Source organism: Hyperoodon ampullatus (assembly GCF_949752795.1).
Source record: "Hyperoodon ampullatus genome assembly, chromosome: 13".
In the NCBI taxonomy this organism is placed as follows: Eukaryota; Metazoa; Chordata; class Mammalia; order Artiodactyla; family Ziphiidae; genus Hyperoodon; species Hyperoodon ampullatus.
In genome coordinates, this window is record NC_136926.1 from 66,068,157 (window position 1) to 66,140,245 (window position 72,089).

A 72,089-nucleotide genomic window follows, 5' to 3' on the forward strand; every position below is an offset into this window, starting at 1 on the left:
CAGTTGGGTACAGGAGTCTGGAGCTAGAGGAGAGACCAGTGTTGGGATGTAAACGTGATGAGTCCTGTGACTCGGGATGGCATCACCAGGGAGAGCTCCCACACACCCAAGGACCAATCCTGAAAAACTCATGAGCAGAGGTTTAGTAGAGGAACAGCTGCAAAAACAGACCAAAGGGACGGTTACCTGTGTCATGTTTGGGAGAGGTCAAAGAAGATGAGGACAGAAAAGTTGCACTGGATTTGGCAATGTGAAGGTGGTTGGTGACATTCGCAAGATCAGTAAAGGGGTGGAGGCAGAGCCGGGTTAGCGTGGTTTGAAGAGTGAGTCAACTATTCATGAATTTCTTAGCAACATGAGGAACAGAAGGAAACTTCCTGACTTTGATAAAGTGCATCCATCTACCACCTATTCTAAGGATCACACTGAATGGTGAACTAATATGAACATTTCTAGGTTTGGCTTTTTTTCCCTCCCAACGTTGCATTAGAGGTCCCAGCCTAATGCAAAAGGGTGATAAAAATAAATGAGATATTGTCTACATGATTAAAACTAATAAAAGGGTTTGGGCGAGCTGCCTAGATACATAATACCCCAAAGCTATTCATTAGCAATACCCAAGTAGAAAATAAAATAGAAAAAAAAAATCTCATAAAATAAATCCTACACAAGACTTTTATGGGGAAAAGCGATAAACCTTTACCAAAACTGTGCTGGGAGATTCCCTAGGAGGGGGCTCTTTTTGGCTACTTGCTCAGTGACAATCTCTGTTGACGTGACCAAGGGAGCAGGTATCTGATACAGAAGGAAGAAAAAGTCATTGGTATTCTGGTCATGGAACTGTGAGGTCCTTGGCCAACTGGATGCTAAAGTTTCCGAGAATCAAGACATGATCTAATGACTTTTTAAAAGGTGACAGAGGCAGTGATAATACAGTCACTGGAGGAAGGACCCGAGCATGAAGCTGGTAGACAGAAATAAAGAGAGCAGCAGGATGGTATCAGTGATCAACACGAACCTCAAAATAGCACAGGGTTCTGCAAAAGGGAGGGGATGACTGCTCTGGAGGCAGCGTGGGAGGGTAGCAAGGCCGCTGACCCACACCCAGACCTGAGACTGTGGGGCAAGAGAGAGATGAGGCTTATCCTTGAGATATGCTGAAGACATCCTGTGTTTATGAGGAGCTTATGCTTTGAAGAATTAGTAGCAGTCATATTTGTATTGCTACATTCATCTCACCCTCCCAGCCTCTCCCCCGATCCTCAATATTGGTCTATATATAATCTCAGCAGGAGAATTTAGAAAGCTGAATACTTTCATATTAAAATGTGTGTGTGTGTATACATGTACCCATGTATGTGTATGAACAAACAGAAAGGGGAGGTGACATGAGAAGGGAATGGTTGGATTCAGGGTTAAAGGAGGATTTTTAACAGTAGCCCTCCTGACATTTTGGGGCCTGATCATCCTTTGCTGGAGGGGCTGTCCTGTGTGTTGCAGGATGTTTAGCAGCAGCCCTGGCCTCTACCCACCAGGTGTCAGTCGCACCCCCTCCCCAGTCATGACAACCAATGCACCTCCAGATATTGCCAAATGTCCCCTGGGGAGAGGTGTGCAGAACAGGACATAATTTAGGTAAACTGGGAAAGTTAAAGGAGGGGGATGAAATCCAGGCAAAACTTCGTTGTCTTCAGTCTGTGACTTCTCTAAATTTTAGCATAAACCCATTGGTTTATAACAGCTACTTTCTACTGACTCAGTTTCCCCATTTTAGTTGGCTAGTGTAATAAACATTAATGACAACATTCCTTTCTCACTGCTGGGAAGTGCTGGTGGTCGGGGAGAAGGGGTGACACAGGCCTTCTTCTGAGACTTGACTTGTAGCCTTTCTCAACTCCACAGTTTCCATGTACAGATATGGTCCTTAAAATGAACATAAATCTTCCTTAAGGAAGCTATGCTCTGATTCAAATGTGTTTGAGGAGTTATAATACATAATCAGCACTGTCTTTATTCAAGGGAAAAATCAATCTAATATGATATTGTTTATTAATATCAAGACTAAATTCAGTAATTTTGTTCCTTGGGCATTTATCTCAGAATGAATTATGAACGTCACTCAACACACAAATTGAACTGGGTTTCAAAATATTTTTTAAAAATACAGGACAACTCAATAACAAAAAATAAAAAATTCAATTTAAAAAGTGGGCAAAGGACTTAGATATTTCTCCAAAAAAGATATATGAATGGCTAACAATCATAGGAAAAGATGCTCAACATCACTAATAATTAGGAAAAGCAACTCAAGACCACAGTGAGATATCACCTCGTACTAATTTTTTTTGAATTTTGTTTTATTTTTTTATACAGCAGGTTCTTATTAGTTATCTGTTTTATACATATTAGTGTATATATATCCATCCCAGTCTCCCAATTCATCCCATCACCACCCCTCCCCCACCAGTTTCCCGCATTGGTGTCCATATGTTTGTTCTCTACATCTGTGTCTCTATTTCTGCCCTGCAAACCGGTTCATCTGTACCATTTTTCTAGGTTCCACATATATGAGTTAGTATACGATATTTGTTTTTCTCTTTCTGACTTACTTCACTCTGTATGACAGTCTCTAGATCCATCCACGTCTCTACAAATGACCCAATTTCATTCCTTTTTATGGCTGAGTAATATTCCATTGTATATATGTACCACATCTTCTTTATCCATTCGTCTGTCGATGGGCATTTAGGTTGCTTCCATTATCTGGCTATTGTAAATAGTGCTGCAAGGAACAATGTGGTGCATGTGTCTTTTTGAATTATGGTTTTCTCTGGGTATATGCCCAGTAATGGGATTGCTGGGTCATATGGTAATTCTAGTTTTAGTTTTTTTTAAGGAACTTCCATACTGTTCTCCATAGTGGCTGTATCCATTTACATTCCCACTAACAGTGCAAGAAGGTTCCCTTTTCTCCACACCCTCTCCAGCATTTGTTGTTTGTAGATTTTCTGATAATGCTCATTCTAACTGGTGTGAGGTGATACCTCACTGTAGTTTGATGTGCATTTCTCTAATGATTAGTGATGTTGAGCAGCTCTTCATGTGCTTTCTTGGCCATCTGTATGTCTTCTTTGGAGAAATGTCTATTTAGATCTTCTGCCCATTTTTTGATTGGGTTGTTTTCTTTTGTTTTTTGATATTGAGCTGCATGAGCTGTTTGTGTATTTAGGAGATTAATCCTTTGTCAGTTGCTTCATTTGCAAATATTTTCTCCCATTCTGAGGGCTGTCTCTTTGTCTTGTTTACGGTTTCCTTTGATCTGGGAAAGCTTTTAGTTTCATTAGGTCCCATCTGTTTACTTTTGTTTTTATTTTCATTACCCTAGGAGGTGGGTGAAAAAAGATCTTGCTGTGATTTATGTCAAAGAGTTTTCTTCCTATGTTTTCCTCTAAGAGTTTTATAGTGTCCAGTCTTACATTTAGGTCTCTAATCCATTTTGAATTTATTTTTGTGTATGGTGTTAGGGAGTGTTCTAATTTCATTCTTTTACATGTAGCTACCTGGTTTTCCCAGCACCACTTATTGAAGAGACTGTCTTTTCTCCATTGTATATCCTTGCCTCATTTGTCATAGATTAGTTGACCATAGGTGTGTGGGTTTACCTCTGGGCTTTCTATCCTGTTCCGTTGATCTATATTTCTGTTTTTGTGCCAGTACCATATTGTCTTGATTACTGTAGCTTTGTAGTATAGTCTGAAGTCAGGGAGTCTGATTACTCCAGCTCCATTTTTTTCCCTCAAGATTGCTTTGGCTATTTGGGGTCTTTTTTGTCTCAATACAATTTTTAAGATTTTTTTGTTCTAGTTCTGGAAAAATGCCATTGGTAATTTGATAGGGATTGCATTGGATCTGTAGATTGCTTTGGGTAGTATAGTCATTTTCACAATGTTGAGTCTTCCAATCCAAGAACATGGTATATCTCTCCATCTGTTTGTATCATCTTTAATTTCTTTAATCAGTGTCTTATAGTTTTCTGCATACAGGTCTTTTGTCTCCCTAGGTAGGTTTATTCCTAGGTATTTTATTCTTTTTGTTGCAGTGGTAAATAGGAGTGTTTCCTTAATTTCTCTTTCAGAGTTTTCATCTTTTGTGTATAGGGATACAAGACTTTTCTGTGCATTAATTTTATATCCTGCAAACTTTACCAAATTCATGGATTAGCTCTAGTAGTTTTCTGGTGACATTCTCTATGTATAGTATCATGTCATCTGCAAACAGTGACAGTTTTAATTCTTTTTTTTCCAATTTGTATTCATTTTCTTTCTTCTCTGCTGTGGCTAGGACTTCCAAAACTATGTTGAATAATAGCGGCGAGAGTGGACATCCTTGTCTTGTTCCTGATCTTAGAGGAAATGCTTTCAGTTTTTCACCATTGAGAATAATGTTTGCTGTGGGTTTGTCATATACGGCCTTTATTATGTTGAGGTAGGTTCCCTCTATGCCCACTTTCTGGAGAGTTTTTATCATAAATGGGTGTTGAATTTTGTCAAAAGCTTTTTCTGCATCTACTGAGATGATCATATGGTTTTTCTCCTTCAATTTGTTAATATGGTGTATCACACTGATTTATTTGCATATATTGAAGAATCCTTGCGTCGCTGGGATAAATCCCACTTGATCATGGTGTATGATCCTTTTAATGTGCTGTTGGATTCTCTTTGCTAGTATTTGTTGAGGATTTTTGCATCTATATTCATCAGTGATATTAGGCTGTAATTTTCTTTTTTTGTACTTTGTCTGGTTTTGGTATCAGGGTGATGGTGGCCTCGTAGAATGAGTTTGGGAGTGTTCCTCCCTCTGCTATATTTTGGAAGAGTTTGAGAAGGATAGGTGTTAGCTCTTCTCTAAGTGTTTGATAGAATTCACCTATGAAGCCATCTGATCCTGGGCTTTTGATTGTTGGAAGATTTTTAATCGCAGTTTTAATTTCAGTGCTTGTGATTGGTCTATTCATATTTTCTATTTCTTCCTGGTTCAGTCTCGGGAGGTTTTGCTTTTCTAAGTATGTGTCCATTTTTCCAAGTTGTCCATTTTATTGGCATATAGTTGCTTGTAGTAATCTCCATGATCCTTTGTATTTCTGCAGTGTCAGTTGTTACTTCTCCTTTTTCATTTCTAATTCTATTGAGTCATCTCCCTCTTTTTCTTGATGAGTCTGGCTAATGGTTTATCAATTTTGCTTATCTTCTCAAAGAAGCAGCTTTTAGTTTTATTGATCTTTGCTATTGTTTTATTTGTTTCTATTTCATTTATTTCTGCTCTGATCTTTATGATTTCTTTCCTTCTGCTAACTTTGGGTTTTGTTTCTTCTTTCTCTAGTTCCTTTAGGTGTAAGGTTAGATTGTTTATTTGAGATTTTTCTTGTTTCTTGAGGTAGGCTTGTATTGCTATAAACTTCCCTCTTAGAACTACTTTTGCTGCATCCCACAGGTTTTGGATCGTTGTGTTTTTGTTGTAATTTGTCTCTAGGTATTTTTTGATTTCCTCTTTGATTTCTTCAGTGATCTCTTGCTTATTTAGTAACGTATTGTTTAGCCTGCACGTGTTTATGTTTTTTACATTTTTTCCCTGTAATTGATTTCTAATCTCATAATGTTGTGGTCAGAAAAGATGATTGATATGATTTCAATTTTCTTAAATTCACTGAGGCTTGATTTGTGACCCAAGATGTGATCTATCCTGGAGAATGTTCCATGTGCACTTGAGAAGAAAGTGTAATCTGCTAGTTTTGGATGGAATGTCCTATAAATATCAATTAAATCTATCTGGTCTATTGTGTCACTTAAAGCTTGTGTTGCCTTATTAATTTTCTGTTTGGATGATCTGTGTATCGGTGTAAGTGAGGTGTTAAAGTCCCACACTATTATTGTGTTACTGTCAATTTCCTCTTTTATAGCTGTTAGCAGTTGCCTTATGGATTGAGGTGCTCCTATATTGGGTGCATATATATTTACAATTGTTATATCTTCTTTTTGGATTGATCCCTTGATCATTAGGTAGTGTCCTTCCTTGTCTGTTGTAACATTCTTTATTTTAAGATCTATATTATCTGATATGAGTATTGCTACTCCAGCTTTCGATTTCCATTTGCATGGTGTATCTTTTTCCATCCCCTCACTTTCAGTCTGTATGTGTCCCTAGGTCTGAAGTGGGTCTCTTGTAGATAGCATATATATGGGTCTTGTTTTTGAATCCATTCAGCGAGCCTGTGTCTTTTGGTTGGAGCATTTAATCCATTCACGTTTAAGGTAATTATCAATATGTATGTTCCTATTATCATTTTCTTAATTGTTATGGGTTTGTTTTTGTATGTCCTTTTCTTCTCTTGTGTTTCCCACTTAGAAAAGTTCCTTTAGTAGTTGTTGTAGAGCTGGATTGGTGGTGCTGAATTGTCTTAGCTTTTGCTTGTCTGTAAAGCTTTTGATTTCTCCATCGAATCTGAATGAGATCCTTGCCAGGTAGAGTAATATTTGTTGTAGGATCTTCCCTTTCATCACTTTAAATATATCATGCCACTCCCTTATGGTTGTAGAGTTTCTGCTGAGAAATCAGCTGTTAACGTTATGGGGGTTCTCTTGTATGATATCTGTTTTTTTTCCCTTGTTGCTTTCAATCATTTTTCTTTGCCTTTAATTTTTCTCAGTTTGAGTACTATGTGTCTTGGCATGTTTCTCCTTGGGTTTATCCTGCCTCGGACTCTCTGCACTTCCTGGACTTGGGTGGCTATTTCCTTTCCCATGTTAGGGAAGTTTTCCACTATAATCTCTTCAAATATTTTCTCAGGTCCTTTCTCTCTCTCTCCTCCTTCTGGGACCCCTATAATGCAAATGTTGTTGTGTTTAATGTTGTCCCAGAGGTCTTTTAGGCTGTGTTCATTTCTTTTCATTCTTTTTTCTTTATTCTGTTCCACGGCAGTGAATTCCACCATTTTGTCTTCCAGGTCACTTACGCGTTCTTCTGCCTCTGTTATTCTGCTATAGATTCCTCCCAGTGTATTTTTCATTTCAGTTATTGTATTGTTCATCTCTGTTTGTTTTTTCTTTAATTCTTCTAGGTGTTTGTTCTTTAATTCTTCTAGGTCTTTGTTAAACATTTCTTGCATCTTCTTGATCTTTGCCTCCATTCTTTTTCCAAGGTCCTGGATCATCTTCACTGTCATTATTTTGAATTCTTTTTCTGGAAGGTTGCCTATCTTCATTTCACATAGTTTTTTTTTTTTTTGCAGTACACGGGCCTCTCACTGTTGTGGCATCTCCTGTTGTGGAGCACAGGCTCTGGAAGCGCAGGCTCAGCGGCCATAGCTCACAGGCCCAGCCACTCCGCGGCATGTGGGATCTTCCCGGACCAGGGCACGAACCCGTGTCCCCTGCATCGGCAGGCGGACTCTCAACCACTGTGCCACCAGGGAAGCCTCACGTAGTTGTTTTTCTGGGGTTTTATCTTGTTCCTTCATCTGGTACATAACCCTCTGCCTTTTCATTTTGTCTCTCTGTAAATGTGGTTTTTGTTCCACAGGCTGCAGGATTGCAGTTCTTCTTGCTTCTGCTGTCTACCCTCTGGTGGATGAGGCTATCTAAGAGGCTTGTGCAAGTCTCCTGATGGGAGGGACTGGTGGTGGGTAGAGCCAGCTGTTGCTCTGGTGGGAAGAGCTCAGTAAAACTTTAATCTGCTTGTCTGATGATAGGTGGGGCTGGGTTCCCTCCCTGTTGGTTGTTTGGCCTTAGGTGACCCAACACTGGAGCCTATCCGGCTCTTTGGTGGGGTTAATGGCGGACTCTGGGAGGACTCACGCTGAGGAGTACTTCCCAGAACTTCTGCTGCCAGTGCCCTTGTTCTCATGGTGAGACAGAGTCACTCCCCCGCCTCTGCAGGAGACCCTCCAACACTAGCAGGTAGGTCTGGTTTCATCTCCTATGGGGTCACTGCTCCTTCCCCTGGGTCCCGATGCGCACACTACTTTGTGTGTGCCCTCCAAGAGTGGAATCTCTGTTTCCCCCAGTCCTGTCAAAGTCCTGCAATCAAATTCTGCTAGACTTCAAAGTGTGATTCTCTAGGAATTCCTCCTCCCATTGCCAGACCCCCAGGTTGGGAAGCCCGATGTGGGGCTCAGAACCTTCACTCCAGTGGGTGGACTTCTGTCATATAAGTGTTCTCCAGTTTGTGAGTCACCCACCTAGCAGGTATGGGATTTGATTTTATTGTGATTGCACCCCTCCTACTGTCTCATTGTGGCTTCTCCTTTGTCTTTGGATGTGGGGTATCTTTTTTGGTGAGTTCCAGTGTCTTCCTGTTGATGACTGTTCAGCAGTTAGTTGTGATTCCAGTGCTCTCACAAGAGGGAGTGAGTGCACGTCCTTCTACTCCGCCATCTTGAACCAATCCTCCCACCTCGTACTAATTAAGATGGCTATTATAAAAAAGAAACAGAAAACAGCAAGTATTGGTGAGAATGTGGAAGAATTTAAACCCTTGTGCAATAATGGTGGGAGTGTAAAATAGTATAGCTGCTACGGAATACAGTATGGCAATTCCTTGAAATATTAAAAACAGAATTATCATATGATTCAGGAATTCGACTTCTCAGTATATACCCGAAAGAACTGAAAGCAAGGCCATGAATACATATCTGTATACCCATGTTTAGAGCAGCATTACTCACAATAGCCAAGAGGTGGCAGCAACCCAAATATCTATCAACAGATGAGAGGAAAAACAAAATGTGGTATCTATCTATCTATCTATCTATCTACCTATCTATAATGCAATATTATTCAGCCTTAAAAAAGAAGAAAGTTCTGACACATGATACAACATGGATGAACTTGAGAACATTATGCTATGTGCAATAAGCCAGGCACAAAAGGACAAATGCTGTATGATTCCACTTATATGAGGGACCTGTCAGAGTCAGCTGCATAGAGACAGAAAGCAGAAGGTGGTTGCCAAGGGCTGCAGAGAGGGAGGAATGGGGAGTTGTTTAATGGGTGTAGAGTTTCAGTTCTCCAAGATGAAAAGAATTCTGGAGATGCATTGTGGTGATGGTTGCATAACAATGTGAATGTATTTAATGCCACTGAACTATAGGCTTAAAAATGATTAAGATGGTAAATTTTATGTTATGTGTATTTTACCTCAATTAAAAATTTAGAAAAATACAAGAAACGATAGGAAAGGATTAGCTGAAGGCAGAATTTATTCAATTTCCCTGCAATCATATTATCTAAGACATAAGCGGTGGTTATTTGGCAAGGATACAATTCCGTTTAAGGCCTTCTATAGTTGGATTTTAGTTCAGAAATGCAGCATATTTGGTACAAATTTGAGAGAATTTATTCTGGCATGGGCTCTTGTTCATGATAAATGCATCTTTGCCTCACCATTCCTTGACCAAACTCAATCACTCTCAGTGCAGGGCATGGCATGACCTTCACAGCTTCTCTGAAGGTCACCTGGTGTACTGTGGCCTGGCCAAGTCATGCGAACGTGGACCAGGGCAGGCTCCCTGCTCTCCTCAAGCTGTGTTCTCAATGATGACCGCAATTCCTTGGCCCCCTCCAATGCAGGCCGATCCTACAGCGTATTTTCCACCCCGACGCCTAAGAAAGAAAGCAGTGGCTGAAATCTACTTGAATAAAGAATGTACAGAATTAGATAATTAAGTACATAGTATTTATAATGGTCACATTTGCATTATTCATTCCTGTTCAGCTCATCAGCTCAATCTTTTTTCCAGTCCTCAGTATTGGAGAAAAGAGGAGAAAGAATTTGGAAAGCTGGATATTCTTATTTTTTTTAAAAAGTAGTAACACAGAAGAGGGAGGCTGAAACAAATATAAAAGCTTAGGCTGCTGTGAGGAAGGAGTGAGGACAGGAGGTAACTGGGATAAACTGGAAGTTGAAGAAGGGGGAGTAAATACTCAGCCCCTTTGATTTATTTGTTTTAGATTTTTACGAACCTTAGAATAAGTATAATTACTGAAGTTCGCCCATATGAAAGGTCAGATAATTTAGAAATATTTCACGTCCCTTTCATAAAAATCAGACACCTTTAAAGTACCATCTGCTCTAATTCTTCAGTCCTGATAGAATAACCTTGAGAAACCATCAAGGAATTATTTTTTGTGCACATCAATCACTCATTTCATCTCAATCATTAAGTGAAATAGGAGTCCCATTTACCTTAACTTCACAGGGGGGCAGAGTGATTTTCTGCCCTGACATATTTGGTTTTGTTCGCAATTTCTCTACTAACAGAGCAAAATGATCCAAAATACACAGTACAGAAGGAGGAGCTCTTCTATTAAAACTGAAAAGTATCAAACACACAGAAGGCTCCTCCTGGAACCCTGGAAACAATGAAGGAAAAACTTAGCTCAGACCCAAATTGTCAGTTTGCTTAGGTTTCTTAAATGACAGCACCTAGATCAGTATTTTGTTTTCTTAAATAATTGTGTCTCACTCCTATAAACGGCACTAGAATGCAAGTGCCATGAGAACCAGGGCCTCATCATGGGCTTGCTGCTCTGCACCAGCACCAGGGATGGGGCCAGATGTACACTAGGCCCTCAGTGAACACGTGCTGAGTGGCTGCACTGCAAATGTGAGTAAGAGCAAGCATCCCAAGAGCAGAGGCACCAACAAGTCAACTGAGTCATCTATAAGGTCTACTGAAAAAGGGGTATCCAAATAACCTGTTCCTGGTGAGAAGTAGTGCGAGGTGGTAAGAAGAATGAAAAATGTTGGATTGTTCTGGGGAAACCTAAATTCATGCATTTACACAAAAGATGGCAAATCTGAAAAGCAACAATTTCTAGCACGTACCTTAATTCATGAACCAGGTGTGCAGTAATTCTTGATCCAGATCCCCCTAATGGGTGACCCAAAGCAATGGCCCCTCCATTCACGTTGGTTTTACTTGGGTCAAGATCCAAGCTCTTTTCAACTGCCAGGTACTGGGGAGCAAAAGCTTCATTCACCTTAAAACAATCAAAACACTAATAAAAATCCTTATTCACAAACTTATTTCTAACTGAGAACTGTCCAGTCCTGTCAATGGCTAATTATCCTGTTTTTTTTTCTACTTAAATTACATTGCAAGGTTATTTTAATTTATCTTCAATAATTCTTTGTAAAGATAACAGGTTTGAAAATCGGTATATTTACTAAGTGATACTTTAAGTGTAATGTATCCCTTAGAGAAAAGAAATCCTCAGTGATACTACAAATGGATACTGGACTAGAGGCAGTAGGATACTGCAGGAAGCCCATAGGTTCTGCAGCTAGATGGACAGTTCAAATCTTGGCTATATGCATATTCTTTAAACTCTCTTGACACTCAAATTACTTCAGTGGTAAAATGTGACTGCTGTATTATCTTAAGAGTTATTGTTAAGGTTAAGTGAAATCGTGGGTATTAAGTGTTTAGTGTATTATCTGACACAAGCAAGTATTCAATAAATAGTTGCTATTATTATTACTACTACTCAGTACTACTAGCCACACTTCCAAGAAACTGATAGACAATAAAGAATAAACCGTCAGGGGGGACAGCTTCAAGATGGTGGAGGAGTAAGACGCGGAGATCACCTTCATCCCCACAAATACATCAAAAATACATCTACATGTGGAACAGCTCCTACAGCACACCCACTGAACGCTGGCAGAAGACCTCAGACTTCCCCAAAGGCAAGAAAATCCCCATGTACTGGGTAGGGTAAAAGAAAAAAGAAAAAACAGAGACAAAAGAATAGGGATGGGACCTACATCTCTGGGAGGGAGCTATGAAGGAGGAAAGGTTTCCACACACTAGGAAGACCCTTCACTGGCAGAGACTGGGGATGGGCGGGGGGGAAGCTTCAGAGCCGTGGAGGAGAGCGTAGCAACAACCATGTTGAAACGTGGCCAGAAGTAAAAAGTATCATATTCTTGTATTATACTTAACAAGGCTGCGTATGAGAATTACCTTATTTCATGTTTATAGCACTATATTTTCATATGACCTTAGCTAGGGAATTTTATAGATAAGGAAACGGATTTTTAAAAAGGTAACTTTTCCAGGGTTAGCATAAAAATCCAGCCTTGTGTTCTTTTCTACTATATTTTGTCCTCTCCCAAGATGGTCCTTTTTTTGTCCTTAGATCCAACATTATTTTTCCATTTTATATAGTCATGGTTAAGGAGGTACTAAGAAACCTAGAATATGTTGTGAAACTAGGCTTTCAAACCTAGGAAAAACGACCTTACGATCATCAGAAGTCCCAAAGACAATCATGTCACGGTGTTGAGAGCTATGTCTTTGAGTGTTTATACATCTATAAATGGTGACGAACAGCTCTGCGGAGCTGACATATTTCAAGAGTTTTAAGTGTGAAATCTAAAGTCAGAAATTTAATGGTACTTATTTGCTAATACAAATATGGTAATTAAGCAGCCCCCTTTGAAGCTCTGAGCTATGACCAGCAAAGAATGGAAGAAGAGATTTAAGGATAAACCATTCGTCTGAAACCACAGTTACTTGGTGAGAGATTATCACAGAGGACGTCACACATGTGCCTAGAGTGAAAAGGCCCTTTCTCTATTAGTTTAAATAGAGAGATTTTCTTTGTTATATTAGTTATTTCCCAATATCAAGTAGCTTAATTACCTAAAATTTTCAAATACTCCCCAAATGTAGAATGTATATAATCCATTTTTAAGCATTTTCTTAATCCTTTCTTTTAATTTTACTAAATATTTAAGATGCCTTTGTTTTAAACTAACATTAAACAAATCACTCTTCCAATATATCTAAGTTTCCAATGCCAAAAATTATGATAGGTGCATTCCAAATCAAGCCACACTATGGTGTAAAAGCCAAAGGTAAGTTTGGGGGATGGGGGTGGTTTTTAACTTGGCAGAAGTGCAAGAATCTTTTAGATTTGGGATCAGATTATTGTTTTTCTATTAGGTCAATTTTTTACCTGTATTTTTTCACTTTAATCCATAAAATAAGGTTAAAGTTACTTATTTCTCACCCACCTATATAACATTCAATTCAATTCAACAGGAACATTAACAGTCTAAGATGTAGTAGAATCTTACGACGTCATAAAAAGTTTCCAAGAGTTTATACTTTAGTAGAAGAAATCAGGCTCTTTTAATTATTCAAATATAAATAAGGCATTTTAATCAGGTATGGCCTGATTATATGCCAATACAGGCATATAATGAAAGTAATACTTATTTAGATTCACATCATTTGGTAAGTTTAATGGTACTAAAACAAAAAGAGCTATAAAAATCAAACTAAAGCCATTTATACAATAGAAGTTGGTGGTTTATCTGTGCTGTAAAAAAAGTAGAACACTTACTTCTACCAAATCCATATCCTTAAGACTTAGTCCTGTTTTCTTCAGTGCCCCACTGATAGCAGGGACAGGACCTATATAAGAACAAAACCCAATTTCATCGTATAAGTATCAAACTTCTCCTTCTTTACTAATCAGGTAAGTAAGGAGGAAATAAAGTGACAGTTAGTAGCTGAAAATCTTGCCACCCTGATAGCACACAATACTAAATGATTTGACAATAAAGAAACAGGAAATGGGACCAGGGTGAAAAGCTGTTTATGCAAGTTGTAGATGAGAGACTTAACATGAAAAGGTCTACCACAGTGACTTTAAGAGTTCAAACAGCCAAAGGAGTCATATGGGGTTTTGTATAGATCATTCTTTTTTTTTTCTAGAAAGTCTTCCTTTATTAATGAACTCCTATTTCCCTCATGGTAATATTGAGAGATCAAAGCTCATTGGTTCCACAAATTTATATACACATCTATGTACATACACACAGAGGTGTTTTTTTGCTCTTTTTTTTAATGTATTTTTTTTAAATTTTAGCTTTTATTTAAAAAAATTTTTGCCCACTTTGTGCAGCTTGTGGGATCTTAGTTCCCCAACCAGGGATTGAACCCGGGTCACAGCAGTGAAAGCGCCAAGTCCTAACCACAGAGCACCAGGGAATTCCCATGTATAGATCATTCTTAATACCAAATGGTAAGGCAGACTGAGCGCTGTCCTGGGATACAAATCATATGTATTCCCAGTATAGAAGTGACTGTGGCTACACTCTGAATTTTCAGGCCCATTTGGACAAAAGGCAAGAAACAGCAGTAGTATCTCCATATGGGCACAGAAAAATAGGAAGCTACCAGGCACTTTAGGGAAAAGATATCTAAAGCAAGGAGACGTTTATAACTCCAATGGTAAGCAGAGATTTGAAATAAAACATAACCCCCACTGAAGAAATGCAAATCCACCTTAAAAAACTTTTGAAATAAACTTTAGCTCCCAGATTTCTGATGATCACTAATGACAGTTTAATACTGCTCTTAATTTTTGAGTAAATTGATATTTCTTTCCAAAAAAACAATCTGACTAGGGATGATTATCTACTTCTCTATCTGTTCTTAGAGAATGAAATTGCCATAAATGTTTAAAAAGAAAAATATGTGGTGTGTTTTGTTGAATCCAAGTAGTCAAATATTCTGTATCAAGTTTCACAAACATACCTAAGGTAAAATGGGAAATCAGTCTTTATAAGAAAAAGCAAAACACAATCTAAATACAATGTAATTAATTTTGTCACTTAGTTAAAAAGTTTCTTGGACAACAGTCTGCTGATTGGCAGGGCCATCCAATTAACACTTTTCGATTTAAAGCATCAGTTCTATACTGGCTACTGATTTAATACAGAATCTAATTCCAGATTCTCTTTGTATCCCTAAGACATGAAAATGGGATGGGTAGTCGATAGAAGAGCATCAGTTATCCAGCATGGTCAGGGGGTGAAATATCCTACAGGGGTGAAAGGTACACAGAACTAAAAGCTGAGGGTGTAAAACCATTGTACATACTTCCATGTCTTCATAACCACAGTCAGCATGACTAAATGTGTTCATATTAACTTAGAATCATTACACTCAATTGTAACAATATGCTAGGCCACAAGATAATTTTTTTTTTTTTTTTTTTGCAGTACGCGGGCCTCTCACTGTTGTGGCCTCTCCCACTGCGGAGCACAGGCTCCGGACGCACAGGCTCAGCGGCCATGGCTCACGGGCCCAGCCGCTCTGCGGCATGTGGGATCCTCCTGGACCGGGGCATGAACCCGTGTCCCCTGCATTGGCAGGCGGACTCTGAACAACTGCACCACCAGGGAAGCCCCACAAGCTAATTTTTAAAGGACTGTTTCCATACCACTCTATTTACTGGGACTCAGGAAGGTAGAGTATTCTTGTTGGGAAAAAGGACACTTTACTCCTTGGGTACCTTTGGGGGCTATAAGCATCTCATCAGAAGTGCTTTGAGCTGGTTTTTAACTCATTTCTTTTGAAGCACTGGAATCCTTTCTACAAATGAAACCCTATAACAGATAAAGCAAGAGCTGCCCCGGCTGAAGAGGCATTTCAATGGCATTTATTGTACTACGGGGCAAACATTCAGGCCCTGAAATAGAAGGAAGAAAAACTACATTTTCTTGCTCACTAACTATGTCAAAATGTATCAGAACCTCTTAAATGAGGTTAAACGGAAAACTATAAAATAACTACTTATCTATATCAAATAAATATGGTTGATCATCAAAACAATCAAGGTATACTGAAAAAACCCCACATTCCTAGGCTCTACCCTGGACCTACTGAAACAAAACCTTGGGGTGGAGTAGGGTTATGGGTAGATTCTGATCCTCATTTGGGGTTGGGAACCACTGCCCTAGATACCAAAATGATAAATGCCATAGCAACATACAGATATTTAATTTTTCAAGCTACCTTCCATTTCTAAGATGAAACTTATATTTTGCTGACAGTGGGTAGCTGAAAGCTAGTAAGCTTTTAAGACTGTAATAAAGAAAAAAAAAAGACTCACAAAGCAGTTACTAGAGTTGTGGGAAGATTAAATGAGATATATTAAGGACCATGTGGAAAACACCCAGTGGGGTGTGTATTTTCTCTATTTCACCCCATGATTTTTCCATCTTGCACTTTCTTCTGTCTTATCAGTACCTCGTAATCCTTCTATGTTGTTTACTGTGTGTTAATTTTATGTATCTTAAATGGACAACGGGACATGATTACTGCCCAGAAGCAGTTTACATGGCCTTGATCTTCCTATTATGCCTGGCACAGTTTTTCATAAAGATAAGTTGTTTAAATGATTGATTAACAATCTCCTTTTCTCTACAAGTGCCCTTGATTTGGCTACTGTTTCAGGAATCTGAATGCCAAAGAAGCCTTATCTTCAGAAATGTAACAGAACCAGTTTGTTTCACCACAAACTTACCAATACCCATGATAGTGGGATCACATCCAGACACAAAATAGCCCACAATTCTTGCCAGTGGTGTGAAGTTATGTTTTTTAACAGCATCTTCACTAGCTATGATAACGGCTCCAGCACCATCAGAAATTCCCTTGGAAATAAAAACAGATGTTAACTAGAGGGTAAAAGAATATAGTTAATCAAGGTTTGAACTAATGGAGTGGTATTAGGATTATGGCAATACATAGGAAGCAGTGCCACAATTTGGGATACAAGTAGTATTAGTGGCACACTGCTGGATTAAAGAGATTGTTTTAGGCACAGAATACAACCTCACTAAGGGAAAATAGGAAAGAATGTCAAGAAAAAGCTTATATCCAGATGTGGGTAGATGTAAGAAGAAATCTGATGAGTTGTATACATCAGATTACATGAGGAAGAAAAATTAAAATAATAAGCCAGGTAGATTTCCTTCTAACATTCTGAAAAGACTAAGAAATTGGAAACGTATTATATAAGGGCTCCTGGCTAAAATATTTTATTTTGGACTATGAAAACCCAAATTAATAGAATATGAACACTACTAGCTTAAGCTAGATAAGCAAAGACTAGCATGAAAGATACCTGAAAGGTACTGCATGATTATTTTGCATTGAACACATCAGGAAGAGTTCAAGATAATCTGTGTTGCTACCTACCGATGCATTCCCTGCAGTAACGGTTCCTTCTTTCTTGAACACTGGAGGAAGTTTATTTAACTGCTCCAGGGTTGTTTGGGGCCGAGCATGTTCATCTACCTGCATTATCTGTTTTCCTTTCTTTGTCTTCACCTCAATTGGTGCCATCTCATTATTAAAGTAACCAGCATCATTAGCTGAAATAGTAGAAAGACTATTCATAAGAAAGGGGGAAAAAATAACAGAAAGCAGAAAAATGAAATCAAATATATCCTTCAATTTATTTATTTAGGCTGCACCACACAGCTTGCAGGATCTTAGTTCCCCAACCAGGCGTGGAACCTGTGCCCCTTGCAGTGGAAGCACAGAGTCCTAACCACTGGACTGCCAGGGAAGTCCCTATATTTCAGTTTAATTTAATATTTCAGTCCCTATATTTCAGTTTAATATTTCAGTTTAATTTCAGTCCCTATATTTGAGTATATCTCAGTCTATTTTAATATAAGCCTTTATTACTTACATAACTTACCTTGCCTATTGGAGGATTTAATATACTATCAACCATGCAGATGCGTCCTGTACCTTTTTAAAATTACAATTTCCAATTTTTTTTACAAGGTACTGCTAGACTATTAGTGTTTGTTACCTACAGGTGTAATGGCACTGAATGGATTTCATGCCCTTTTTTAACTTCTCTGGGTGAGACATGAAGTAATTAAAAAGTTACCAAGCTGTACCTACAGTCAACAATAATGTATTGTACACTTAAAATTTTATTAAGAGGATAGATCCCACGTTAAGTGTTCTTACCACAATAAGAGAAAAAGTTATCAAGTTGTCTATGTCACCAAGTAATCTATGACTGAAATTTAATGACAGGCAACCTGAAGAAATTATATGTGCTATTACTGACACAATTCTAAGTAAAACAGCTTACCTACTTCCACCTCCACTGACTGGACTGGACAATAGTAATATAAAGCTTCAGAAATAGAGTAAGCCAGGAATAATATCACCTTAATTTTGATATCACTTTATAGCAGGCTAACACTTTCCTTATTTGGTTCTCACAACAACTCTGTTACGAAAAAAGGGAAGGCAAATATTTTTATCTCTGTTATTAGCTCAGTGAATAAATACTTGGTGAACAAATGACTTGACTGAAGTCAGAAAAACTGTATGTGGCAAAACTAGAAATAGGCTGATAACGCTTGACCTCTACACCAATACCCTTTCACTTAAATGTGTAAATAAAAAACAGAGGATGAGTTGGATTGGCTCCATCAGACTTATCCCTCTTGAAATGCTAAAATGAACTTTATCCTCACCATTCCAAGTATTTAATACCCCTAAATAAGAGTTTCTGCTAATTTATAACAGTTCAGTTTTCAAAACCCTTTTCAGAGGACTAACAAATTTTTTCGACTCACCATATTGATAAAAGAATGGCTGTCACCTTGCTCATTTTGGACTGGCTCACCAGCAGTGTGCAATGTTACACAAGGGCACCATGGCACCACATCTAGGGCCTTGGACTATTCTGAGTCTCTGAGTCAGGTGCAAGGATTCTCAATTAGGAATGGGAGAGAGAAGTCATAAAAGGATACCCAATGGGTCTTTCCCAAACATATCATCCCCTTCTTGTGCATATAATATGCCTCTTGGGGGAGGACATCCTCTCTGTCCCAGCTGTCCCAGTGAGCCATCATCTCTGATGGAGTGTATCATAGTCCTCACAGTCTTCTGCTGACCAGTTTGGGGCAAAATTCAAGTGTCCAGATAGGGCCAACTAACCATACTACTTTTTTTTTTTTTTTTTTGTTGTTGTTGTTGTTGTTTTTTGTGGTACACGGGCCTCTCACTGTTGTGGCCTCTCCCGTCGTGGAGCACAGGCTCCAGATGCGCAGGCCCAGCAGCCATGGCCCACCAGTTCAGCCGCTCCGCGGCATGTGGGATCCTCCTGGACCGGGGCACGAGCCCGCATCCCCTGCATCGGCAAGCGGACTCTCAACCACTGCGCCACCAGGGAAGCCCCATACTACTTTTTAAGTAGTATTCACATACTTCAAAAGAGAAACACCCAGTTAATTTGCAATTATAGAATATTTAATCATTAAAAAAAAGGAATAATGAAAAACTGTGGTTTTCTAAAGGTATAATTTTAAACTAATATTATATGACCTTTATAATCTAAAATGATAAAAATCTTTCCTAGTTTTCTTTCTATAGATATTTATAATAAACAATTTCACTGACCAGCTTTCCACCTCTGCTGTGACTGCAGGGCATATTTGTCACTGTCTTCTCTGCTTATTTTATGTTTTGCAGCAAGATTCTCTGCAGTAATTGCCATTGGGATTTGAATATGCTGATCTGTTAATCCTGTCCACAAAGAGTCTTCCAGCTATTAAAAGAAATTAATAAAATGATCTGTAAAGCGTATCTTTTGAAAGTAATATGCTATCATTTCTTTAAATTTAAATAATCAACAGTTCCAATAAAAATAGTAAAATCAGATTTTCTGATAAGCATTTTGTATTGATTTATATTCAGTTCTGAGACATTTTTTAAAAACCATCCAACACCATAATAAAATGCACACACCCTCCTCTCTAAATGCAGGGGTCTAAAGAGAGCCAACAGTGCTAAATGTGCAGGGTGACACACACAGGAACTCACCCCACAATCAAAACTTAAACCCTTGTGGTTCCATTTTGTAAGAAACTTCAGAGTCCTCATGCAACACTTCCCTGCTGCCACCTTTGTAAAGCAGTTACAAGCCCCTTACAAAAGCGTACGGCTGTGCTTTTTCCATCCCATGCCTTCTGTGGTAGGAACAGCTGGTTCAATCAGCTGTTACTACAAGGTTGAAAAGAGCCTGGAATAGGCTCCTTGAGTAATGGTTGGTATTTGTTATCCAATTAGTTAAGTCTCTGATAAATGTACTCCACCTGTTTCTTCTAGACTGCCTTGTCACCTTTTCAGTCACTGACCTGTCTTCACAAAGGTTTTCTTAAACATATTAGGTATCTTAAATATTACCTCATATTTTCTAAGTCATACTCCTTTCAACTTTCAAAAAGGCAAGGTGAGAAACTGGGTGAACGGGATAAATCCATGATTACAACTGGGAAATCCTAAGAATATACAATGTCATCAGCCCTTTGATGTGGGAAGGACAGCATACTATCACTCTTTTTTTTTAATATTTATTTATTTGGTTGCACCAGGTCTTAGTTGAGGCAGGTGGGCTCCTTAGTTGTGGCGTGTGAACTCTCAGTTGTGGCACGCATGTGGGATCTAGTTCCCTGACCAGGGATTGAACCTGGGTCTCCTGCATTGGGGGCGTGGAGTCTTAATCACTGTCCCACCAGGGAAGTCCCTATCACTTTTCTTCAGTACTACTCAGGCAGTTCTCAAAGGGTCATTTTTTATCTGACTGATTTGGGACACTATAAACTATATTTGAGGAGAATGTTTTCTGTGATAAAGAAGAAATCTATTCAATGGAGATTGCTCCAGAAATAAAATTTCCATAAATCATGGTAAAGATTTAATTATTTGGTTTACCAATTACTCAATAGAGAGATTAATTCAACCTTTGCCCATCTTTTTAATCCACTCCTTCCCTTCCTTCATCTCCCCAGGTGTTAATGCCACTACCAAAGATGTGCCGAGACAAAGTCTAATTTTATGTGAGTTAAAATGTCAAAATTAACAACTACGAAATAGTTTACAAATTTCAAATCATTCATATTTTGCCAATCCCCTATTAACAAAATTGGTTTAAAAATTTTTTTCTACCCCAAAATGCTGTTATTAAAATTATAGTACAATAGCATAAGAAATAATCTTTAAAAATTTTAATGGTTCCAACCTTGAGATCTGATCCAAGCGTAGTTCCAAAACGAATATTTCTGACATAGAAGGGAGCCTGGCTCATGCTTTCAGTTCCTCCACACAAGACAATTTCAGAGTCTTTAACACAAATTTCCTATTTAAAAACAAATGAATGACAACAATGAAACCTTTTATTGTGACAGAAGTATGTACTTAAAAGTATGTATTAAGCAGTAAACCAATAGTAAAGCTAATAAGCAACATACCCTCACTTAACAGTAAAACTTCCACATTACAGTGTTTCATAGGGAAATATTTGTAAAGTAATTGCAAAGCAAATGCTAAAATATCCATTCCCAAGATACAAGGAGAAAAAAAAAATGAACAGACTTCAATAATTTGTGCAGAAGTAACAAATCCTACCTACATTTTGACAACGAATGGTAATTCTTAACTCAATACAAATCTTGAAAATTAGCATAGATATTAATGTCTGATATAAATGTACAGATTGCCAGCAGATAATAAAGAATAAATCCTTTAAAAAGGCAAAAGTAAAATTTACCCTATTAATGGATGAATCTGAAGGAGACCACAGATTTATAAGAACTAGGTTAACCTAGAGGACTCATAAAGAGGAACCTGTTTCATTCTTCCAACTTTTTCTACTATTGGCATTTCTCAGAAAAACAGCAAAGAACCCTCCAGGAGAGAGACCTTCAAGATGGCGGAGGAGTAAGATGTGGAAATCACCTTCCTCCCCACAAATACATCAAAAATACATCTACATGTGGAACAGCTCCTACAGAACACCTACAGAATGCTGGCAGAAGACCTCAGACTTTCCAAAAGGCAAGAAAATCCTGACGTACCTGGGTAGGGCAAAAGAAAAAAGAAAAAACAGAGAAAAAAGAATAAGGATGGGACCTGGACCTCAGGGAGGGAGCTGTGAAGGAGGAAAAGTTTCCACACACTAGGAAGACCCTTCGCGGGCAGAGACTGCGGGTGGTGGAGGGGGGAAGCTTCGGAGCCACAGAGGAGAGCGCAGCACCAGGGGTGCGGAGGGCAAAGTGGAGAGAGTCCCGCACAGAGAATGGGTGCCGGCCAGCACTCACCAGCCTGAGTGGCTTCTCTGCTCACCCACCGGGGCGGGTGGAAGATGGGAGCTGAGCCTCCGGCTTCAGAGGTCAGATCCCAGGGAGAGGACTGGGGTTGGCTGCATGAACACAGCCTGAAGGGGGCTAGTGCACCACAGCTAGCCAGGAGTGAGTCTGGGAAAAAGTCTGGAACTGCCTAAGACAGAAGATACCATTGTTTTGGGGTGTGCGAGGAGAGGGGATTCCTTCCCCATGTGCCCACAGAAGGCAGAGCACTGCCTCAGCGAGCTCCAGAGAAGGGCATGAGCCACGGCTATCAGCTCAGATCCCAGAGACGGACATGAACTGCGAACGCTGCTGCCGCTGCCACCAAGAATCCTGTGCGCAAGCACAAGTCACTACTCACACCCCCCCAGGAGCCTGTGCAGCACGCCACTGACAGGGTCCTGAGATCCAGGGACAACTTCCCCAGCAGAACATATAGCGTGCCTCAGGCTGTTACAATGTCATGTCAGACTCTGCTGCCATAGGCTCGCCTGGCATTCCAATTATGACTACCATACCCCTTCCTCTCCCCGACCTGAGTGAGCAAGAGAGCCCTAATTAGCCACTGCTTTAACCCCCCCTGTCTGGGAGGGGAACAGATGCCTGAGGGTGACCTACACGCAGAGGTGGGTCCAAAACCAAAGTTGAACCCCAGGAGCTGTGCGAACAAAGAGAAAGGGAAATCTCTCCCAGCAGCCTCAGGAGCAGCAGATTAAATCTCCACAATCAACCTGATGAACCCTGCATCTGTGGAATACCTGAATAGACAACAAATGTTCCCAAAACTGAGGCGGTGGACTTTGGGAGTAACTGTAGAATTGGGGTTTACTTTCTGCAACTGATTTATTTCTGATTTTATCTTTATCTTAGTTTAGCTTTTAGTGCTTGTTACCATTGGTAGATTTGTTTATTGGTTTGGTTGCTCTTTTCTTTTTTTAATTTTTAAAATTTTTTATTTGTTTTTATATTATTATTTATTTATTTTTCTTCCATTTTTTTCTTCCTTTTCTTCTCAGCCATGTGGCTGGCAGGGACTCAGTGCTCTGGCCAGGTGTCAGGCCTAAGCCTCTGAGGTGGGAGAGCCGAGTCCAGGACATTGGACCACCAGAGACCTCCTGGCCCCACATGATATCAATCGGTGAGAGCTCTCCCAGAGGTCTCCATCTCAACACTAAGACGCAGCTCCACCCAACGGTCAGCAAGTTCCAGTGCTGGATGATCCATGCTAAACAACTAGCAAGACAGGAAAACAGCTCCACCCATTAGCAGAGAGGCTGCCTAAAGTCATAATAAGTTCACAAGCACCCCAAAACACACCACCAGAAGTGGCCCTGCCCACCAGAAAGACAAGATCCAGCCCCACACACTGGAACACAGGCACAAGTCCCCTACACCAGGAAGCCTACACAACCCACTGAACCAACCTCACCCACTGGGGAGAGACACCAAAAACAATGGGAACTATGAACCTGCAGCCTGCAAAAAGGAGACCGCAAACACAGTAAGTTAAACAAAATGAGAAAACAGAGGACTTTGCAGTAGATGAAGAAGCAAGGTAAAAACCCACCAGACCAAACAAATGAAGAGGAAATAGGCAGCCTACCTGAAAAAGAATTCAGAGTAATAATAGTAAAGATGATTCAAAATCTTGGAAATACAGTGGAGAAAATACAAGAAACATTTAACAAGGATGTAGAAGAACTAAAGAGCAAACAAACAATGATGACCAACACAATAAATGAAATTTAAAATTCTCTAGAAGGAATCAATAGCAGAATAACTGAGGCAGAAGAATGGATAAGTGACCAGGAAGATAAAGTAGTGGAAATAACTGCCTCAGAGCAGAATAAACAAAAAAGAAGGAAAATAATTGAGGACAGTCTCAGAGACCTCTGGGACAACATTAAAAGCACCAACATTTGAGTTATAGGGGTACCAGAAGAAGAATAGGAAAAGAAAGGGTCTGAGAAAATACTTGAAGAGATTATAGTTGAAAGCTTCCCTAACATGGGAAAGGAAATAGTCAATCAAGTCAGGAAGCACAGAGAGTCCCATACAGGATAAATCCAAGGAGAAACATGCCAAGACACTATTCAATCAAGGTATCAAAAATTAAATACAAACAAAAAATATTAAAAGCACTAAGGGAAAAGCAACAAATAACATACAATGGAATTCCCATAAGGTTAACAGCTGATCTTTCAGTATAAACTCTGCAAACCAGAAGGGAGTGGCAGGATATACTTAAAGTGATGAAAGGGAAAAACCTACAACCAAGATTACTCTACCCAGCAAGGATCTCATTCAGATTCGATGGAGAAATTAAAACCTTTACAGACAAGCAAAAGTTAACAGAATTCAGCACCATCAAACCAGCTTTACAACAAACGCTAAAGGAATTTCTCTAGGCAGAAAACACAAGAGAAGGAAAAGACCTACAAAACAAACCCAAAACAAGCAAAGTGGTAATAGGAAATACATACTGATAATTACCTTAAATGTAAATGGATTAAAAGTTCCAACCAAAAGACACAGACTGGCTGAATGGATACAAAAACAAGACCCGTATATATGTTGTCTACAAGAGACCCACTTCAGACCTAGGGACACATACAGACTGAAAGTGAGGGGATGGAAAAAGATATTCCATGCAAATGGAAATCAGAAGAAAGCTGGAGTAGCAATTCTCATACCAGACAAAATAGACTTTAAATTAAAGACTATTATAAGAGACAAAGAAGGACACTACATATTGATGAAGGGATCAATCCAAGAAGAAGATATAACAATTGTAAATATTTATGCACCCAACATAGGGCATCTCAAGACAAATGCTAACAACCATAAAATGGGAAATTGACAGTAACACAAAAATAGTAGGGGACTTTAACACCCCACTTTCATCAATCATCCAAAATGAAAATAAATAAGGAAACACAAGCTTTAAATGACACATTAGACCAGAGGGACTTAATTGATATTTAGAACATTCCTTCCAAAAACAACAGAATATACTTTCTTCTCAAGTGCTCCTGGAACATTCTCCAGGATAGATCATATCTTGGGTCACAAATTAAGCCTCAGTAAATTTAAGAAAATTGAAATAGTCTCAAGCATCTTTTCGGACCACAATGCTATACTAGATATCAACTACAGGAAAAAAAACTGTAAAAAATACAAACACATGGAGGCTAAACAATATGCTACTAAATAACCAAGATATCACTGAAGAAATCAAAGAGGAAATCAAAAAATACCTAGAAACAAATGACAATGAAAACATGATGACCCAAAACCTATGGGATGCAGCAAAAGCAGCTCTAAGAGGGAAGTTTATAGCAATACAATCCTACCTCAAGAAACAAGGAGAGTCTCAAATAAACAACCTAACCTTACACCTAAAGCAATTAGAGAAAGAAGAACAAAGAAGAACCCAAAGTTTTTGCTCCTCAAAACAAAGAAGGAAAGAAATCATAAAGATCAGATCAGAAATAAATGAAAAAGACATGAAGGAAACAATAGTAAAGATCAATAAAACTAAAAGATGGTTCTTTGAGAAGATAAATAAAATTGATAAACCATTAGCCAGACTCATCAAGAAAAAAACGGAGAAGACTCAAATCAACAGAATCAGAAAGGAAAAAGGAGAAGTAACAACTGACACTGCAGAAATACAAAAGATCATGAGACTGCTACAAGCAACTACTATATGTCACTTAAATGGACAACCTGGAAGAAATGGACAAATTCTTAGAAATGCACAACCTGCCAAGACTGAACTAGGAAGAAATAGAAAATATGAACAGACCAATCACAAGCACTGAAATTGAAACTGTGATTAAAAATCTTCCAACAAACAAACCCCAGGACCAGATGGCTTCACAGGCGAATTCTATCAAACATTTAGAGAAGAGCTAACCCCATCCTTCTCAAACTCTCCCAAAATATAGCATAGGGAGGAAGACTCCCAAACTCATTCTACGAAGCCACCATCACCCTGATACCAAAAACAGACAAAGATATCACAAAGAGAGAAAACTACAGGCCAATGTCACTGATGAACATAGATGCAAAAATCCTCAACAAAATACTAGCAAACAGAATCCAACAGCACATTAAAAGGATCATACACCATGATCAAGTGGGGTTTATCCCAGGAATGCAAGAATTCTTCAATATACGCAAATCAATCAATGTGATACACCATATTAACAAATTGAAGGAGAAAAACCATATGATCATCTCAATAGATGCAGAGAAAGCTATCAACAAAATTCAACACCCATTTATGATAAAAACCCTGCAGAAAGTAGGCATAGAGGGAACTTTCCTCAACATAATAAAGGCCATATATGACAAACCCACAGCCAACATTGTCCTCAATGGTGAAAAACTGAAACCATTTCCACTAAGATCAGGAACAAGACAAGGTTGCCCCCTCTCACCACTCTTATTCAACATAGTTTTGGAAGTTTTAGCCACAGAAATCAAAGAAGAAAAAGAAATAAAAAGAACCCAAATTGGAAAAGAAGAAGTAAAGCTGTCACTGTTTGCAGATGACATGATACTCTACATAGAGAATCCTAAAGATGCTACCAGAAAACTACTAGAGCTAATCAATGAATTTGGCAAAGTAGCAGGATACAAAATTAATGCACAGAAATCTCTTGCATTCCTATGCACTCATGATGAAAAATCTGAAAGTGAAATTAAGAAAACACTCCCATTTACCATTGCAACAAAAAGAATAAAATATCTAGGAACAAACATACCTAAGGAGACAAAAGACCTGTATGCAGAAAATTATAAGACACCGATGAAAGAAATTAAAGATGATACAAACAGATGGAGAGATACACCATGTTTTTGGATTGGAAGAATCAACATTGTGAAAATGACTCTACTATCTAAAGCAATCTACAGATTTAATGCAATCCCTATCAAACTACCGCTGGCATTTTTCACAGAACTAGAGCAAAAAATGTCACAATTTGTATGGAAACACAAAAGACCCCGAATGGCCAAAGCACTCTTGAGAAAGAAAAACGGAGCTGGAGGAATCAGGCTCCCTGACTTCAGACTATACTACAAAGCTACAGTAATCAAGACAGTATGGTACTGGCACAAAAACAGAAATATAGATCAATGGAACAGGATAGAAAGCCCAGAGATAAACCCACGCACATATGGTCATCTTATCTTTGATAAAGGAGGCAAGAATATACAGTGGAGAGAAGATAGCCTCTTCAATAAGTTGTGCTGGGAAAACTGGACAGGGACATGTAAAAGTATGAGAATAGATCACTCCCTAACACCATACACAAAAATAAACTTAAAGTGGATTAAAGACCTAAATGTAAGGCCAGAAACTATCAAACTCTTAGAGGAAAACATAGGCAGAACACTCTATGACATAAATCACAGCAAGATCCTTTTGGACCCACCTCCTAGAGAAATGGAAATAAAAACAAAAATAAACAAATGGGACCTAATGAAACTTAAAGCTTTTGCACAGCAAAGGAAACCATAAACAAGACGAAAAGACAACACTCAGATGGGAGAAAATACTTGCAAATGAAGCAACTGACAAAGGATTAATCTACAAAATTTACAAGATGCTCATGCAGCTCAATATCAAAAAACAAACAACGCAATCCACAAATGGGCAGAAGACCTAAATAGACATTTCTCCAAAGAAGATATACAGATTGCCAATAAACACATGAAAGAATGGTCAACATCATTAATCATTAGAGAAATGCAAATCAAAACTACAATGAGACATCATCTCACACCAGTCAGAATGGCCATCATCAAAAAATCTAGAAACAATAAATGCTGGAGAGGGTGTGGAGAAAAGGGAACACTCTTGCACTGTTGGTGGGAATATAAATGGATACAGCCACTATAGAGAACAGTATGGAGGTTCCTTAAAAAACTAAAAATAGAACTACCATACAATCCAGCAATCCCACTACTGGGCATGTACCCTGAGAAAACCATAATTCAAAAAGAGTCATGTACCAAAATGTTCATTGCAGCTCTTTTTACAATAGCCAGGACATGGAAGCAACCTAAGTGTCCATCAACAGATGAATGGAAAAGAAGATGTGGCACATATATACAATGGAATATTACTCAGCCATAAAAAGAAACGAAATTGAGTTATCTGTAGTGAGGTGGATGGACCTAGAGTCTGTCATACAGAGTGAAGTCAGTAAGAGAAAAACAAATACCATATGCTAACACATATATATGGAATCTAAGGAAAAAAAAAAAAAAAGAAGGTCATGAAGAACCTAATGGCAAGACAAGAATAAAGACACAGACCTACTAGAGAATGGACTTGAGGATATGGGGAGGGGGAAGGGTAAGCTGTGACAAAGTGAGAGAGTGGCATGGACATATATACACTATCAAATGTAAAATAGATACCTAGTGGGAAGCAGCCGCATAGCACAGGGAGATCAGCTCGGTGCTTTTTGACCACCTAGAGGGGTGGGATAGGGAGGATGGGAGGGAGGGAGACGCAAGGGGGAAGAGATATGGTAACATATGTATATGTATAACTGATTCACTTTGTTATGAAGCAGAAACTAACACACCACTGTAAAGCAATTATACTCCAATAAAGACGTTTAAAAAAATAAATACATAAATAAATTACTATCTTGAATACACCCATTTTATAAAGCAAAATGGACTCCATCCCAAGAATGTAAACATAAAATCTTTTGTCGCATTATAGTGATGAAAATCACATAAGGTGTCAAAATTTATAGCTGTGATAAAATATAGCCAGTAGCAAAGGAAAACTTTGTCTGATCTGTAATAATGTCAACCTCATTTAAGGAGGGATATAGTTATCAATATATAAGCACCACTTTCATTCTCTATTATGCCATTCTCTTGTCTTATATACTTTTTCCCTCTCTTGTCTTACCAGTCCTGCCATCACATATATGATAATTGGCCAAGCAATTCATCTTTGCTATAAGCTTGGTGAAAAAGCAAAACATATGAACTAAGTACGCTGAAGAAAGGGTAAAATTAATAGCAACAAAAGCATAAAAACATGATTTCCTTGGTGGAAAGTTGTTCAAAGTCAATTTCACACAAATTTTCTTTCCAACCACAAAGGAATCAAGAGTAATAATCATTATTAGTGGTGTTGTTTCCCAATATTTAGTAAGACAGTGTATAAAATCTAAGTACCTTGAAGAAACCACCAGAAATTTAAGACTTAAGGGCTCAGGAACAATAGTATTAAAATAAGTCAGAGCAATTTTCTTAGAGTCATACTTTAATATGAATATAACATTAATGATGAAACTGCATTTAGCCTAGTTCCTTAGAAAATTTAGTAATAACAATATTCCTGTGTTTTAAAGGGAAGAATTTAGTAGTGTTAGGTAGAGGAGTAAAATCTTACCTTGAGGTTACAGAAACATTTAATCATCTTGATTCTCTCCTACTCTGCTATAATATATATTACATTAACTAGATTTATATTCCTATCTGTTTTTGAAAATGAGAATTTTAAGACATTTTCCACGTTTTGTTATATCAAAACAAGCAGACCATTCATTTATATGGATTCAGACTAGGAGAATCCTAGTTATCATCCATAGCATTATGTTATTATATTTGACAATGATGGAAGCTTGTGTATGTAGTATGCCTACACCTGTAATAAAAGTAGATTAATTTGTTCCTAATTCAAATTTGATTCCATTTGAACAAAATTCCAAGTCATATGGCTCAGAACAAAGTCTATATTTGACTTCCACAATTTAAAAAGATATTGACAAAATGAAAAGGAGTTGAGGAAATCCCCAAAGCTGTATATTTAGACCTAGTTCATTTTCATCAAGATCAAGATGTTATTTTACAGACCTAGTTAAAGAATGAGTTTTCACCAGGGGCCACCTAATATTTATTTTCTCTAAGGACTAAAAGAGAAAAAATTGGAACCTGATTCATGATGATTCAGATTAGAAAAAATAGAAAATGTTTTGAAATTTCAGGGTTATTAACTATCACAATGAATATTATTGAGGCTGTGAATTTCCTTTGCATATGTTAAGATTGGCCTCCTTCTATCATCCATGTGGGATAATATATGCAGCTTTAGCTGCCAAAAGTTGTGCAGTGAAAATAGCTACATTTAACATTGTGGTGTGATAAAACACGCTATAGTTGAGGATTCTGCATGTACTTTTGTTTTTTTGTTAATAAAGTAGATTCAAATTTTATTTTTAGTGTGAAATAATTAGAGAGATTTATGGAGTCATCTATCCTAGTCAGCTTGTTCTCTTTATTATATAATGGGTTAAAAAGAAAGTTTAATCTTTAAAAAAATCCTTTAAGAATTCAAGATTTGCATGCATCTCATTGTGGTGATCTGTAGCTTTTGTGTACCCGGCTGTCTATGGTTATAATTAAAAAAAAAAAAAAGGCAGTATTCAGATGAACCTGAACCATAAATTATTTAACATATTGTAAAGTTTGTGAATGTATGTTTTAGGAATGTTCTGTATAAGTTCTCAAAGAAAATCAAAGGTGAATTCATATAACTAGTTTTTGTACATTTACACGAAAAACAGCATGTTACACATTGCAGCTTTTCAATCACTTGTCTGCAGCTACACTCAACATGCTCCTGGATATTTCATTGCACTGGTTGTACATGTAATTGCTGTTATTTTTACAACAGCCGTGCAGCACCCCAGAGGCTGAATTCAGGAAATGAAATTGAAGCTTATTGAAATTTGAGGAACGACTGTCCAGTAATATAGAGAAACAAGAAAATAAGTTGATTTTGCCCCTTATAAATGAACAAAATTGATTAGTAAATGAGCCAAGTTGTACTTCAATTCTGTATCAAATGTCCAGTGAAAGTTCTGATTACTAAAATCTATGCAATTAAAATATTATAAACCCCTTGTTACATGGGTACACTATCAAAACATTTACCTCAGTGTTATTTCAACAATAAGCATGATTAACAATGTTATAGCTCTGAGGTTTTATGTAGACATTAAAAATGCCTATAACAAAAATTAAACAAAAGCGAGAACTTTTTCAGTACCAATAATTAACCAAGTTTTTGCCAGTTAAAGATAAATGTACAATTTTAAATTAAATGGCAAACTAATATGGCTACTGATTCTCTTCCTCAAAGCTTAACCTGAGAGAGGTTCCAGAAACAAGAGAGGTTTATGAATCTTGTAATCTAACAGAAAAACTTTGATAACACAGTTATAAAATGAGTGTAACTGTGTTCCAATAAAACTTCATTTATGGACACTTGCATTTAAATTTCATATAATTTTCACGTGTCATAAAATACTATTCTTCACTTAATTTTTTAACTATTTAAAAATGTAAAAAATATTCTTAACTTGTAGGCTGTAGAAGAACAAGCAGCAGGCAAGATTTGCCAGTGGGCTGTAATTTGCTCATCCCTAAGCCAAAAGGAAAAAGACTGGGTCTAAGGAGTCTTCCAAAAGTCATCAGGAATGACTGAAGAAGAAAGAATTAGAAAAAAGTTGAGATATGAAGTAAAAAATTATGTAATCTAAGTACCCAATTATTTATTTAAATATATATCTAAAATTCACACAGTGATCTTCTCTAGAGGTAGGAATTTAGGGTACTTATATTTTTTTTCTTCTCTATTTTTCTAAAATCCCCATAATGAACATGTTATGTTTTTATTATTTGAAAATAAATCACTTTAAATCTGGAGGGAAAAACAAAAAACAAAAAACCCTCCAAGAGCCTGATGTTTAAAATGATTGCTAGGAAAAGCAGGGTCACTACCTGATATATTGTTACAGAAATAAATTAACCTGAAAGTGATTTATTCATTATAAAGTTTTATCTTTTGTTTTGTAATAACATGAAGACTTTGACAACTTAGATTTTACTATATTCCTTTTCCTTATGCTCAAGGGAACAAATGTATTTGCCCAACTATCCCTTGAAGAGATTATGCTAGTTTGTACTTCTACCAACAGTATCATTCAGTTCCTTTGTAATAAAATACATTTCTTATCATCCTCTAAATTCTCCAACTCCCTTCCTCATCTTAGAGTCTTTATTCAGTGTTTCAAACTGCCTTGTCCGGCACTCTCACAGATCTGGGTTCAGATTCTTCCTCTACAACTTAGTAACCTTAATGCCTTTAATAATCAGTTTCCTTGCCTGTAAAATGGGAATAATAGTTCTTGCCTCATAGGACAGTTGTGAAGATTAAATGAGATACTGAATGTAAATCTATGTGCACAGTGTCTGGCACATAGGAAGCACTCAATAAGAATGACAGTCATGACTAGCTTTTTAAAAATTGTGATAAAATACACATAACATAAAATTTACCATTCTAACCAATTTTAAGTATACAGGTCATTAAGTACATTCACACTGTTATGCAACCAACCACCATCCATCTCCAGAAGTCTTTTTCCATTTCCATACTGAAACCCCATACCCATTAAACACTAACTCCCCATTCTCTCTTCCCCACCAGCTCCAACAATCCCTATTCTACTTTCTGTCTCTATGAATCTGACCACTTGAGGGACCTCATATAAGTGGACTCATACAGTATTTGTCCTTTTGTGACTGGCTTATTCCATTTAGCATAATGTTTTCAAGGTTCATTACTAGCTTTTAAGAAACTATTTTCTATGAATATTTCCAAGAAAAATTAAATATTGACCTCTCCTAATAAGTACTATAAAATTAAAAACCTACAGTGTTATATTGAAGTGAGGCATTTCCTCTAATAACTATTAATATTTTCAGAGAATTAAATAAGATGTTGCCTATACCTGACATCCATTCACAATGGACTGGAAACCAGAGCCACACAGCCTATTAACAGTGACAGCTGGGGTCTCTTTTGGGATTCCCACGCGTAAACCAACATGTCTTGCCAAGTATATAGCATCTGAAGAAGTCTGGAACAGAGGGAAAAGAAAAAGAATTTCCTCTATATATCTAGGAATTAAGAGGAAGGACACAATATAGTAAAATGTTCACAATTTTTCAAAAATTATATGGCTTTAAGGTAGGTAGGACACAATGCATACAGGTACAGCATATTTTATATAATACATGTTAATGATTTGAATAAAACCTGTAATTCGGCCAACTCGATTTTAAACAAAGTATGAGAAATCCTTATATTAAATCCTCAGTAGAACACAGAATTTCATAACAATTAGAACTGTTTAAAAATGGAATACGCTATCTCGAAGTAGTACGTTCTTTAACAGAGGAAGCATTAGAGGCTATGGTTCTCAACCTTGGCTGCACAGTGGAATAACCGAGGAAGCTTTATTAACACAGTGATGTTCAAGCTCCTAACCAAACCAATTAAACCAGAAAGGCTGGAGGTGGCCACAGGCATCAGTAGTTACTTTTAATAGCACCCAGGTGATTGTAATGTGTAACCAAGGCTGAGGCTGGCTGACCTAGGAAGGGGAGAAATGAACAAAGGTCAGAATAAGAGGTGGGACTAGACCACTGCTTCCCAAACTTTAAAATGCACACTGGGGCATCTTGTTAAAATGTAGGTTCTCAATAAATAGGTCTAGGACTACCTGAGATTCTGCATTTCTAACCACTGCCCTGGTGAGGCCAATGTTGCTGGTCCAAGGACCACACTTTGAGTAAGAAGGGATGAAACAACGTTTTTTTCTTTTTAACAGTAACAACAGCTTCTATTGTAGAGAAAGCTAAAGCAAATTTGATAAAATGTAAAGTTACAAGAATAGTACAATGAACACCCTAAAGTTACCGTGATGGACCAATTCTTTACGTTTTATCAAATTTGCTTTAGCTCTCTCTACAATAAAGGTACATTAGTGCCTTTAACACCAAGAACTTTAACACCTCTCAAAATAGGCAGGGCATAAATATATAAGTTCAAAATATAGTCGATTCTTATTATGTGTATATTATATACTTGCAAATTCACCTACTTGCTAAAATTTATTTGTAACCCCCCAAATCAATACTTGCAGCACTTTTGTGGTCATTTGCAGACATGTGCAGAGTGGAGAAAAATTTTAGCTGCACGTTCCTAGCTAAGGCTGAACAAGGGGACACTCTGCCTTCTTGCTTTAGCTCTCAACCTAGAAACAGTAATCTTCCTGCAGTCTATTTAGTTTTATGCATTTTTGTGCTTCTTGTGGGTGATTTTACTGTTTAAAATGGCCCCCAAGTATATAATGCTGAAGTCCTTGCTCTCCAGTATCCCTAAGTGCAAGAAGGCAGTGATGTGCCTCACAGAGAAAATATGTGTTAGATAAACTTCATTCAGGCATGAGTGATAGTGCTGTTGGCTGTGAGTTTAATGCTAATGAATCAACAATATATATTAAATACAGTGTCCTTAAATAGAAACATATATAAAACAAGGTTATGTACTGATCAGTTAACAAAAATGTTGTGACCGGAGGCTCACAGGAACCTCACCCTGTCATTTCCCCTGGGAGCAGTGGTTCAATAGTTGCTAATTCAGTGTACATGGCAACTATATAAAACATAAGTACTGTGAATAATGAGAATTGACTACCATGAACAGTTGTGTGCCAATAAATTAGATAATTTAGGTGAAAAGGACAAGTGCCTAGAAAGACACAAACTACCGAAACCAACTCAAAGAAAAACAGACAATATGAATAGACCTATAACAAGTGAAGAATGAATTAATTAGTTATCAAAACACTACTCACCAAAAAAGCCCAGACTGGCTTCATTACTGAATTCTACCAAACATTTAAAGAAGCATTAATACCAATTATTCACAAACTCTTCCTAAAAAATAGAAAAGGATCACTTCCCAGCTCATCATGAAGCCAGAATTATCCTGATATCAAAACCAGACAAAGACATGACAAAAAAGTACAGATTAATATCTCTTATGAATATGGATATTAAAATCTCCAACAAAATACTAGCAAACAGAACTCAGCAATGTACAAAAAGAATTATATGCCATGACCAGTGTAAGGGTCATCCAGAAATGTAAGGTTGTTTCATCACCTGAAAGTCAATTAATATATCACATTGTAACAACAAAATAAAAAACAAAAATCATATGATCATCTCAATTGACATAGAAAAAGCACTTGACAAAATCCAACACCTTTTCATGATAAAAACATTCAATAACCTAAGAAAAGAGGAGAACTTCCTCAACCTGATAAAGGGCATCTAGAAAAACCCATATAATCATACTTAATGGTGAAAGACTGGATGCTTTCCCCACAATATTAGGAACAAGACAGGGATATTCATTTTTTGTCTCTTTCATTCAACATCAGAGGTTCTAGACAGAGCAATTAGGCAAGAAAAATAAATACATAAATAAAAGAAATCCAGATTGGAAAGAAAGAAGCATAACTATCTCTACTCTCAGATGACATAACGTTATATATAAAAAATCCTAAGTAATCAACTAGAAAACCATTAGAAGTAATAAATGAGTTCTGCAAGGTTTCAGGATATAAAATTAATATATAGAAATCAATTGCATTTCTTTTTTTGAAAAATCAGCTGCATTTCTATACACTTGCAATGAACAATCTGAAAATGAAATAAGAAAACAATTCCATTCACAATAGCATCTAAAAGAATAAAATACTTAAGAATAAATTTAACAAAATAAGTGCAAAACATATTCTGACAACTCTAAGACATTGTTGAAAAAATTAAAGAGGATTTATACAAGTGAAAAAACATGCCATGTTCATGGCAATACTCCTTCAGTTGACCTACAGATTCAAAACAATCTCTATCAGAATCTTAGCTTACTTCTTTGTAGAAATGGGTAAACAGATTCTAAAATTATCAAACTGCAGGAGACCCAGAATAGCCAAAACAACTTTGAAATGAATAACTAAGTAGAAGGACTCACATTTCTTGATTTCAAAACTTACAAAGAAGCAATGATGATCAAGACAGTGTGGAACTGACATAAAAAGGATAGAAACATAGATCAGTGGAAGAGAACTGGGAGCCCAAAAATAAAATCACGTGTCTATGGTCAACTGATTTTCAATAACAGTGCCAAGACCATCCAATGGGAGAAAGAATAGTCTTTTCAACAAATAGTGCTAGAACAAATGGATAGCCACATGCAGAAGAATGAATTTGGACCTGTACCTCAAAACATATATAAAAATTAAATCAAAATAAATCAAAGGCCTAAATGTAAGAGCTAAAAGTATAAAACTTAGAAGGCAACATAGGGATAAGTCTTCATGACCTTAGATATGGAAATGGATTCTTAGATAATGACACCAAAAGCCTGAGCAACAACAACTGAAATTGGGCTTCATCAAAATTTAAAATTTTCATACTCCAAAAGACACTATTAAGAAATGAAAAGATAACAAAGTATAGAAAAATATTTACAAATCATGTATCTGTTAAGGGACTCATATCTAGGATATATAAAGAACACTTATGACTCAATAATAAAAAGACAAATAACCCAATTAAAAAATGAGAAAAGGATATGAATTAGACATTCTCCAAGAAGATATGGCAATGGCAACAAGCTAATGAAAAGTTGTTCAACATCATCAGTCATCAGGGAAAGGCAAATTAAAACCACAATGAGATACTACTTCATATTCACTAGAATGGCTATAATAAAAAGACACACAATAACAAGTGTTGACAAGGATGTGGCAAAAGTGGAACCTTCATACACTGTAGGTATGAACGTAAAATGTTTCAGCTGCTTTGGAAAATAGTCTGAAAGTTTCTGAAACAATTAAATGTAGAGATACCATATAGCCTAGCAATTACACTCATAGGTATACACCCAAGGGAAATAAAAACCTATGTCCACACAAAAACTTGTACTTGATGTTCAAAGCAGCATTATTCACAAGGGACAACTGTGCACCTTTTTCTGAGCCTTATCCCAGCTCTAAGAGCTGAAAGTGCTCAGTGCAGGAGGTGGCAGTAGCCTCAAGTCTTCTCAGCCTGCCTCACCCTTCTCAGTCTGGAACCACCTTAACGAGTCAGGAGAACAGTGATTAGGGCCCCAGTACTGTCAGTGGCAATGCACTCAGTGTAGAGCCTCCGTCCCACCAATGAGGCCTGGGAAGAGTAAGACTGTCACCACTTCATGGCCACACTTTGAAGGAATATTCAGCTTTCAATTACTGCAAATGAATCATCTATTTTGTATACCATACATAGCAAGGTAGAGGGTAAAGGAGCTTCTCATTTCCCACAAAACACTGACCAGGCTCCTACTGTGTGTAAGAAATTGTGGGAGATGTGTTGCATTGCTTGGGTTTGCTACCCTCCTTAGTGGCACACAGAGAGAACCAATTTACTTCAAATAAGTCAAGGAAATTAATTTGCTATTTAAGAAGCAATAAAATGTATCCCAAGTCCCAGACAGATCCCAAATAGATATATAGTTTCTGAATATATGTTCTTTTGAATTATATATGTTCTTTTGAATTATATATGTCCTTTTGAATTATATATGCCATTGCTTCTGGAGTCAGAGGACTCCTCAAATTATGAATACCTTCAACTATTATTAACTAGTACACCATTACAACACGTTAAAGGAATTATTTTTAGAAACTGATAAAAGAAAGCAATAGGAATGAATATGTCCCTTCAGCCCTACTAACCTGTATGACGTTGCCTACAACGACACTGTCAATAGTTTCAGGTAAGACTTTGCCAGCAGACAAGGCAGACCTGGCAGCAGATTCAGCCAAGTCAGTAGCTGTGAAGTCTTTCAGAAGACCTCCATAAGCTCCAAAGGGTGTCCGCTTAGCAGCAACGATGAACACACCTGTTGCAAAGAGGAGAGATTTATGAGCAACTACAGGTTAGTCAGTGTCCCTAAAATGCTTTAAATAATTTCATTGTGAACCTTATTGTAAAGTACAATTTTCAATTAAATAACTAAAAATCTTTGTCACATAATAATACATAGAATGGGTCACACTCACAGAAGCAGTACTAAAAGTTATCATTTTGATCAATACCTACATGCTGGCACCAAGAACTGCACTGCAGGCTACGATGTAAATTCATTTTGGCTAGATGACATTCTTATAATCTGATGATTTGCAATGCTAGAAACATTTGTTTAAAATGAAATGCTTCTTCTATTTGCTGGAGTATATTGCCTAGTCACAGAATCAAAGAATCTCCCAACTAGAAGGTACCTTAACGTTGTTTGAGGCCAACCACTCATCCTATAAGAACATCCTCTAGAATATTACTGACAAGAGGTCCTCTCTAACTTCTGCTAAAGAACTTTCAGTAAGAAGGCATGCTCCATTGTGTGAAGCATTGTGCCCGTGCATAGGCAACATAACCTAACGATTTGTTTTCTCATACTGAGCTGGCTTGGCTTACCAAGTCTTCCATCTACCAATCGTAGTTCTATCCAAGTGCATTCCAAACTCAGACAGATTATATAGCTTCTAGAACATACACTGCTTTGAATTTGTATTACATATGTCACTGCTTCTAGAGTCAGAGGATGACTCAAATTACAAATTTCAAATAATGTGAACTATTATCTTTTACTCTTAGAATAAAATGAGCAAAACAGATGACCTTTAACATGGGTAGCCCCTCCAGTATCTGGAGTCAGCTAACCTGTAAAATTCCCCAGACCTAATGACTCTTTTCCCAAATACACAAAAAGCATTCTTCCAACAGTTCTTTATTTAACATTAATTCTGGTTGTTTTTCTCTAAAGACACTCTCATTTGCTAATATCCTATTATAATGTGTCAGTTAGAATGTAACAAAGTTTCCTACATCTGACCTAACCACAAAGGATACAGAGGAATTATCTATACATCTATTATTGCAAAGACTACAAATTTGCAGTATCACTATTGGTTCGATTGGTGTCCCTGTACAGATAAATACAAATTGTCCCTTCCCAAGGCATTCTACTGCCACCTGCCAAAAAATATATATATATGGTTAACAAATCTACAATGACTATGATATGAGTGGCACCCACTAGAGTTGCGAAATGCAAAGCCTGCATACTGGGTAACAACATCGGTTACAGCAGCTTCATCACACTAACATTTACTAGGCACCTACTGAGTACTAGACATCTCATCACTTGTCATATAGTATCTAATCTTCCTAACAACTCTGCAAGGTAAATATTACAGCTAACATACATGGGCACTTACTGTATGATGGACTTCATGCTTGATGCTTCGTATACACTAACTAAATTTTCCCAAAGACAATCTGAGCACACATTTCCACATCTTGCCAAGAAACTAAGGGACTTTTAACAAGGGATTATACCCAGATATTGACCTATAATTGAGACCATGCAAACATTATACCACTATTGTTATCTGGGTACAATTCTCCTGTTTATGTTAGAGATCTCTTTCCACGGAACAAACTAAATCTATCCTAAAAAAAATTCCAGCTTCTTCTTTCATTCCTACTTTGAGAAATTTACAGTCTAAAAGAATGTTAGGAGCAACATATATAACTATACTTTAGAACAGAGCCAATCAGTTCTTTACAGATAAAATATTCAGATACTTACAAAAGGCCATAAATATTGGTTTGGTGCACTACAGATGTTTTCCTCTTGAGATGGGTTATTCTGGGCCACTATGCCTTCCTGTAAACATTCTCTAATCCTCCTTGATTAATAGTCTCTGCCTATTTTTATACTGGTATTTGCTTTATTCCATTTTTCTTTCCCCTTTGCTTGCCTTCTTCCTAATTTTGGTACAGTCCTGCTTCTGGTCATCACCTAATATGCCCCTATTTGACCAACTCTCCAGTAGACACTGACGATATATAAGAATGGCTTCCTCAAGTCCTTGGAGAATGAACAAAAGTAGGCAGATGTAGAGTAGATATGGGAAAAGGGAATAGCACAGGGTGAGTGTCCAAGTTATTTATAACCTCTAACTTGAAGGCCAGCAACTCACGCTAAATAGAATGGCGAGAATTCAGAAACTCAAAGTCTTGCTGGCTTGAAGAATCAGAGAACTGAGTTTATGGCAATCACAGATACTGGAAACTGAGGGGGGGATCTGTGAGAGAAAAGCATCACAGTGGGGAGCCCAAATATCTGGCTGAATCCTCAATCATGAACCTGTGGGGACAACTACAACCACCTCAGCTAAGCCTAAATGAATTAGTTAGATCTGAGCTACTGCCCTCTACAGGGGAGACAAAGTGTACAGTTTGAGTTCAGCCAAATTAACTGCCTGCAAAAATAGTTAACTAAATAATCGCTAAGTCAATACTTTTTGGAAAGTACCAGAATCCAGTCTCTACAATGGTTCACCTGCACTGTCCACCACACAATCCAAAATGTATTCACCTATGAAGAAACAAGAAAATACAGGCATACCTCAAGAGATATTACAGGTTTGGTTCCAGACTACTGCAATTAAGCAAGTCGCACGAATTTTTTTGTCTTCCAGTGCCTACAAAAGTTATGCTTCTACTGTAGCCTGTTAAGTGTGCAATAACATTATGTCTAAAAAAATGTGCATACTTTAATTTAAAAAATACTTTATTGCTAAAAAATACTAACCATCATCTGAGCCTTCAGTGAGTTGTAATCATTTTGTTGATGGAGGGTTTGAAACATTGCGAGAATCACCAAAATGTAACACGGACACAAAGTGAGCAAACGTTGTAGGAAAAATGGCACCAATAAACTTGCTCAACTTCAGGGTTGCCACAAACCTTCAACTTGTAAAAATCCGTAGTATTTGCAAAGTGCAATAAAATGACATATGCCTGTGTGACTCATTCTTGAGATAAAAGAAAATCAAAAGCAACCAACCCCAAGATGACCCAGATGTTAGAATTAGTAGACAAGGATTTTAAAGCAGCTGTCTATCATAACTATGCTCAAGGATGTATAGAAAACTTTGTTCATAATAAAGGATAGGACATCTCCACAAGAAAAAAAAAGAACCAAAGTGAAAATTCTAAAACTGAAAAATATCTGAAATAAAATATACACCAAATGGGTGTAAAAGCAGAATGGAAGTGAAAGGAGTAAGATTCAGTGACCTTGAAAGAGATAAATAGACATTACCTGATCTGAAGAACAGAGGAAAAAGATGATTGGGGAAAACAAAACAAAACAAAAAACATGGGCAAAGTCTGACAAAGGAACAAAGGCAATTCAATGAAGAAAGGATAGTCTTTTCAATAACTGGTGCTGGAACAACTGGACATCCACATGCAAACAACAACAATAACAAAGTAGACAGACCTTACACCTTTCATAAAAATTAGCTCAAATTGGAACCCAGACTTAAATAAAAAATTCAAAGACTATAAAACTCCTAGAGGATACCAAAGGAGAAAATCTAGACAACCTTTGGTTTGGCTTGGTGATAACATTTTAGATACAACACTAAAAGCACAATCCATGAAAGAAAAATTTGGACTTTATTAAAATTGAAAACTTCTGCTCTTCAAAAGACCTTACTAAAAGCACAAAAAGACAAGCCACGGACTGGGAGAAAATACTTGCAAAATACTTACCTGATAAAGGGCTGGTATCTAACGTATACAAAGAGCTTTTCAAACTCAATAATAAGAAAACAAACAACCCAGTTAAAAATGCATAAAAAATGTGAACAGACACCTTACCAAAGATACTATACAAATGGCAAATAGCCATGTGAAAAGATGTTTGACATCATGTTATTAGGTAACTGCAAATTAAACTAACAATGAAATACTATCCCACAACTATTAGAATGGCTAAAATCCAAAAAACACTGGCAATACAAAACGTTGGTGAGGATGTGGACCAAAAGAAACTCACCCACTGCTTCTGGGAATGCAACATGGTACAGCCACTCTGGAAGACAGCGTGGCAGTCACTTCCAAAACGAAAACTAACCATACTCCACTCATGATCTAGTAGTCACACTCCTTTGTATTTACCCCAGTGAGTTGAAAACTTAGGTCCACACAAAAACCTGTACACAAATGTTTATAGCGGCTTTATTCATAATTGTTAAAACTTGGAAGCAGCCAAGATGTTCTTCAGTAGGTGAATGGATGAACTGTGGGACACTCATACAATGGAATATTCTTCAGCACTAAAAAGAAATGGGGTATCAAGTCATGAAAAGACATGAAAGAAACTTAAATGCATATTGCTGGTGAAAGAAGCCAATCTGAAAAGGCTACACACTGTATGAGTCCAACTATATGACACCTAGAAATGGCAAAATTATGGAGACAGTAAAAAGACCAGCGGTTATCAGGGGTTGGGGGTGGTAGGGAAGGAGAAATTAATGGGTAGAACACAGGGAAATTTTAGGGCAGTGAAACTACTCCTTATGATACTATAATGGTAGATACATGCCATTATACATTTGTCAAAACCTATAGAACTATACAACACAACAAATGAAACAATGTAAACTGTGGACTTTAGTTAAAAATAATGTATCAGTATTGGTTCATCAATTGTAACAAATGTACCACATTAATGCTGCTAATAATAGGGGATAACGGAGTGAGGCGAGGAAGTATATGGGAATGCTCTGTACTTTCTGTTCAATTTTTTTATAAAACTAAAAGATAAATTTACAAATTCAAGCCCAGTAAACTCCAAAGTGAATAAATGCAAAATACACACACACACTCACTCATCTTGGCACATGATGGTCAAACTTCTCAAAACGAAAGACAAAATCTCAAAAGCCAGAAAAAATGATATATTGCATACATGAAAATGATTCGAACTGAACATTGACTTTTCAGAAACAATGAAGGCACATTTCATTTGCTTCTCCATAAATTTCCTGTCATGAGTTTTTTCCTTGTATTTCATAATCTAAGAAAGCATTTTTGTGTGGGAAGTGCGCACGGTGAAATATGAGAAATCTACAAAAGAGTGTGCATGTGTGAAAATGAAAATAAAAGCAAGAACTTCCCCTTTCCTTACATCACGTCTGCTTACTTGAAGCACCCAGGCTATAAAGGTTAGCATGAGCAATGCTAAAACTGAACTAATACAATTATTTTGAATGGGGAAAAAGCTATTAAGTGTATTTTTAAAAATAATCTGGCATGTGCAGGTACAAAGACTAGACAATCTAAAGGATTTTTTCCTGTAATTTCATAAACTGGATACCATGGTAATAATTATTTGATCTGATGTCGATTTTATGTGGAAGTTGAAAGGTCTAAAATTTAACAATTGTTAACACCCAGCTAAGATCTTGTGTATTTTAAAAGGCTCTGAAAATTCAGAGGTTAAAGATTTTTACTGAAAGACAATGAAAAGACATATTAATCCAGAGCACAGTGAGTCAGAAACACCAGGAAAGGGCCTGGCAATGTGGCAGATGTGACCACAGAGGAAAAATAACACTAGAAGAGAAAGAGGAATTCTGCCTTCTTTTCTATTACATTGTTAGGCAAATATTTACTCATTTAATTACAGCAACTGCAGACAGCAACCAAAGCTAACAAGGAAAACTGCTGCTTCTGTATCCACTTCAGTTTCAGGATTAATCTGGCAGCTCTCTGACCCCTGCCCCCGCCTGCCCACCTCACCTGCTTTGAAGGGTTGCACAAACATTCCCAGCAAAGCTAAGGAGCGGTAAGAGAGTTAATATTTGTTGAGTGCAACCCTTCTACCAAGCCCTGGGACTGGTGCTAATAAAAAGCCGGGGTATTGGTTCTACAGAAATCTGACAAATTAATGACAATCTTTACCAAAGTCAATTTTGCTCCCATTCAAATGTGTCCTTTCCCCCACAAGAACCAGTCGCACGTTCTCTCTCACCCACTAGTCCTGGAAGCACCTAGTATGCTACTTGAGAGAAGTACGGATCTGTAATGTATTCTAACTAACCAATAACCATCAAGACACTAACTACCATTAGAGACAAGCCATTCTACCTTTCTGGACACCAGTAAAACAGGGAAACATTCCCTGTAAAACAGTTTACAGTTTCCCTGTAAAACAGGGAAATGGATAAAAATACGATCACTAACTTTAACACCATAGTGAGTGGTATCCCAAATTTATAAACTTCATACTTCCTTAATGCAGGTGTTGATGTACATCCTCTCCCCTTACTGGGTTCATAGTTTTCATCAAATTTTCAAAGGGGTCTGTATTAAAATAAAGTGGTCAGAACCACTGATAAATTCTTATACAGAGAAATCAATAAAAATATAATTTCCTTTTAAAGAAGATAGCTCATGACCATGCAGCTTTTAAATAATTTGGGTTTTGTGAAGACCTCATCTAAAAAAAATCAATATGCTGCTTTATTAAATTCAGGATTGTAAAGAGCACTGACAAATTAAATTAAATCCTCTTGTCTCAGAATACCTATTTCTCACTTGAACTATTTACATGTCATTTTGGCTCTTCTGAGCTCCAGATCCCCCTAACCAACTGCCTACCTGATATCTGCACTTGAGCACCTCAATATTCTCTTACAAATCCGTCCCTTCCCCAGTTTTCCTCACTCCATAAGGAGTATCATCATGAACACAATTCCTCAAACCAGAAACCTGGTCATTCTTGACATTCCCTTCTCATTGACCTGCCACATCCAACCTATCACAAGTTCTGTCAATTCCAACTCCAAATCTATCTCAAATCATTCCTTCCCCTTTCCCCCAACTCCACTGTCCCCCACTTGAGTCAAAACCACCATCTGCTGTTGCCTTTGCAATAGATGCTTAAATGCTCTTAAATTCTCCTCCTTGCTACATAGGCAGCCTCATAGCCCTGAGGAAATGGGGGCAGATGGGATATCAGACCTGTTATTCTACTTTAAGGTAGGAGATTGCCTTCTTTTGAATTTAGAATAAAACCCCACCTCCCTTCACAGCGCGCCCACAGGGCCCTGGACCACCAGAATGTTGGTTCTTAGATAGATCCTGCCAAGTGTTTTTCTGCCCGGGGCCTTGATATATAAAGTGTTCCATCTGAAGGTTCTTCAAAGGACACATAAAGTAAGGATGAGCTTTCATCCTTATTCCGAACAAACTGCGACCATTTGTTATGAAAAGGGAGTCTACATATTTTTTTTTTAAGTTAATAACTGTAGAATTTATGTACTCAATGACTGCACTCTTCTGGAGTCACTCGAAAGAACAGAAGGGAAAGGGATTAAGGAAAGTTCTCCAACAGATCGCCACCAAGCACTGTGGGGGAACAGAAATCCCCTGCCGACTCCAAAACAACATTCCTTCCTTTCCCCCAAGCCCCGCCCACCCTCTGACCAAGTCCGAGGCCGCCGGGCTCCTGGGAAAGGCACCCCTCCGCCCCAGGCCGCCTCGTGCTTATGGCGCCGCCCCAGTCTTCCAAATAGCTAACCTCGAACTAGGTGGGTCACTACCGCGCGAAGGCAGATGACCTTCAAGGTCAGAAGCAAGCAAACCGTGGTCTCAGCTCTCAGCTGGAAGTTGCAGGGAGATCACAGTCGCTAGTGCCTGACAAGTATGTTTTCTCCTGAACCCAAACAGTGCTCTCGGGTTGGGGTTTTATCAAGTCCCCTTTACTGCCTAGGAGGCCTCGACTCCCCGCCGGGACCGGGCCCCTCCCCATCCCCCCACGAGCCAGGGGCGAGAGAGGCGAGGCTGTAGGAGTCACCTCGGAGCAGGGCCATGGCGGCGGGCGGCAGCGCAGGGGTCCTCCTCCGCGACGCTGACGTACCGCCCCGGGTACCCGGTCTTTAAGCGCGCGGGGCGGCGCCAGCGTGGCCTCGGCCGCGCCTTTTTACCTACTTCGCGCCGCTCGGCCAGGGCTCTCTCTCTCTTTTGGCAGGACGCGGCCCTCTGCGCCACCCCGTGGGAACCAAGGGTACCAAAACCTCCCGGGGAGACCGGCCTTGGACAAGAGAAAGTTCCTCGCAAGCGGATTTTTTTCCTCATATCGCTGTTTTTAAAGACTTTGTCTCCCAATCAAGAGAATGATTTGACTCTACCCTGTCCATCCTATCCACGGCCTCTATACGCCCCGCTACCCCCAACAGGTAATTAACGTGCTTCTTCATCCCCACTCCTGAATTTTCTTAAACGTGTGACCAGGCGGTCGAAAGTGTGGAACTGCTTTGAAGGAGGTGGGGTGCGGCCGGGCGCTGCCGGCGGACCGGAAGTCGAGTGGGGAGTCTCGGAAGACGGCGGGAGGGGATTGGCTGAGGGACTCCCGCAGGCTGGGGAGAGCGGCTGTGCAGACCAGGGGCAGAGGCCTAGACTGCGGGGCCGGCGAGGGGGATAGGCCCGGGGAGGTTGGCAGGCGTGGAATGTAGCGAGTGGCGTAGGGCAGGGGCGCCCCCGGGTCCACGATGCAGCTCCGGATGAAGCCGCAGTATTTTCCTTATATGATCGGGCCCAATGGCTGGCGAAGCCGCTGGCGGAGCCTGAGAGGATTATGAAAACTTGTCAGGCGAAATGGGGCCAGGGAACCGGGGGCTGGGAGATGAGGGTGAGCCGGTTAGGCTACGGATGAGGGAGGTTAGGGATGCCTCTGCCGCTGTAACTGTGAGCCCTGGTCGATGATGACGTGACCACTGCGCAATCTGAGTTCTGGGAACCAGGTGATGGAGTGTGTGCTGAGAACGGACTGAGACCGGGCGAGCAGGAGGCGACCCGGGCAGAGAAGGGTCAGATCCCCTGCGCCAGGGCTCGGAGGCTAGCCAGGCTGCCTCGGGCTTGATTCGCGTGGTCGGTGTGGTGTGCTCCAAGGAAAAATAACAAGATTTAGCTAAAAGGGCCAACATCGCCGGAACAGAGTTACCAGACCCTTATCACTCTGTCATGCAGCAACCATTGCAACATCTCTGAGCTTTTCCAAGCAGCATGCCTTGCTCCTTTTCCATACCATATACAGAAAGGTATTCATCCCACTGGAAACATGCAGATCCTACCCAATCAGCGGGTGACTCAGAAGTCCCTTTGTTCTCTGGCTATAAAAACAGACAAGCAGGGTATATGCCCAGTAGTGGGATTGCTGGCTCGGATCAGCTCGCTGCTTTGTGACCACCTAGAGGAGTGGGATAAGGAGGGTGGGAGGGACAGGGACGCAAGAAGGAGGGGATATGGGGATATATTTATATGTATAGCTGATTCACTTTGTTATAAAGCAGGAACTAACACACCATTGTAAACCAGTTATCCAATAAAGATGTTAAAACAAACAAACAAACCAGACAAGCAACCGACGCTCAGGGTGGGCTTTCCCTGGCTACCAGAAAGTCGGCCAGCTGTTCTTTTTTTTTTTTTTACAACTTTATTGGAGTATAATTGCTTCACAATGGTGTGTTAGTTTCTGCTTTATAACAAAGTGAATCAGTTGTACATATACATCTGTTCCCATATCCCTTCCCTCTTGCGTCTCCCTCCCTCCCACCCTCCCTATCCCAGACTTCCAGGCAGTCACAAAGCACCGAGCTGATCTCCCTGTACTAAGCGGCTGCTTCCCACTAGCTATCTACCTTACGTTTGGTAGTGTGTATATGTCCATGCCTCTCTCTCGCTTTTTCACAGCTTACCCTTCCCCCTCCCCATATCCTCAGGTCCATTCTCAAGTAGGCCTGTGTCTTTATTCCTGTTTTACCCCTAGGTTCTTCATGACATTTTTTTTTCTTAAATTCCATATATATGTGTAAGCATACGGTATTTGTCTTCCTCTTTCTGACTTACTTCACTCTGTATGACAGACTCTAGGTTTATCCACCTCATTACAAATAGCTCAATTTCGTTGCTTTTTATGGCTGAGTAATATTCCATTGTATATATATGCCACATCTTCTTTTTTTTTTTTTGAAATTATGCTTACGTTTATTTTTATTTTTTATTTTTTATTTTATTTTATTTTTAAACATCTTTATTGCAGTATAATTGCTTTACAATGGTGTGTTAGTTTCTGCTTTATAACAAAGTGAATCAGTTATACCTGCACATATGTCCCTATATCTCTTCCCTCTTGTGTCTCCCTCCCTCCCACCCTCCCTATCCCACCCCTCTAGGTGGTCACGAAGCACCGAGCTGATCTCCCTGTGCTATGCGGCTGCTTCCCACTAACTATCTACCTTACTTTTGGTAGTGTATATATGTCCATGCCACTCTCTCACTTTGTCCCAGCTTACCCTTCCTCCTCCCCGTATCCTCAAGTCCATTCTCTAGTAGGTCTGTGTCTTTATTCCCATCTTTCCCCTAGGTTCTTCATGACCATTTTTTTTTCTTAGATTCCATATATATGTGTTAGCTTACGGTATTTGTTTTTCTCTTTCTGACTTACTTCACTCTGTATGACAGACTCTAGGTCCATCCACCTCACTACAAATAACTCAATTTCATTTCTTTTTATGGCTGAGTAATATTCTACTGTATATATGTGCCACATCTTCTTTATCCATTCATCTGTTGATGGACACTTAGGTTGCTTCCATGTTCTGGCTATTGTAAATAGAGCTGCAATGAACATTTTGGTACATGACTCTTTTTTTTTTTTACTTTATAACAAATTTAATCAGTTATACATATACATATGTTCCCATATCCGCTCCCTTTTGCGTCTCCCTCCCACCCTCCCTATCCCACCCCTCCAGGCGGTCACAAAGCACCGAGCTGATCTCCCTGTGCTATGCGGCTGCTTCCCACTAGCTATCTACCTTACGTTTGGTAGTGTATATATGTCCATGCCTCTCTCTTGCTTTGTCACAGCTTACCCTTCCCCCTCCCCATATCCTCAAGTCCATTCTCTAGTAGGTCTGTGTCTTTATTCCTGTCTTACCCCTATGTTCTTCATGACATTTTTTTTTCTTAAATTCCATATATATGTGTCAGCATACAGTATTTGTCTTTCTCTTTCTGACTTACTTCACTCTGTATGACAGACTCTAGGTCCATCCACCTCATTACAAATAGCTCAATTTCATTTCTTTTTATGGCTGAGTAATATTCCATTGTATATATGTGCCACATCTTCTTTACCCATTCATCCGATGATGGACACTTAGGTTGTTTCCATCTCTGGGCTATTGTAAATAGGGCTGCTATGAACATTTTGGTACATGTCTCTTTTTGAATTAAGGTTTTCTCAGGGTATATGCCCAGTAGTGGGATTGCTGGGTCATATGGTAGTTCTATTTGTAGTTTTTTAAGGAACCTCCATAACCGTTCTCCATAGTGGCTGTACCAATTCACATTCCCACCAGCAGTGCAAGAGTGTTCCCTTTTTTCCACACCCTCTCCAGCATTTATTGTTTCTAGATTTTTTGATGATGGCCATTCTGACTGGTGTGAGATGATATCTCATTGTAGTTTTGATTTGCATTTCTCTAATGAGTAAAGATGTTGAGCATCCTTTCATGTGTTTGTTGGCAGTCTGCATATCTTCTGTGGAGAAATTTCTATTTAGGTCTTCTGCCCATTTTTGGATTGGGTTGTTTGTTTTTTTGTTATTGAGCTGCATGAGCTGCTTATAAATTTTGGAGATTAATCCTTTGTCAGTTGCTTCATTTGAAAATATTTTCTCCCATTCTGAGGGTTGTCTTTTGGCCTTGTTTATGGTTTCCTTTGCTGTGCAAAAGCTTTTAAGTTTCATTAGGTCCCATGTGTTTATTTTTGTCTTTATTTCCATTTCTCTAGGAGGTGGGTCAAAAAGGATCTTGCTGTGATTTATGTCATAGAGTGTTCTGCCTATGTTTTCCTCTAAGAGTTTGATAGTTTCTGGCCTTACATTTAGGTCTTTAATCCATTTTGAGCTTATTTTTGTGTATGGTGTTAGGGAGTGATCTAATCTCATACTTTTACATGTCCCTATCCAGTTTTCCCAGCACCACTTATTGAAGAGACTGTCCTTTCTCCACTGTACATTCCTGCCTCCTTTATCAAAGATAAGGTGACCATATGTCCATGGGTTTATCTCTGGGCTTTCTATCCTGTTCCATTGATCTATCTTTCTGTTTTTGTGCCAGTACCATACTGTCTTGATTACTGTAGCTTTGTAGTATAGTCTGAAGTCAGGGAGCCTGATTCCTCCAGCTCCATTTTTCGTTCTCAAGATTGCTTTGGCTATTCGGGGTCTTTTGTGTTTCCATACAAATTGTGAAATTTTTTGCTCTAGTTCTGTGAAAAATGCCAGTGGTAGTTTGATAGGGATTGCATTGAATCTGTAGATTGCTTTGGGTAGTAGAGTCATTTTCACAATGTTGATTCTTCCAATCCAAGAACATGGTACATCTCTCCATCTATTTGTATCATCTTTAATTTCTTTCATCAGTGTCTTATAATTTTCTGCATACAGGTCTTTTGTCTCCTTAGGTAGGTTTGTTCCTAGATATTTTATTCTTTTTGTTGCAATGGTAAATGGGAGTGTTTCCTTGATTTCACTTTCAGATTTTTCATCATTAGTATATAGGAATGCCAGAGATTTCTGTGCATTAATTTTGTATCCTGCTACTTCACCAAATTCATTGATTGGCTCTAGTAGTTTTCTGGTAGCATCTTTAGGATTCTCTATGTATAGTATCATGTCATCTGCAAACAGTGACAGCTTTACTTCTTCTTTTCTGATTTGGATTCCTTTTATTTCCTTTTCTTCTCTGATTGCTGTGGCTAAAACTTCCAAAACTATGTTGAATAAGAGTGGTGAGAGTGGGCAACCTTGTCTTGTTCCTGATCTTAGTGGAAATGGTTTCAGTTTTTCACCATTGAGGACGATGCTGGCTGTGGGTTTGTCATATATGGCCTTTATTATGTTGAGGAAAGTTCCCTCTATGCCTACTTTCTGCAGGGTTTTTATCATAAATGGGTGTTGAATTTTGTCAAAAGCTTTCTCTGCATCTATTGAGATGATCATATGGTTTTTCTCCTTCAATTTGTTAATATGGTGTATCACGTTGATTGATTTGCATATATTGAAGAATCCTTGCATTCCTGGAATAAACCCCACTTGATCATGGTGTATGATCCTTTTAATGTGCTGTTGGATTCTGTTTGCTAGTATTTTGTGGAGGATTTTTGCATCTATGTTCATCAGTGATATTGGCCTGTAGTTTTCTTTCTTTGTGACATCCTTGTCTGGTTTTGGTATCAAGGTGATGGTTGCCTCATAGAATGAGTTTGGGAGTGTTCCTCCCTCTGCTATATTTTGGAAGAGTTTGAGAAGGATAGGTGTTAGCTCTTCTCTAAATGCTTGATAGAATTCTCCTGTGAAGCCATCTGGTCCTGGGCTTTTGTTTGTTGGAAGATTTTTTATCACAGTTTCAATTTCAGTGCTTGTGATTGGTCTATTCATATTTTCTATTTCTTCCTGATTCAGTCTTGGCAGGTTGTGCATTTCTAAGAATTTGTCCATTTCTTCCAGGTTGTCCATTTTATTGGCATAGAGTTGCTTATAGTAATCTCTCATGATCTTTTTTATTTCTGCAGTGTCAGTTGTTACTTCTCCTTTTTCATTTCTAATTCTATTGATTTGAGTCTTCTCCCTTTTTTTCTTGATGAGTCTGGCTAATGGTTTATCAATTTTGTTTATCTTCTCCAAGAACCAGCTTTTAATTTTATTGATCTTTGCTCTCATTTCCTTCATTTCTTTTTCATTTATTTCTGATCTGATTTTTATGATTTCGTTCCTTCTGCTAACTTTGGGATGTTTTTGTTCTTCTTTCTCTAATTGCTTTAGGTGCAAGGTTAGTTTGTTTATTCGAGATGTTTCCTGTTTCTTAAGGTGGGATTGTATTGCTATAAACTTCCCTCTTAGAACTGCTTTTGCTGCATCCCATAGGTTTTGGGTTGTCGTGTCTCCATTGTCATTTGTTTCTAGGTATTTTTTAATTTCCTCTTTGATTTCTTCAGTGATCACTTCGTTATTAAGTAGTGTATTGTTTAGCCTCCATGTGTTTGTATTTTTTACAGCTCTTTTCCTGTAATTGATATCTAGTCTCATAGCATTGTGGTCGGAAAAGATACTTGATACAATTTCAATTTTCTTAAATTTACCAAGGCTTGATTTGTGACCCAAGATATGATCTATCCTGGAGAATGTTCCATGAGCACTTGAGAAAAATGTGTATTCTGTTGTTTTTGGATGGAATGTCCTATAAATATCAACTAAGTCCATCTTGTTTAATGTATCATTTAAAGCTTGTGTTTCCTTATTTATTTTCATTTTGGATGATCTGTCCATTGGTGAAAGTGGGGTGTTAAAGTCCCCTACTATGATTGTGTTACTGTCGATTTCCCCTTTTATGGCTGTTAGTATTTGCCTTATGTATTGAGGTGCTCCTATGTTGGGTGCATAAATATTTACAATTGTTATATCTTCTTCTTGGATCGATCCCTTTATCGTTATGTAGTGTCCTTCTTTGTCTCTTCTAATAGTCTTTATTTTAAAGTCTATTTTGTCTGATATAAGAATTGCTACTCCAGCTTTCTTTTGATTTCCATTTGCATGGAATATCTTTTTCCATCCCCTTACTTTCAATCTGTATGTGTCTCTAGGTCTGAAGTGGGTCTCTTGTAGACAGCATATATATGGGTCTTGTTTTTGTATCCATTCAGCCACTCTGTGTCTTTTGGTGGGAGCATTTAGTCCATTTACATTTAAGGTAATTATCGATATGTATGTTCCTATTCCCATTTCCTTAATTGTTTTGGGTTCGTTATTGTAGGTCTTTTCCTTGTGTTGTGTTTCTTGCCTAGAGAAGTTCCTTTAGCATTTGTTGTAAAGCTGGTTTGGTGGTGCTGAACTCTCTCAGCTTTTGCTTGTCTGTAAACGTTTTAATTTCTCCATCAAATCTGAATGAGATCCTTGCTGGGTAGAGTAATCTTGGTTGCAGGTTTTTCTCCTTCATCACTTTAATTATGTCCTGCCACTCCCTTCTGGCTTGTAGAGTTTCTGCTGAGAGATCAGCTGTTATCCTGATTGGGATTCCCTTGTGTGTTATTTGTTGTTTTTGCCTTGCTGCTTTTAATATGATTTCTTTGTGTTTAATTTTTGACAGTTTGATTAATATGTGTCTTGGCGTATTTCTCCTTGGATTTATTCTGTATGGGACTCTCTGTGCCTCCTGGACTTGATTAACTATTTCCTTTCCCATATTAGGGAAGTTTTCAAGTATAATCTCTTTAAATATTTTCTCAGTCCCTTTCTTTTTCTCTTCTTCTTCTGGAACCCCTATAATTCGAATGTTGGTGCGTTTAATGTTGTCCCAGAGGTCTCTGAGACTGTCCTCTGTTCTTTTCATTCTTTTTTCTTTATTTTGCTCTGCAGCAGTTATTTCCACTATTTTATCTTCCACCTCACTTATCCGTTCTTCTGCCTCAGTTATTCTGCTATTGATCCTATCTAGAGTATTTTTCATTTCATTTATTGTGTTTTTAATTGATGCTTGATTCATCTTTAGTTCTTCTAGGTCCTTGTTAACTGTTTCTTGCATTTTGTCTATTCTATTTCCAAGATTTTGGATCTGGGAAATAGAATCTTGGATCATCTTTACCATCATTATTCTGAATTCTTTTTCAGGTAGACTGCCTATTACCTCTTCATTTGTTAGGTCTGGTGGGTTTTTATCTTGCTCCTTCACCTGCTGTGTGTTTTTCTGTCTTCTCATTTTGCTTATGTTACTGTGTTTGGGGTCTCCTTTTTGCAGGCTACAGGTTTGTAGTTCCCGTTGTTTTTGGTGTCTGTCCCTGGTGGCTATGGTTGGTTTAGTGGTTTGTGTAGGCTTCCTGGTGGAGGGGACTAGTGCCTGTGTTCTGGTGGATGAGGCTGGATCTTGTCTTTCTGGTGGGCACGTCCACGTATGACATTTATTTTTTGTATAATACTGACTTTTTCCTCTTCAGTTCCCAAAGCCTGTGGCTCACTGGCAGATCTGGCTTGGCTCCCGAGGCTGGTCCGAGACGAGTGGCTTTCCTCCTCCTTCCGAGCCGCTGTGTCTATGCTGATGAAGCACTTTATGCAAAATGTGTCATCTCAGTTGCCGCTGATGAGCTCATCCCCAAAGCCATTCATGACTCTAGCAGATGTTCAGACTTCACAGAGTTGTATCCTTCTTCTTCAGTCTCCAAAGCCAACCAGGATCCCATGGAAATCTTTTTTTCCTTTGGCTTAGTCGAGTTTCACTCGCTCACAGGATGCCGCAGACAGAGGCCTCGCACCCGGCACTTCAGAGAAGAGTCCCTCGTGATAAACGATGGCACCCCCACACTTCAGCTCCGCAGGCGTCCTGCACAAACACTCCACATCTTCTTTATCCATTCATCTGTTGATGGACACTTAGGTTGTTTCCATCTCCGGGCTATTGTAAATAGAGCTGCAATGAACATTTTGGTACATGACTCTTTTTGAATTATGGTTTTCTCAGAGTATATGCCCAGTAGTGGGATTGCTGGGTCATATGGTAGTTCTATTTGTAGTTTTTTAAGGAACCTCCATACTGTTCTCCATAGTGGCTGTACCCATTCACATTCCCACCAGCAGTGCAAGAGTGTTCCCTTTTCTCCACACCCTCTCCAGCATTTATTGTTTCTAGATTTTCTGATGATGGCCATTCTGACTGGTATGAGATGATATCTCATTGTAGTTTTGTATTTCTGTAATGATTAATGATGTTGAGCATTCTTTCATGTGTTTGTTGGCAGTCTGCATATCTTCTTTGGAGAAATGTCTATTTAGGTCTTCTGCCCATTTTTGGATTGGGTTGTTTGTTTTTTTGTTATTGAGCTGCATGAGCTGCTTATAAATTTTGGAGATTAGTCCTTTGTCAGTTGCTTCATTTGAAAATATTTTCTCCCATTCTGAGGGTTGTCTTTTCGTCTTGTTTATGGTTTCCTTTGCTGTGCAAAGGCTTTGAAGTTTCATTAGGTCCCATTTGTTTATATTTGCTTTTATTTCCATTTCTCTAAGAGGTGGGTCCAAAAGGATCTTTCTGTGATTTATGTCATAGAGTGTTCTGCCTATGTTTTCCTCTAAGAGTTTGATAGTTTCTGGCCTTACATTTAGGTCTTTAATCCATTTTGAGCTTATTTTTGTGTATGGTGTTAGGGAGTGATCTAATCTCATACTTCTACATGTCCCTGTCCAGTTTTCCCAGCACCACTTATTGAAGAGGCTGTCCTTTCTCCACTGTACACTTCTGCCTCCTTTATCAAAGATAAGGTGACCATATGTGCGTGGGTTTATCTCTGGGCTTTCTATCCTGTTCCATTGATCTATCTTTCTGTTTTTGTGCCAGTACCATACTGTCTTGATTACTGTAGCTTTGTAGTATAGTCTGAAGTCAGGGAGCCTGATTCCTCCAGCTCCATTTTTTGTTCTTAAGATTGCTTTGGCTATTCGGGATCTTTTCTGTTTCCATACAAATTGTGAACTTTTTTTTTCTAGTTCTGTGAAAAATGCCAGTGGTAGTTTGATAGGGATTGCATTGAATCTGTAGATTGCTTTGGGTAGTAGAGTCATTTTCACAATATTGATTCTTCCAATCCAAGAACATGGTATATCTCTCCATCTATTTGTATCATCTTTAATTTCTTTCATCAATGTCTTATAATTTTCTGCATACAGGTCTTTTGTCTGCTTAGGTAGGTTTATTCCTAGATATTTTATTCTTTTTGTTGCAATGGTAAATGGGAGTGTTTTCTTGATTTCACTTTCAGATTTTTCATCATTAGTGTATAGGAATGCCAGAGATTTCTGTGCATTAATTTTGTATCCTGCTACTTTACCAAATTCATTGATTAGCTCTAGTAGTTTTCTGGTAGCATCTTTAGGATTCTCTATGTATAGTATCACATCATCTGCAAACAGTGACAGCTTTACTTCTTCTTTTCTGATTTGGATTCCTTTTATTTCCTTTTCTTCTCTGATTGCTGTGGCTAAAACTTCCAAAACTATGTTGAATAAGAGTGTTGAGAGGGGGCAACCTTGTCTTGTTCCTGATCTTAGTGGAAATGGTTTCAGTTTTTCACCATTGAAGACGATGTTGGCTGTGGGTTTGTCATATATGGCCTTTATTATGTTGAGGAAAGTTCCCTCTATGCCTACTTTCTGCAGGGTTTTTATCATAAATGGGTGTTGAATTTTGTTGATAGCTTTCTCTGCATCTATTGAGATGATCATATGGTTTGTCTCCTTCAATTTGTTAATATGGTGTATCACATTGATTGATTTGCATATATTGAAGATCCTTGCATTCCTGGAATAAAGCCCACTTGATCATGGTGTATGATCCTTTTAATGTGCTGTTGGATTCTGTTTGCTAGTATTTTGTGGAGGATTTTTGCATCTATGTTCATCAGTGATATTGGCCTGTAGTTTTCTTTCTTTGTGACATCCTTGCCTGGTTTTGGTATCAAGGTGATGGTGGCCTCGTAGAATGAGTTTGGGAGTGTTCCTTCCTCTGAAATTGTTTGGAAGAGTTTGAGAAGGATGGGTGTTAGCTCTTCTCTAAATGTTTGATAGAATTCGCCTGTGAAGCCATCTGACCCTGGGCTTTTGTTTGTTGGAAGATTTTTAATCACAGTTCAATTTCAGTGCCTGTGATTGGTCTGTTCATATTTTCTATTTCTTCCTGATTCAGTCTTGGCAGGTTGTGCATTTCTAAGAATTTGTCCATTTCTTCCAGGTTGTCCATTTTATTGGCATAGAGTTGCTTGTAGTAATCTCTCATGATCTTTTGTATTTCTGCAGTGTCAGTTGTTACTTCTCCTTTTTCATTTCTAATTCTATTGATTTGAGTCTTCTCCCTTTTTTTCTTGATGAGTCTGGCTAATGGTTTATCAATTTTGTTTATCTTCTCCAAGAACCAGCTTTTAGTTTTATTGATCTTTGCTATTGTTTCCTTCATTTCTTTTTCATTTATTTCTGATCTGATTTTTTTTTTGTGTGTGGTACGCGAGCCTCTCACTGTTGTGGCCTCTCCCCCTGCGGAGCACAGGCTCCGGACGCACAGGCTCAGTGGCCATGGCTCACAGGCCCAGCCGCTCCACGGCATGTGGGATCTTCCCGGACCGGGGCATGAACCCATGTCCCCTGCGTCGGCAGGTGGACTCTCAACCACTGCGCCACCAGGGAAGCCCTCTGATCTGATTTTTATGATTTCTTTCCTTCTGCTAACTTTGGGGTTTTTTTGTTCTTTTTTCTCTAATTGCTTTAGGTGCAAGGTGAGATTGTTTATTCGAGATGTTTCCTGTTTCTTAAGGTGGGATTGTATTGCTATAAACTTCCCCCTTAGAACTGCTTTTGCTGCATCCCATAGGTTTTGGGTCGTCATGTCTCCATTGTCATTTGTTTGTAGGTATTTTTTTATTTCTTCTTTGATTTCTTCAATGATCACTTCGTTATTAAGTAGTGTATTGTTTAGCCTCCATGTGTTTGTATTTTTTACAGGTCTTTTCCTGTAATTGATATCTAGTCTCATAGCATTGTGGTCAGAAAAGATACTTGATACAATTTCAGCTTTCTTAAATTTACCAAGGCTTGAATTGTGACCCAAGATATGATCTATCCTGGAGAATGTTCCATGAACACTTGAGAAAAATGTGTATTCTGTTGTTTTTGGATGGAATGTCCTATAAATATCAATTAAGTCCATCTTGTTTAACGTATCATTTAAAGCTTGTGTTTCCTTATTTATTTTTATTTTGGATGATCTGTCCATTGGTGAAAGTGGGGTGTTAAAGTCCCCTACTATTAATGTGTTACTATCGATTTTTCCTTTTATGGCTGTTAGTATTTCCCTTATGTATTGAGGTGCTCCTATGTTGGGTGCATAAATATTTACAATTGTTATATCTTCTTCTTGGATCGATCCCTTTATCATTATGTAGTGTCCTTCTTTGTCTCTTCTAATAGTCTTTATTTTAAAGTCTATTTTGTCTGATATGAGAATTGCTACTCCAGCTTTCTTTTGGTTTCCATTTGCTTGGAGTATCTTTTTCCATCCCCTTACTTTCAGTCTGTATGTGTCTCTAGGTCTGAAGTGGGTCTCTTGTAGACAGCATATATATGGGTCTTGTTTTTGTATCCATTCAGCCAATCTGTGTCTTTTGGTGGGAGCATTTAGTCCATTTACATTTAAGGTAATTATCGATATGTATGTTCCTATTCCCATTTTCTTAATTGTTTTGGGTTCATTAATGTAGGTCTTTTCCTTGTGTTGTGTTTCTTGCCTAGAGAAGTTCCTTTAGCATTTGTTGTAAAGCTGGTTTGGTGGTGCTGAACTCTCTCAGCTTTTGCTTGTCTGTAAAGGTTTTAATTTCTCCATCAAATCTGAATGAGATCCTTGCTGGGTAGAGTAATCTTGGTTGCAGGTTTTTCTCCTTCATCACTTTAAATATGTCCTGCCAGTCCCTTCTGGCTTGCAGAGTTTCTGCTGAAAGATCAGCTGTTAACCTTATGGGGATTCCCTTGTGTGTTATTTGTTGTTTTTCCCTTGCTGCTTTTAATATGTTTTCTTTGCATTTAATTTTTGACAGTTTGGTTAATATGTGTCTTGGCGTATTTCTCCTTGGATTTATTCTGTATGGGACTCTCTGTGCCTCCTGGACTTGATTAACTATTTCCTTTACCATATTAGGGAAGTTTTCAAGTATAATCTCTTTAAATATTTTCTCAGTCCCTTTCTTTTACTCTTCTTCTTCTGAAACCCCTATAGTTCGAATGTTGGTATGTTTAATGTTGTCCCAAAGGTCTCTGAGACTCTCCTCAGTTCTTTTCATTCTTTTTTCTTTATTCTGCTCTGCAGTAGTTATTTCCACTATTTTATCTTCCACGTCACTTATCCGTTCTTCTGCTTCAGTTATTCTACTCTTGATCCCATCTAGAGTATTTTTAATTTCATTTATTGTGTTGTTCATCGTTGCTTGTTCATCTTTAGTTCTTCTAGGTCCTTGTTAAATGTTTCTTGCATTTTGTCTATTCTATTTCCAAGATTTTGTATCATCTTTACTATCGTTATTCTGAATTCTTTTTCAGGTAGACTGCCTATTTCCTCTTCATTTGTTAGGTCTGGTGGGTTTTTATCTTGCTTCTTCATCTGTTGTGTGTTTTTCTGTCTTCTCATTTTGCTTATCTTACAGTGTTTGGGGTCTGCTTTTTGCAGGCTGCAGGTTCATAGTTCCCGTTGTTTTTGGTGTCTGTCCCTGGTGGCTAAGGTTGGTTCAGTGGGTTGTGTAGGCTTCCTGGTTGAGGGGACTAGTGCCTGTGTTCTGGTGGATGAGGCTGGATCTTGTCTTTCTGGTGGGCAGGTCCACATCTGGTGGTGTGTTTTGGGGTGTCTGTGGACTTATTATGATTTTAGACAGCCTCTCTGCTAATGCGTGGCATTGTGTTCCTGTGTTGCTAGTTGTTTGGCATTGGGTGTCCAGCACTGTAGCTTGCTGGTCGTTGAGTGAAGCTGGGTGCTGGTGTTGAGATGGAGATCTCTGGGAGATTTTTGCCGTTTGATATTATGTGGAGCTGGGAGGTCTCTTGTGGACCAGTGTCCTGAAGTTGGCTCTCCCACCTCAGAGGCACAGCACTGACTCCTGGCTGCAGCACCAAGAGCCTTTTGGGAGGTCTGAGGTCTTCTGCCAGCGTTCAGTAGGTGTTCTGTAGGAGTTGTTCCACGTGTAGATGTATTTCTGGTGTATCTGTGGCGGGGAAGGTGATCTCCATGTCTTACTCTTCTGCTGTCTTCTGGGTGTCTTCAGCCAGCTGTTCTTGCAGCGACCCTTCTCTTTAATAAACTCTATCTTCCTCACATTCTGCCTTGTGTCTGGAAATTCTGTTCCAACCTGCGCTCGGACCACACAGTTGGGAAGGGGTGGTGGGAGGCACTGAGGTGTTCTGTGAGCTGTCAGGCAATGCCCACCCTAGAATCCTGCTTTTCAAATGTCTTCGTGGCCCTCTCACATTGTGTTTGTTTGTTTGTTTGTTTAATTTTATTTATTTATTTTTGTCTGCGTTGGGTCTTCGTTGCTGTGCGTGGGCTTTTTCTCTAGTTGTGGCGAGCAGGGGCTACTCTTCGTTGCGGTGCGCGGGCTTCTCACTGCGGTGGCTTCTCTTGTTGTGGAGCATGGGCTCTAGGAGCATGGGCTTCAGTAGTTGTGGTGTGCAGGCTCAGTAGTTGTGGTTCGTGGGCTCAGTAGTTGTGGCTCACGGGCTCTAGAGCACAGGCTCAGTAGTTGTGGTGCATGGGCTTAGTTGCTCTGCAGCATGTGGGATCTTCCTGGACCAGGGCTCGAACCCATGTCCTCTGCATTGGCAGGTGGATTCTTAACCACTGCACCACCAGGGAAGTCCCTATTTGTTTGTTTTATAGTCCAAAGTTTTTATTATGAAAACTTTTGAACATACAGGAAAGTGGAAAGACTTCTACAGTGAACATCCGTATATTCACCACCTGTATTCTACAATTGTTAACATTTTGCCATATTTGCTGTATCACGTCCCTCCATGTGTTCTTCCATCAAACCATCTTTTTTTCTTTTTTTTTTTTTTTTAAATGCAGATCTTAGTACACTTCACCCAGAAATACTATGACTCATGTTAGGAGGTCAGTATTTGTTTACAGTTCTTTTAAGGCAAAATCTCCACGGGGTCAAATGTACAAATCTTAAATCAGATGAGTTTCACAAGTGCATATACTCTTTTAACGCAAACTACTCTCAGCTTTCAAAATATAATTTAGAACATGTCCATCATTACAGAAAATTCCTTCATTTCCCATTTGTTCTCCCAGTTATCCACTGTTCCCTTTTACTCACCATCTATTGTAATTTGACCCTCTGGTTTATTCCTTTTCTTTCTTCTGTTGCTTTGATTTGAGCAAATCCAGGAAATTGACAGTCGTCAATTCAATACATGTGTTCTGAGGCTATTGACTTTAAAAAATATGTATGCTCCTTTTTCACAAGAATTGTATATAGTCAGTGGAATTTGGACTTTGAATAAATCAAAGCTTCCCACATACCTGATGATTTTTTTTCACCTTCATATTCTGGATGATGAGCAAAAAGCAGAGTAAAATAAAAGCTATCATCTATGAGCATCGTTTGCCCACCATGCACCAGGCACTTATGTATGCTGTTTATAATTCATATACTCAGGCAATATGATAATTGTTATATAAAACAGAATAACATACAATTCATATAATATCAGACAAACCCAAATTAAGGAACATTCTGCAACCCCATGAAATAGGTAAGAGTTTTTCCTTTCTCATTTTATAAATGAGGGAGCTTAGACCCAGAGAAACCAAAGAATTTGCCAAGGCCTCAAATCTAGATTTGCTGAATTATAGGTTTGAGCTCTTGATTCTCAGAAGCCCAAGGCCCATGTTGTTTGTCCAGGGCTTATGGCATGTGGAACGTAGAAGCAGAGGTAGAAAAAGAGACGGGTATCATTAACTAAGGTATATGTTATAGAAAACAGGAAAGGAAGTGAATGTTAAGTTAATCTTCCTCGGTGGAAGAAATAAAGTAGTTGAAACCTTGGTAAAAGTAGCGTACTTGCATATGGTGGCTTGGGTTAGAAGATTTATTTGCTTTTTTTGGCAGGGGAAGGATCTAGGGGTATGAGGTTAAGTGTGGTTTCAGGTAGGTGGAAAAGTGAGGCAATGTGTCACTACTAGATGCTCAGCCTTTCTCAACCACGGCTCCTACAGAAAGTGATTTGAATGATTATTTTCTTAATTCTTCCAAGGATGGTACAGAGCCGGTACCATTAGAGCATTAGAACTTGATTTATGTTTCAAAGCTAGTAACATAATAAAATTGAAACCAAAATGGAATTCATTAGGTGAGCCAAAACCAACACATTTTATCTCAAGCTGACACTCAATAAACTTAAACCAGTCAAATGTGTGTTTTGTAATGAAGAAAATAAAAATCAGAAAACATGTGCAGTGGATTACTTGTAAGTGTGAGATACAGTGGTGGAGGAAATAAACAGATCTTTAAAAGTTATGGGTTTTTCCATTAAAACTTTCTAATAGTCCAGATGCAGAGTAATTGCATCTGGTCTGTAGAACTATTGATAAGGGTATTAGCGTTCTTCAATAAGAGAAAAAGTCAGGTTCTATTCAATTTGCCCTGCATATATTTATTAAGAAAAGTTAAGATACCATCACTCGAAGTATCACAGTTTCCCACTCACTAACTTACAGATCACCAGCAGCAAGTCTTTCCAAATTTCCTAAGTTTTTTGTAATTAAAAATGTCATGAAGGGCTTCCCTGATGGCGCAGTGGTTGGGAGTCCGCCTGCCGACGCGGGGGACGTGGGTTCGTGCCCTGGTCTGGGAGGACTCCGCATGCCGCGGAGCGGCTGGGCCCGTGAGCCATGGCTGCTGGGCCTGGGCGTCCGGAGCCTGTGCTCCGCAACGGGAGAGGCCACGGCAGTGAGAGACCCGCGTATTGCAAAAAAAAAAAAAAAAAAAAAAAAAAGTCATAAAAATGGATGGATTTTGAAAACCATTGGGTAAAAGCTTTACATATATAAAAAACATGTAAATCTATGTAAAGATATTTACATAATCTCAAAGTATCCTGAAGAGGAAAAGTTATCCATACACTAGAGAAATCTTGTTATTACCTTGACCAAGTGACCAAGCTTAACCTTACCAGTAATGGGACAAACTGACATCATGTACCCTCTGGATACACTGAGGACACAACCTCACTTATGTAGGATTTCTCCAAAAAAAGTCTGACTTGAATCTAATCATAAGGAAACAATCAGACAAATCCAGATTGAGGGACATTCTGCAAAATAACTGACCTGAACTCTTAAAAAAATGTCAATGTTGTGAAAAACAAAAAAGGCCAGGAATAGTATTAGATTAGAGGAGATATGTGACATTTGAATGTAACATAGGATCTTTAATTGGAAACTGGATTTAAAAACAACAACTCTAAAGAACAGAATTGGCACAGTTGGGGGAACTTTCTATAAATTGCATGAGACGGTAGCATTGACTTTACTTTTCCTGATTATGTTGATTATATTGTAGATATGGCAGAGGTCATCCTTTGTTCTTAGGAGGTACACACTGAAATATTTAGAGGTGAAGAGTCGTGATGCTGCAACTAATTACCAAATGACTCAAAAAATGCATACAAATACACTGGCAGAGAAAGAGAGATAGCAGATACGGCAAAGTATTACCAATTAGGGAACCTAAAGGTAGAGTATACAGTTGTTCATTGCTCTAGTTTGACAACTCTTCAGAAGTTATTTAACTTTTCAAAATAAAAATTAGGAGGAAAAGTATCTTTCAATAAAGATGCAAAATTACCAGAAATAAATTATAATTAGTTCTTTTCATGTTTAACCATATATAACCAAGTATATATTGTATAACACTAAATATCTATATCAAAATTAGTTATTTTATAATTCTTAAAATCTAGACATGGGCCCTCATGAGACGTAAATGTTCTAAGACATTTAGCTCTCGGTATTTTTAGAAATGCCCTGTTATCATTTCTTTCTGTAATTATTTTTTTGAAAAAAAAAAGAGGAGCAGATCAGCATTAAGACTGGAAATGAATGAATCTATTGTAAATCTGTAAATTCTAATGTGAAGATTTCATTAGGATTTCGGAAATAACCGGCCTCAGCCCTATCTTCTACATTTTGTGGATAATTTTCCTGTGCTTAAACTTCCTATAATACTCAAAATTAATGGTAGCTTATGCAGCAATGGCTTTAGAAGTTTCAGTAACAGAAACTGGGAAAATTGGTAGAGTTGGTAGGGGCTAGGACAATGTTAACAAATGCCTAGAGTTTTCCCTCTGTATCTTAGGGAATGGTTACAGGAGGATACCAAAATCAAGTCCCTTATCTAAAATGACATGGCATTTGGATATAATCTACACACATTCTCCTTTAAGCAATCTCTGTATTAGTTATAGTACCTTATACAATGTAAATTCTATGTAAATAGTTGCTGGTGCATGGAAAATTCAAGTTTTGCTTTTGGAACTTTCTGGAAAAAAATTTTTTTTCAAATATTTTTGATTTGCAGTTGATTGCATCCATGGACACAGAACCCAAGGATACAGAGGGCCTTGACTTTGAATAAATGAGACAGGTGAGTTTGCTAATCTTGAGTAGTTGGGCAAGTTATGTATGTGCTCATTGTTAATCTAACTGCTTTGGTGATAACTTCAAATTTTGTTAATTAAGAAGAAGTTATTACCTTGGATGTGGTTTTGTCCTTACAACAAATACCTACTCTACAGAAAGTTCGAGTTGCCAAACAAGAACATCAGAAATGAAATGTAGACAGAAAATAATACAGACACTGATTTGCTGAACTTATTTTAAGTTTACCCCAGGTCTAGGTGTGTTCAAATAGCTTAAGATGTTGTCACAGACCTAAGTGAAGGATATATACAGTTGACCCTTGAACAGCATGAGTTTGAGCTGCACGGGTTCACGGGTTCATTTATACGCAGAATTTTTTCAGTAGTAAATACTACTGTACTGCATGAGCAGAGGTTGGTTGGAACCTCCCATATGGAGGAACTGAGCATATGGAGGGCTGTCTATAAATTATATACAGACTTTTGACTGTATGGAGGGTGGGCTCTCCTACCCCCCATTCAAAGGTCAAGTGTATTTGTCTTTGTTCCTCTACCTGTTTGAAGGTTATTTGCAGTGTCTATATCCTTACCAAGCCTTAAAATTTCATTTAGGAATACAGACATACCTCATTTTATTCTGCTTCACTTTATTGCATTCTTTTTTGTTTTGTTTTGGTTTGTTTTTCATTGAGTATGTGGCAACCCTGCTTGGAGCAAGTCTACTGGTGCTATTTTTCCAACAGCATTTGCTCACTTTGTGTCTCTGCATCACATTTTGGCAATTCTTACAATATTTCAAATTTTTTCATGATTATTATGTTTGTTATGGTGATCTGTGATCAGTGATCTTTGCTGGTACTACTGTAATTGTTTTGGGGTGCCACAAACCGCGCCCATATAAGATGGCAAACTTAATCGATTATGTTGTGTGTGTTCTGACTGCTCCACTGGCTGGCTGTTTCCCTGTCTCTCTCCCTCTCCTCAGGTCTCCCTATTCCCTGGGACACAATAGTATTGAAATCAGGCCAACTTATAACCCTGCAGTGGCCTCTTAAGTGCTCAAGTGAAAGGAAGAGTCACACATCTTTCACATTATATCAAAAGCTAGAAATGATGAAACTTAGTGAGGAAGGCATGTGGAAAGCCAAGATAGGCTGAAAGCTAGGCCTTTTGCAAACATTTAGCCAAGTTGTGAATGAAAAGGAAGAGTTCTTGAAGGAAATTGAAAGTGGTACTCCAGTGAACACACAATGATAAGAAAGCAAACAGCCTATCGCTGATACAGAAGTTTTCATGGTCTGGATAGAAGATCAAGCCCGTCACAACATTCCCTTAAGCCAAACCCTGGTCCAGAGCAAGGCCCTAACTCTCTTCATTTCTGTGAAGGCTGAGAGAGGTGAGGAAGCAGCAGAAGAAAAGTTTGAAGCTAGCAGAGGTTGGTCCATGAGGTTTAAGGAAAGAAGCCGTCTCCATAACATCAAATTGCAAGATGAAGCAGCAAGTGCTGATGTAGTAGCTGCAGCAAGTTATCCAGAATCTAGCTAAGATAATTAATGAGGGTGGTTAGACTGAACAACAAATTTTCAATGCAGACAAAACAGCTGTCTATTGGAAGAGGATGCCATCTAGGACTTTCATAGCCAGAGAGGAGAAGTCAATGCCTGACTTCAAAGCTTCGAAGGACAGGCTGACTATCTTGTTAGGGGCTAATGGAGCTGGTGACTTGAAGTTGAAGCCAATCCTCACTTACCTTTCTGAAAATCTTAGGGTCCTTAAGAATTATGCTAAATCTACTTTGCCTGTGCTCTATAAATGGAACAACAAGCCTGGATTACAGCACATCTGTTTACCACATGGTTTTCTGAATATTTTAAGCCCATTGTTGAGATCTTCTGCTCAGAAGAAAAGATTCCTTTCAAAATATGACTGCTCATTGACAAACCACCTGGTCACCCAAGAGCTCTGATGGAGAGGTACAATGAGATTTATGTTGTTTTCATGCCTGGGAACACAACATCCATTGTGCAGCCAATGGATCAAGGAGTCATTTTGACTTTCAAGTCTTATTGTTTAAGATATACATTTTGTAAGGCTATAGCTGCCATACATAGTGATTTGAGAAGATTAACTCTAATTTTGAAAGATGTTCTACTGTGGGTAAAATGCTATCAAACATCATTGCACGCTACGAGAAATTGTTCATGAAAGGAAGAGTCAATAGATGCGGCAACTTCACTGTTGTCTTTTTTTTTCTTTAATTTTATTTCTTTATTTATTTTTATACAGCATGTTCTTATTAGTTCTCTGTTTTATACATATTAGTGTACAGATGTCAATCAGAATTGCTGCAGCCACCCAACTTTCAGCAACTACCACGCTCATCAGTCAGTAGCCATCAACATTGAGGCAAGACCCTCCACCAGCAAAAAGTTTAAGACTTGATGGTTCAGATGATGGTTAGCATTTTTAAGCAATAAAGTATTTTTAGATTAAGATATGTACATTGTTTTTTTAGACATGATGCTATTGCACACTTCAGTATAGTGGAAACATAACTTTTATATGCACTGGGAAACCAACAACTTCATGTTACTCACTTTATTGTGATATTCACTTTATTGCAGTGGCCTGCAACCAAACTGGCAGTATCTCCAAGGTACCTGCCATAACCTGTATAATAACCTGAGGTGTAACCATGCAGGCCCCTATTGGTCCTTCCCTGGACAGACCCACCCCCTACCCCCACTCCCACGTCCTCCACCTGCCTCTTGTTGGTAGAAAAACTTTAACCGCCTAGGCCTTCCCTGAGTTCCAAAGAGCAAACTTAATCAGAGAATGAGAAAATGCAGAAACAAAGGAAAACAGTCAAGACAAAAATAATAACAGTTTAGCCATTAAACAAAGTCAAGGACCTTTAGTTCCTCCTCAAGGGCTATAGATAATATTCTGAGCCAAGTCCTTTGCGCTATTTTGCAGATACTGAAACCGCCACCAGGTGGGAGAAGTTAACTGCGTGCTGCCCACAAGCACATAGACCGCAGACCAGCTGGAACCAGAAGGTTGGTGATGTTGACTCCTGATTACCTCACCATCAACCAGTCAGAAGAATGTCTAGGAGTGGATCAGGTACCCTGAGACCCTCTGCCTCACTCTGTCTTTCAAAGCCTTTCCCTGAAATCCATCTGGAGTTCAGGTTTTTTGAGCATTAGCCACCCATACTCCTTGCTTAGACCTGCAGTACACTGCACTTTCCTTCCCCACGGCCCCGTGTTGGTAGATTGGCTTTACTGTGTGCAGGCGAACAGACCCAAGTTTGGTTCAGTAACAGTACCTCCTTGGTTCTAAGTTTACCCTGCAAAATGCTAATATTGGTGGAAGGGGACACCACTGTGTTGATGCCTTTCAGCCAAACACCTCCTGGCACACACCTGTCTGTGAACAGGTTGGGTTTAATGCTGTTGTAACAGGAAGTCTGCACATCAAGAGCACACCTTAGGGAAGCGAGGGGCAGCTCAGTGAGAGGGTGTTGGATGTCGGGCTTTGGTTAGGTGATTTGGGGAGTCCAGAGATGCAGAGGTTCACTCTGGATTGGGTGCTGTTCAGAAGTAGGGTCAAGTCTTTGATTAGCTATTTCAGCATGATCCTATCTAGAAGGAGGGAAGATTGGAGCTAGACTAAAGCTGCAACTGGTGAAGAAGCTGCAGTCACCCATTAGCCAGGAGAGGGGTGTTTGGTATCGTGTGGTTTGCACAGAGATCTTGTGTTTGTGTTTAGACAAAACTGTGAAGTAGTCTTGTGTTGTCTCCCTTCATTAGTCAGAGTGAGCTTGTCTGATGTGGTTTTGTAAGATTGTGTGCATAAGGAGATCACTGGGGCCTAGCTGGGAGCACCAGGCCACCACTCAGACCTACCTCTAAGTGTCAGACCAGGACCCAGATGTCGGCTGCTTTGTTCTTTCTCAACTGTTACTACATAAGTGTATGTTGTCTGAAATTTGGCTCTTGGCACACAGTTTTCCTGTTGAGGTCCTGGAGATAGGCCCTAACCTCTCTGGGAATGAGGTGGAGGCTTTCCTGAAGAGAGGTTATTCTTCCACCAGCCACCCAGAAAAGAAGTTTGTCCATCCTTAAGTTGGAAGTTAGGTTCCAGAGGTAACTTTTCAGCTGATCAGTATGTTGTGAACACATTTCTGTATCATGAAATATTTCAATAGGGTTTCCTAATGATGGGTGTTTAAGGGCACCTTCCCTGGAGATGTCTTATCCTGTACATTTGGGTGAGGTTGGTTATGTGAATTTTTAAAAAGATTTCCAGGTGACTTTTGTGTGTGCTCCTCTAGGTAATAAAGTCTACCAACGTTTCCATACAAATGTTCAGTTTCTAGGCTCTCTGTTCTGCTCCAATGGTCAAATTTTCTATCTCTGTGCCAGTTTCACTCATCTGAATTACTAAAGTTTTATAGTAAGTCTTGGTACGTATTAGGGAAAGCGCTCTCCTGCTTTGTCTTGAGGAGCCTCTTCCTTATCCTTGGGCCTCTGCTCTTCCATATAAATTTTAGAATTAGCTTGTCAATTTTCACCAAAAAAACCTGTAGTGAGATGGATTTTAATCTATAGACCAACCTGGGGACAATTGACATTTTTGTGGTACGGAGTCTTCTTATCTGTGAAATATATTTCTCCAATTTTTAAATGTTATTGTTAATGTTTTTCACTTATATATAAGATCCTCCATACAGATCTTGTAAATATTTTCCCCACTGATTTGTAATGCCACCTCTACAAAGTTATACATATGAGTCTATCTCTGGGCTCTCTGTCCTATTCCATTGATCCACTACACCAAAACTGCCTTGTTTGAATTGTGTAGCTCAGTCAGTCTTATTTATTTATTTTTTAAACATGGTCTGGATCCCTGCTCTACTTTCTCTCTCCTGGAAGCAGCCAGGTGTTTTTTAAAAAAATATTTATTTATTTATTTTTGTCTGTGTTGGGTCTTCGCTTCTGTGCGTGACGGGCTTTCTCTAGTTGTGGCAAGCGGGGGCCACTCTTCATCGCGGTGCGCAGGCCTCTCACCGTCGCGACCTCTCTTGTTGCGGAGCACAAGCTCCAGATGCGCCGGCTCAGTAGCTGTGGCTCACGGGCCTAGTTGCTCCGCGGCATGTGGCATCCTCCCAGACCAGGGCTCGAACCCATGTCCCCTGCATTGGCAGGCAGATTCTCAACCACTGCGCCACCAGGGAAGCCCCAGTAAGTCTTATTTTATAGGGCAAGTTTCTCTCTACCCCCAACTTGCAGGCTGTAGTTTGCCAAACCCTGGTTTAAATGATCATGAAGCATCTTTGAATATAGGCCCCTGAATAGTTTCTTAAGCATTAAAAATTAACTTTTCAGCCAATGTGTAGTTACAGAGTTTTAAATTTCATTTAAATTTGTCACACCACTTTTTTCAAAAATATTTATTTCCACAAATTTTTATCCACAGCTGAATATTACAGTAACTAATACAAGCAATTTTTATAAACCAAGGTGTAGTTTACAGATTTGCTCAAAGTGGAAATATATTTTTATTGGTAGTATTTCTTCTCCATTGTTAGATTCACGCCTGAATGGGACGGGATCCCCTTCAGTGAAGCAGTCCTTCATCCAAACATCAGTTGGGAGCAAAATGTTATATTCGAATCTGGATTATTCTGATACTGTATCACTTTAGAAAGTAGTTTAACTTCATTTTTGATTGACCCCCTTTATTAAAATTAGAAAGTTTTTTAGGAAAAACAATCTTTAGTATCTAATGACCTTTATAATAAGAAAAAAGTCCTATGGCATTGGCATCCACCTCTAATTTTCTATACTCCCCAATTCTCTATGGTACCGATGTGTACAAAAAGTGAATTATGGCTATTTGGGTCATGCAGCAAATAATTTGAGAAACTGCAGAGAAATATACTATGAGGAAAATCTACAGTGTCCTGCCCCATGCTGTCATATTTTAGTAACTGTTTAGTCATTTGACATTATACGAGTGCTTCAACTTAGGATGCCCTTGGTGCCTTAGAATGAATGAAAACAATTAAATTTACTGTATGTAAAAGAAATGGATTCTAATGTATTTACTATAATCTTAATGCATTAAATGAAGCTCTAAGTAAATATTTGGTGAATTGATGGTAGCAGTGTTAATTTTTTATGTTTTCCAAGTTCCTCGTTTTGTCTGTTTTATTTTGTTTTTACAAAAGCTTTAAAATTTAGTACAGGAAAGGGAAGAAACTCCTATTGACATGCTTCATAAAAAGGGGGGAAAAGCCTATTTTCCTTTGGGTCTGATCTGCTTGCTGGGTACCATAAGTCTAACTGCAGCTGTGATGGCACAGGGAGAATGTAGGTGATATGCATGTAGGTGATGTTTGTCAGCCTCAGCAACGAACACACATTACTCTAGGTAAACAGATAGATCTCATATAATACTTAAAATACAAATTGTTTAATCTAAGTATTTGATTCTTAAGTAATCTTTAAAATGCTTCTCATGTTTCAAAAGATAGATCAAAACACCACCAGGACATTATGTTGAACATGAAAATTCTTCCCACAGAAACACTTATTTCAGAGAATTGATGTCAGTTACCTTAGTAACTGCTAAAGGCACATAGTGAAAAAAATGTCAACTAAATTTTAAATATTAAAATATAAAGACAGATATCTGGTTTAAATTCAAAACTTTACATTGAATTAAGTTATTTAAATTAAAAGTCATTATTGATTTCATGAAGTTGGAAAATGATTTGAACTGACTTTAAAAAAAATGCAAGAAGAAAAATGCTAACATTAAAGATGCTTCTTCCAGTTTCCAAGTGTTACATTAAATAGGGCAGATCTAAATGTTAAGTAACTGATTACTGTACTCCTTTAGTCCTGGTGTCTATAAAAGAGTACTTGTTTTTTAAGTATATATAAAGTACAGCTCCAGTGAAATACCTTTACCTTTGGAAGAGGAGAACTAAACCTGCATTTCTTAGGCTAAGTAGAGGACTGTTCACAAGGCTCCCCCACCCCGTTTATTCTACTTGCCAAGCTTTCATTCAGGGAGTCCTTGGCACCCAGTGATTAGCCAGTGACAGCAGAGGGAGTAACCCAGAGGGACGGAGAGAATGAGGGTGTAAGACAGCACGTAGGGACAGGAAGCCGTTGCATTTATGGAGTCACTGCTTTTTACACTCCTTAGCACGCTAACAAGGCATTTTTGGTTCTCGAAGATTAAGAACAGGCCTTACACGAAGCCAAGTTTTAAACTAAAGTGCAGTGAAAAGCAAGTTACACATAATAAACAACTTTAAAAAGAGGCAGCCACGGACTCCACTGGTTTAGACTGGCCTTCCAAAGCTAGTCAGCATGTGGGTTGTTGAAGGGTGTGGTCAGGGATGTCGAAGGGATCATGCCGAGGACACGGGTTGGGACGTGCTGGGCAGCAGCCTTCGCCCGGGGGCTGTGCCTCGTCCTGCCCAGCGGGCGAGGAGAGCTCCGCGCACAGGATTGTTTAGGGCTGGGAGTGTGTTGTGTTTCCAAGGGCCTTTTAAGCTGAGAAGCTGAGTAAGAGAAGGTGGCGGGGTATGGGGGCTCTGCTTGTACTCTGTGGAGAAATTTTTTCTTCTTGATGCAACATAGAGCTCTTCTATGATTTGCAAACACCATCTGTTCCTGTCATGGGAGCAGCATACTGTTATCTACCAGAAATATGAAAAGAATAGTAAAAGACTGCAAACAACATGTAGGATTTTCTAATTGAATGCCTGCTTTAGAAGAGACAAAAAATTATAAAAGTAGCAAACACATAAAATTCATTGTAATATTATCACTGAATATTCTTTAAATCTCCCCATAAACCCACTGAATATTCGTTATTCTTTACAATTCATTGTAATATTATCATTGAATATTCATTAAATCCTTATTTCAAAGCAGAGATATTTACAATT

At 38.6% G+C, this 72,089-nt stretch overlaps 1 protein-coding gene across 1 annotated transcript; it reads right to left on the reverse strand.

Annotated features, from left to right (window-relative positions):
* Window positions 1-9,251: 9,251 nt before the first annotated feature.
* On the reverse strand, window positions 9,252-45,701 carry ACAA2 (acetyl-CoA acyltransferase 2; the record flags this gene model as incomplete). Its single annotated transcript, XM_079718186.1, has 10 exons — window positions 9,252-9,656; window positions 10,882-11,036; window positions 13,410-13,480; window positions 16,383-16,512; window positions 17,060-17,235; window positions 19,295-19,442; window positions 20,916-21,032; window positions 32,859-32,987; window positions 37,701-37,867; window positions 45,686-45,701. 10 exons carry the CDS (start codon window positions 45,699-45,701, stop codon window positions 9,572-9,574), a joined length of 1,194 nt encoding a protein of 397 aa, XP_079574312.1. The 3' UTR covers window positions 9,252-9,571.
* Window positions 45,702-72,089: the final 26,388 nt, after the last annotated feature.